Source organism: Pinus tabuliformis, chromosome 1_1, assembly GCF_031772625.1.
Source record: "Pinus tabuliformis cultivar Carrire ecotype Pingquan chromosome 1_1, CPIR1, whole genome shotgun sequence".
NCBI lineage: Eukaryota > Viridiplantae > Streptophyta > Pinopsida > Pinales > Pinaceae > Pinus > Pinus tabuliformis.
This window is the reverse complement of record NC_142297.1, coordinates 202,585,110-202,657,198: the sequence shown is the minus strand read 5'-3', so window position 1 is coordinate 202,657,198 and position 72,089 is coordinate 202,585,110. Positions and strand designations below refer to the sequence as shown.

General features: G+C 37.8%; 2 pseudogenes; both read right to left on the bottom strand.

Annotated features, from left to right (window-relative positions):
* Positions 1–49,711: 49,711 nt before the first annotated feature.
* LOC149212228 (CBL-interacting protein kinase 33 pseudogene) lies at positions 49,712–51,681 on the bottom strand (annotated as a pseudogene).
* Positions 51,682–51,700: 19 nt separating this feature from the next.
* LOC149212227 (CBL-interacting protein kinase 32 pseudogene) lies at positions 51,701–56,773 on the bottom strand (annotated as a pseudogene).
* Positions 56,774–72,089: the final 15,316 nt, after the last annotated feature.

Genomic DNA, 72,089 nt, shown 5'->3' with positions numbered 1-72,089 from the left:
ATATCGTCAAGATTTTTCTGATATCAGCACTTTTTGGTCTGCTGTGGCAGGTGTTGATGGATGATTTGGTCTATTTTGGGTTCGCCGATGGTGCTAGTCGACACACTCGGAATCTCGCTTCCGCAGCTTTGGTACTCTATTATCCAACTGGTTAATTGATGGCATAAAGAGGTGTGTGTATCGGTCCTGCTTCAAACAATATGGCCGAGTATACTGCCGTTATTAATTTATTATCCGAGGCAATCTCTCATGGGATCGACTCGTTGGTAGTGTATCTTGATTCTCAATTGATAGTGTCTCAATTAAATAACATTTATCGGGTACGGGATCCATCTTTATATCGCCAGTATTTAAGGGTGAGGTTGTTGCAAAGATCATTTACTTATATTAATTATTTGCATATTCCAAGATCTCATAATTGGTTAGCTGATTCTATCGCTAATTAGGCATTAGACTGGCACATCAATCATTCATCACAATAAAATCAAGCATCAAAAAGTCAAACTGTATATATATCTATATATCATAAAGCGTCTCGAGTGTACATATGTGTGTCCAAAAATATACAAAATTGGGACTCAAATGCCCATAATCATGTCCGGCATATCTAATGCCCCGACTCAGGATGAGCGGCTAAGTATGTAACTATCGCATTGGCCACACGCCGAAAAGTGCGAACCCAGTCATGTGGCATGCCAACCACATGACGCTGCATATCCTTAGGAAGGTCCTCTATGGCGGCCATCGGTACTCAGCAGCTCAGTCTCGCCAAGTGTCGCTGGACGTTGTTTAGAGTCCGTTCTGTATCAGCAGCCGCCTCTTCGGCTCCTCGGCCCCGCCGTCCATGCCGTGGGAACCCATCTGGTCGTACCAACCCAATGTATGGAATATGATCATCATATCAGTCATTTGAATATCATCAAAAATATTTTTCAAAATGCATCATTATATTTGAAAAATCCAAAAAAATCATAAAATCAAAAAATTCTTACAAATTTCGCCCCATGTTGCGTTCGATGGTAACACTAGATCAGGATCTCCTCGGAAATCCAGCCCAACATAGGGGTATTCATCCACGACGATGATCTGCTGATCCCACCAGGTGAAGAAATCATCGTCGAAGGCAGTCCTTGGGACCTCCCCACCCCCCAGACGTTTCATCAGATCAACCCACTGGCCCATGCGTGGATCGCGTGGGGTGCTGATGGAAACTGATACCCTGGGGTGGAGTGTGGGAACCTTCTCGAAAAAGAAAGTACATAGGATAGTCCCATATCCAAAGTTCTTGGTCTGTCGCCTCCTGATAGAAGTGAGCTGGCTCTTCATGTTGGCCAGGAGAGGAGTACACCAGTCGAACATAGTAGTGAGACAGTCAACTGCCACGCTCATGGTGACCCTTGACGCCTGATGCAGAGAGGATGATCCGTTCACTCGAGCTATGGTGAACAGGATTATCTTAAGTGACAAACTTGCCACATGTGTGATGGAAATCTGGCTCCCAACCTTCTTGGGATGTCTCGGGTAGTATATCTGTACATAGTCCTCTATCGTGAGGCTACTCCGTGTCCTACCCCGGGAATGTACTACCTCTCCCCTTCAGGAAAGGCCCGTGATAAAATAGATATCCTCCACTTCTACCCTGAGCGGCATCTGATTGATCATAAATGCTTCCTCCTCGACGTCCCAATAATCAATGAGCATCTCAAGCAGACGCGTGTTCGCTTTCATATTTGGCAGCTTGAAAAATTTAAGCAAACCGCATCCTCGTAGGGCATCTAATGCTTCTGGACTGTTCATAACTTCATTATCTACCACTGCGTGCTCTCTTTCACGCTACGTGACAGGCATCCTGAGAAAAAATTGATTTATAACCGTTAGTTTTTGTGTAAAAATGGTTCGCGGCGTATACGCGGGACCCTATGCACACAGTAGCGTATAGGGCCCGCGTGTACGAGGGTTCGATATTACCAACCCGCGTATACACCGCAGGGAAATTTTTGACAAAAGTTCAACGGTGAAACATCAATCAAAAATCTTAAAACCTGTCACAATCAATTGCAAGCTAAGTATAAGAGTTACCTGGAGGTCTTTGACGAATTTGAATGGTTGAATCTGGCTGTGGGAAGTTTGCTCCTTTTGCTCCAAATCCTTTGCTCTCAAACTCAAATGGTAAAAATGGTGAGTCCAAAATGCTTTTTATAAGTTTTGAAAATGAAATTTTTTTTCAAAATTTTATTTTGTTTGGCCTCATGTGACTTTTAACTTGGGAGCTTGGAATGTCGAGAATGGTTTGTTTTTCAGGACATTTTGGACGTTTTTCAGTTTCGAGATGGTTCCATGACTGCTGACCCATCATGGCAGGTATCGTTTTCTCACTGGCATATAGGTTAGGGACACCATTTTTCTGTTGCATTATGCATACTAGCCTCCATTTGCCGATACATCTGCCATAGGGTTGATCCCATCGTGTTATGGTTCGTAAGCCATCTTCACTCGCCGATTCTTTAAATCATGACATGATGGTAGAGCCATCCTTTACATGGGCATCGTAGTTAGCACCTCACTGACATTTTTTGCCCATGCTGCTCCATTGAGTAGGCTCGGGAGTCCTCTGTAGTCCCGCCATGGCTTATGCATTGAAGACTCATTCCTCTTAGCTTCTCCGCTTTGTTCTGGCCTTATACCCTAGAGGCTCCTTTGTGTTGAGTTGTACTACTGCATTGCATGTTGACCACTTGCACCTTTTGACCTAGAGCCGGCTTCACTTGGACTCGTGTTTAAGCCAACTTTTGACCATGACGACTGCAAAATCAACCTTGCATACCTTTGACTTCTGCAACTTGACACACCTTGACCCGTGGAAGGAACACACCTTTGAGTGTCACTGACCAGTTTTCACCTGCCTGCATTGAGCATAGGAACGTTCCATTCCCAGGAACTAGATCATCTGTTTCACCGACACTCGTTATTTCCACTGTACCATAGCATTCTTTTATTCTTTTTCTAGCTTAACAGAAAAAGACAAAAAAATTAAATATTCCAAAAAAGAGCGGGAACGGGACAGTATTTCCGTTTATTGTTGGCAGCTAGAGTCAGTCGTGTTGCCCTTGAACAAAGCACTCGAAACAAAGTCTCCTCCGCATGGGTGGGATTTAGTTTAACTTAGGTACCCCATAACCTTGTTAATGAGTCAGTTCTTCCCCGATTGGTTATCTCTTCCAATCATATGGAGGGTTCGTTCGTGCCTTCTTGAGATATAGTTGTAGGTTTGATATGAAAACAGTGTGGTCGTATTTCTTCCCATGTGTGAGGGGATTCCTTCGAGAACCTTATGTGAAAGTCCTCTTTCCTTCTTCACTTGAGTGAACTTGTTTTTCGCTTGAGAGAGAGGCATTATAGGCCTACTTTTATAGCCCAAACAATGAGATATGTATGGCTGTGGTAGAGGGATTCTATGACAATAGAGAGACCATATTTTCTTCACATGTGTGACCGCAATTGACCTTAGAACAGTCCTCTAAGGCTCAATATTCTTTCTTCCTCCTTTGCTGCCCTAGAGGCTCCTTTCTTCGTCCTTTTCTCACCCTTAACTTGTCCCTTCTTATTGTTGATTTCAAAGGTGATCTTCGTTTTCACTAGAGGAGTGGAAAACCTATTATATATAGAGGTTTGTCCCTTCTTTAGGCCGACTTGTGATTTATACTTCAGATGGCTTCTTTTAGTGATGTTGTTGCATGGAGGAGACTTGTGACTTTTCTTGGAGGTATTTCTTGGACTCTAATGCATATATATACATGGTGTAACATGCTCTTAAGGGTATTCAACATTTCTTTTGACTCTTTGACTTCCCTATAACACTTTGACATGTGCTAGATCTATACAATGAGAAAGAAACTCATTGATATAAATAGCCAAAATAATATATATTTTCTTTTATAATACAAAGATCAAAATTACATTTATGAATACTGAACCCAGTTACAATTTCTTCAACATTCCCTCTTAACTAGGGCAGTATTCATAAATAATTAATTACAAGGTGTTTGGCCATTTTCAATTATGAAGAATTCACATAAGAGAAACTGGATTGGCAATCCATATGTTATAGCATCATAGTAACCAACATTGTTTCCATAGAAAGGCCTTTACTCACAACTCTATCTCTCATTAGATCAGAGAACAATGTTGGCGAGACCATTTACTATAGATACCTTCATCATTGTCTCTCAAGGTACATACCCACCTGGTTGTTCACTGAGTATGACCTTCTAGGACTATTCTCATCTTGGGTTCCCAGCCCTCAAATAATATTGGTTCGCTTGCCTACTGTTATCTTGGATGCCCTACACATCCTCAAAGAGAATTAGATGCCAGATGATTACCCAACCCTCCATTCTTTCTTCCAAAGAGAAGACAAGCATTATGGGAGTTTTGAGTCTAAAATGGGCCTCCTAATGAAATTATAAAATAATAGTGGAAATAATAAAATAAGATTAGATTACATCATCAAATTTTAGAGGGAAAAAGGAAAAAACTATTTTTTCAACTTATCTCCCTATGGGTTTGCTCAAATTTTTTCAAGTGGGAACACTCGTTAGATGCAGAATTTGATTCCTCATCCAAGGATTACCCATGTTGCATACTTTCAATGGACCTTTCTACACGAAAAATGAGAAATATATGAAAAACGTGATTGCAATCACGTTTTTCATGTATTTCTCATTTTTCGTGTAGCAGGGTCCATCGAAAGTATGCAACATGGGTACTCCTTGGATGAAAAAATAAATTTTGCATCCAACGAGTAATCCCACTTAAAATTTGAGTAAAACCTTAGTGAGATAAGTTGAAAATAAGAGTTGAAAAAGTAGTTTTATTATTTTTTATTATTTTTATTTTTTTACTCAAAAAATAATGAATCATCCCCCATGGTTGATATCATCATCTTGAATCCTATTGGTTCTTATAAAGTTTATTTTGGTATTACATTTTTCTTAGGAGGCCCATTTTAGACCTCAAAATTCCCCTAATGAATGTTGTGTCTATCTCTCCCTCTTAACTGGGGAAGATATGCCCAAGCTCCCTTTGACCAGGAACTTGCCCAAGCTCCTTTGTAATCAAGAACTTGTTAGAACTCCCTCTTAGCTAGGGACTCTTCCATACATCAAAAAGTTCTTCCTCGTAAGTCCTTCAGCTGTTGGATCTCCTTCTTTCTTTGATGTCTTGAAGTTCTGTTGTGCTGCTTCTTTGTAGGGCATCAACACTCGATCACTTTCCTTCTTAGTTTGTCATGTCATTCCTTCCTTCGTGGAAAGTGGCCTTCTTGATACATGTATGGATCTTTCATCATATAGCTACTCCTTTGTCATCATGCTTCATTTCCAGAATATTCATCATGTGAATGCTTAGTTGTGCTTTCTCTTTCAATACTTCATTCTAGTAGCCCTTCATGACTTCATCCCTATATTACTTCAAAATTTAAATAGTACTTTGCTAGATGGATTTCCATCATGACATCTTGTTGACTTGAATCAGTAACCTGTATCTTCATATCTCCAAGGCCTTTCTAAGTGTCAAGGGTCCTTTTGATCTTTTTCTTCCTTTGTCAGAGTTCTCGTGCCTTCTTTCGGGAGATATCTTCAATGAATCTGTCAGATAATGATTCCTAGTGACCATGGTGTCTTTTCATCTTTGATCTCTTTCTTCATCTGCTTCTTCATAGATTGTTTAGTCAACCACCTCATACTCCTTATGAGGAAATTTCTTCATGTTGACCTTCATTGGTATGTAAATCATGCCTTCGAGCATGTTATTAGTGAAAGAGATCTTTCTATTCTTGATCATGTTTTAGAACCATTCCTCATGATCCAATAATACATATGATGACATGACTTAACATAGATGCATACATACCTCATCTTAGTTTTTCTTTTGATCATCTTAGCTTCCTTTGTTGGTCCTTCTAGATTGAGATTGCCTCAATTTATTTTGCTTCATCTTTTCTTGCCTGCATATCATCCTTTCTTGAATCCCATGAATGGAACTCCTATTGAGACATTTTCTATTTTTATGAATCTTCTATTGAAGATTCTATTAGAGGATCTTGATGACCCTTATCCTGCAAATGCTTCTTCTTTGTTGATGATGGAGGCTTTCTAAGATTTTATCATGATCATTTCCTTTCATCATGGATGAGGTTATTCACTAGCTACATCCTTCCTACATGAATATCTTGAGCTATTTCTACATCATGCTCCTATATTCTAGAAGATGCCACTAAACCATGCATTCTATCCTATTTCTATATGCTCCTATGATACTCAAAACTTTGAAAGAAGACTTATGTAAAGAAGTTGACTTAGTCATAGTAGAGATATGGATGGTCCTCCTTTTTTTGCTTCTTATCTTCTTCTTTCACTTCTTGAATAATGTGAGATTCTTCTCTTTTTCTCTTGTTGTTGTCCTTCTTAAACTTGGGACAATCCCTTTTGTAGTGTATATATTCTTGACAACCAAAGCATTGGAATTTGGACATATCTTTGTTGCTTGTCCTTCGTGGACCAAAATTGCCAAATTTCCCCTTTCTCTTGGCCATAACAACGAATGATTTCTCTTTTGATCCCATGTCATCTTTGGCTTTGAGTATAGTCTCCTCAATTTTGCATAGAGACCAAAGTTCACTTAGTGGGGTAGCTTCCTTCTTGGCATATATACTTGATGTGAAGTTGCTCCAATCCTTAGGTAAAGCATTGAGTATTACAATTGTCATTTCTATGTCAGACATGACTTCTCCTAGCTCTTGAAGTTGATCTCTCATCTCAGAGATTCTCATGAAGTAGGGAGATATTCCTTCCTTCGATATCTTCATCTTGTATAATTCATTGCATAGTGATATCACTTCTTAGTTGTGCTAACCGAGAATAGCTCTATCAATTTATTATAGATTTCTTTTGGTGTTTCAATTTTGGAAACATAAGGAATGCAAGAGTCCTTGATGGATTCTATTAGAATCCTTTGAGCTCTTGTTTCATCCTTATTGTACTTTTCTAAGGCTTGAGTTTTTTCCTTAGCAGGGATAATGATATCCCCTTTGATGTGGTATAAAAGGTCATTCTCCTTGATAAATGAATCATTCCTCTTTTTCCATGTAAGGAAATTAGCAGTCCCAACCAATTTGTTGCTTTCCTTGGAAAAAGACATTGAGATATGTTCAAAAGGGGACATACAAATAATTACTTGATAGTGTTGGTGATGTAGAAGTCTTGCTTCCTTCTTGAATATTTGATGATTTTCCTTCTTGGATCTTGATGTTATTCAAATTGCCTTCTTCAAAGAGATTGCTTGATGATTAAGACTTCTTGGAGTGTGAGGCTTTGACTTGGAGTGCTTTTCTTTTGAAGATGATGTAACTTGATGTAGGTCCTCCTTTGAATGGATCTTCTTGTAGGTTCATTTATATGAAAGGCTTATCTTCTTGCTTTGTAGTATTCCTTGATGGATAGTAGATGGTAGAACTCCTTGTCCTTGATGTATTTAAAACTCTTAGCTTGATGCTGTTAGGGCGTAATTCTACCTTAGGCTGAGAAAGGCAAGATCTAGGGTAACATCAAACCACGCTTAACCTGGTAGCTAGCCCTACCAGGTCGGGAGAGGGCTCTCTCCTTGTCAATCTCAGGAAAATATGATAAATAAGGTTTGAGATGACTAATGTAAAGACTGATTTTAGGTTAGGTATATGCTCAGAGGAGTTTGATTGAATTTAATTTTGGTTTGCTGGATCAAATGCGAAGCAGATTTGGGTATGGGGAATGGACACAATCTTGTAGAGGTTTCTATGGGGCGAGGTAGGCAAACGGTTTAGTACTTCAAATTGAGTGATATGGAGAGCTTTAAGACTGGCGAGGAGTTGGAGAGGACATGAAAGTCTCAGGGATCCTCTTCAAACAGTTGAAAACATCAATAACTAAACAAACCCTAGATAAAGCACTGCAACATCAATGAATTCTACTTTTATCCTTGTTTCATTTAGTTAAGATGAACAGAGAGAGATGATGGCATACATAAACACATATAAACCTGCATTACAGAAGGAAAAAAAAATATCAAATCAAGTTTCCACAAGAATCCCACAAAGTGCTGCAAACCCTAGTCTATTCCTTTGCCAAACTGTAGAGATGAATGTACAAAAATTCTCAAAGCATTCACAAGAGTCCAACCTTTACCAATGACTGAAAAAATACTAGATATAGGAAACAAACAACTCATGCTAGGCTTTAGGGGTCGAATTCATGAGTTTAGGAGCTGTTTCAATAAGATCTAAACTAAGAACTGAAAAGTAGGCAGTGGAACAACTTGCCTCTAAAACCTAGGAAACTGATTCATTCAGTTGCAAACTACCTTTTCATGATGAATCTACCTCCATGAGTAAAAATTTAGCGTATTTACATCAAAATCCATCAACTTACATCAAATACATCATGCGTTTGACTATTAGAAAGAGAAAAGTCAAACTGAGAAGAAACTAGGCAAAAAACAGAGTTTTTTGGCCAAAATGAGAAAATTTCATCCTGTGCGCCGCACTCCTATCCCTGTGCGCCACGCTACTTTGGAGCTGATTTTGGAGGCCTTCCCGTGCACAAAATTTTCTCCAAGTGGGCTTTTTGGAAAGGTCTACCTGTCTACTTTCCAGAACAAGTGGAATTTCTGAATTTGGTCTCCATTTTCCCCTCCAAAAATGAGTTCTCCCAACACTACTTCCTGTGTGGCCAAAAAGGGGTAGAAAGGTCATTTTTGAGGTGTTTTTGACCCTTTTGGATGCTAAAAAATTGTCAAAATTTCTTGGCCATGGGAGGGAATTCATATTTTTCCACGAGGAATCCAAAAATTCTAAGTTCTCCTCAAAAGGAGGTCTCTAGCAAAAGCGCGCGCCAAGTGGCGCGGCGCACCAGGTAGAAAAACCTGTTTTTTAGGCCAAAAATTCAAAATTTGCAAAAAGTTTCCCAAATTTCTTGAAATTTGGGCTGAGTGTCCTTCATTAAGTGCTGTGTTGGGCTAAGGAAGCCTCAGCCAAGATCTAGAGTCTATCTTGCTCTTTTCTCTCCCTCAATGCTTTCTTCAACTTGGCCTTCAAAATCTTGATTCTTGCTTTGCACACCTTGTTTCTTGCCAAGTAGTGGTAGGCCATGTGCCTCAAAAGCTTTTTCTCTCTGTTGGCCTTCTCCAACATCCTTTCCAAGTGTAATTTTGTCCTCTCAAGCTAAGATTCACGATCCGCTTGAATTTCTTGTTCAAGTGGTGTCAACTTGACTTTCCTCCTCTTGGTAGCTTGGCGGTTTTCTCTTATGTTTTGGAGCTCCATGATGGTTTGCTGATTCTCTAACTGTTTGTTCCTTTGCTCGAGATAGTTGATTATCCACTTGGCTCTTTCCAGGTTGAGAGACAAATGATGAATGTCATCTTGCTGCTCCCGAATGATCTCTTTGAGCTTTGAGCTCAAATCAATGTCATCATCCTGAATGAGAATGAAATCTGCCTCTTGAACTTCTGAAGGCACCTCATCGTGCAATGGTTGCTTACCCTTGTACTGTACCTGCTCTGCTGATGGAGGAAACGAGATCCCTTCCACCTCGGGTGGAGATAGTACTCGTTTTGCTGCTGAAAAAAATCTCCTAGTGCCCTTTTGGTATGTGGCAAACACTGGCACACTGGTGGTTTGTGTCTCATGCACCTCCTACTGATGTGAAGGCTCTCCTGCCTCATGAAAAATTGATGGGGGCACTTGAGGACCTATGAAGACCTCATGTGAGATGAAATCCTCCCATGAAACATTCAGTAGACTAAGCTGATGCAAAACCACAATTTTGATTAGTGCAAAGTGATAGATGCTGTTATACTGCTGATGAGGAGGCTTCCTTTGCACTAATGTGGTCATCTTCTCAATATTCTGGCAAATGAAATAGGGGAGGTTCATCATCCTCACCCTAGTAAAGTGCATCAACAATCTGATATGATAGGTGTACAGATGAGAAAATCTGCCCTCACAGCTGAAGTATTTGATTATGAGTTTCATCAAGGGAGCATATGTGTCCTGTAGGTACCTGAATGGGAAGACCCTACTGACATGTCTCTGAAAACCAGCCTTGATATAAGGCTCATAATGATCTCTGTCTACCAGCTACCCCTTATTCCACTGCTCACCTACATTTGGAATACCGGTTGCTTGAGCTATAGTCTTAGGTGTCAAGGTGAATGTCACACCTGCCAAATTGACTTGGCCATTATGAAGATGGAGCACAAACAATCTGGCCAGCTCATGGTGGTATTTGACTCTTTCCACCATCTCAAAAAACTGATAACAAGATTGGTGTTGGAAGCATGTGACAGCAAGAGGACAAGCCAACAACTCAGCAAGTGAAGTAGGCTCCTCTCGGTTATGTTTTCCACTCTTATAAGGTCTCTTTGGTGCATGAATCTCTCTAGAAGAGTCACTGGCTGTTTCCTCATTTGTCATCGGAAGAATCTGACTCCATGTTTGCCAATGCTTGAGTTTTCTTAGATGATTATGAAGAGATTTTATGGTGTCAATGGGTATTTTCTGCTAAAATATAAGGTATGATGATGGACTGTGAAGGGACTATGTATGAGGGGTTGGGGATGCTGTTGGTAGGTTTTTTGAGGAATGAAAGGGTTTAGGATTGTTGATTAGGGTTTAGGATAAGTGAAAGTAGGGATTAGGTTAGTAGTTTTAGGGATATGGGGAATAGGGAATGGATAAATATGAATGAAAAGGGAGGAAGAAAATGAAGTGAGGGAGTGAGGAAGTGAAAATGATAGGGGTAGGATTTAGACAGCGAAAACAGAGATTGTAAACCCTAGGCAGTTTTTTTTCAACAAATAGTGCAAGGAGCTAGGGTTTCAAAATTTCCCTATTAAATCGCCATGAACACTAAGAAAACTCATGCATTGAGCATATGGGAGTGTTGACTTACTTGGGAAATGAGGAATTTATGTTTTGAGAGCTTTAGAAGAAGATTTGAATGCAATTCGGGCATTGTAGACCTGTGCGCCATGCCACCTCACAGGTGCACCGCGCTGGCTCAGTGCGTCGCGCCAATACAAAATTTAAATGGGGAGTGGGCTCTGTGTGTGCCGCGTTGGCTTGGTGCGTCATGCCTTAACCCAGGTGCGCCGCGCCTGCAATTTTCCCTTGTTTTGAATGGAAAATCTCTCTCTCAGCTTTGAAAATGAAAATGCACTTGCTCTCCTTCACTTTGGACACAAATGAGCCTCCTTTGATATGAAAAAACTTTATATACCCATGGTTTTAATTTTTCACTCAAGAAAACCCACTTTGCTAATGTTTGATTTTCACTTGCCTTTTAAAACTCTATTTTGGGCAGTTTGCTTTACTGTTTGCCTTTGATGGACTAAATGCTTTGACATTTTGTTTCTTTTGCAGGAAATGGAGTGGCAGAGGCTTGGCAAGGTGACCAGGGCTGCCTTTAGAAATTATTACATATAGAAAAATGAAATTACATGAGATTTTGTACATGAAGCATATAAAACTCTGGTTTTGAGGAAAAATCAATCACTGGGCATGTGATTATTGAAATTATTGTTGCTGAGACTTTATTTGACCTCCTCATGCGCCTGTTGATCATTATTGAGCGTTGAAAAGACCTTATTGATGAAACCATAGACCTAATGAGACCTAAAACCCTAAAAATGACTTTTGCAGATTTAAAGAAAAGAACTGACTGCAGATGATCTGGATGTATGAAAATGGGCCAGCAGGTAAGGAACATAAGGGAAAATGTATAATATGCCACTACCATCAGATGATCCATGACCCTAATGGAATGCAGCTGATTAGATGAGACACCTAACATGCTATGCAACAAGAGAATTTGATCACTGATGGAGGGATGAAGATACCGACACTAACAGATGCTTCAACCTTTTATGTGTTCTTGAGACGCCCTTCCTTGATGTGTCACCTTACCTCTGATACCATGTTGAATAATCTAGGGAAATTGGTTATGATAGGAATATTCTAACAATGATAACAATTTGTGAAGCACTTTTACTTTTCTTGTTAGCTTGATATTATTATTATTATTAGTGTATGTTATTTTACTTCATCAAATTGCTACCAAAATACAAGAGATAGGAACACAAGATGTTGGATCTCTACTAGGATGAAACCTCTCTCTCTTAGAGAGGAAAACGCTTTCTCAAATTTCTCTTATTGAAGCTTATATTTATAAATTCCAAACCCTATACCCTTGACAAGAATATCCTCCAAGCACAAGTCAAGCCTTAGTCCTTCTTTCTGAAACTTCATCCTCCTTCCAACACTTCGTTCTTCTTCCATCAACTGGTAGTAGTCCTATTTAAGCTTGTTCTAGAAGGGATATTCATTGTTAATCCTTAGTAGAATCCTTCACATATGAAGAGTACCTTATCCCTTTACCCAACCAAGCTCTTTCTTGAGATATAGTTGTAGGTCTAATATGACATCAGTGTGCCCCTATTTCTTGCCACGTGTGAGGGGATTCATTTTAGAACCTTATGTGAAAGTGATATTTCCTTCTTCACTTGAGAGAGAGGCCTTATAGGCCTACTTTTCTAGCCCAAACAATGAGATATGTATGAATGTGGTAGAGGGATTCTATGCCAACAGAGAGACCCTCTTTTCTTTGCATGTACGACTACACTTTACCTTAGAACAATCCTCTAAGGCTCGGTATTCTTTCTTCCTCCTTCGCTGCACTAGAGGCTCCTTTCTTCATCCCTTTCTCACCCTTAACTTGTCCCTTCTTCTCGCTGATTTCAGAGGTGATCTTCATTGTCATTGGAGGAGTGGACAACCTCTTATATATAGAGGTTTGTCCCTTCTTTAGGCCGACTTGTCATTTATACTTCAGATTGCTTCTTTTAGTGATGTCGTTGCATGGAGGAGACTTGTGACTTTGCTTGGAGGTATTTCTTGGACTCTAATACATATATATACATGGTGTAACATGCCCTTAAGGGTCTTCAACATTTATTTCATTTCTTTGACTTCCCTATAACACTTTGACATGTGCTAGACCTATACAATGAGCAAGAAACTCATTGATATAAATAACCAAAATAATATCTATTTTCTTTTACAAATACAAAGATCAAAATTACATTTATGAAGACCGAACCTAGTTACACTTTATTCAACACCACCTACCATAATCGATTTTTTATATTCGGGTAACCCTTGTCAACTTAGTCAAGTAGAGTAAGGTGAGGGGGAAAACCTTAACAAATATGTCAGATGTATATATAAACATCCTTCTCTAAAGGGACAACCTCTTCTATTCTCAATAAATTGGGATCCCTCTTCCACCTCATGAAATAAATAAGTGCATATGCATTGTTCCTTAAAAAATGAAAAATGAAATGAAAAAAAAAAATAAAGGCAAAAGAAGAGAAAGGATTCCTGCGTAGAGAGGTGAAGCAAGTAACTCTACCAAGGTACTTTCCAGGCTCGCTAGCAGTGGAGCAATGCTTTTATTCTTGAATTGACTCCGTCGGGGTACTTTCCAGGCCTGCTAGTAGCGGAGCAACACGATAGATGAAACTAAAACTCCCACAATCTATATTACTTGTGCATTTATACACCCCTCATCCCCAATCGAAACAACTCAGTTGACTTGGCTTGGTATGTGTGTTTTCGATAAAGAGAGTGGTAGGGATTACATATTTAACTCAAGCTAGTGAAGAAGCTATGACAATCGAAGAATCAAACAATATTTTTGAAAGAGTTATACTCGATTTACAATGAGACAAGGTCCATACAAAAAGCTAGAGTTCTAACAGTGTGCTGCCAATGTTGTAGCGGTACAACCACCCTCCAAAATTTTACCTATGCTTAATTTTGGAGCCCCCCTCCTAAAATCACAACAACTCATCTCGTACTAACCCAAGTACTTGTGCTTTGATTTAGATTTATCTTTTGCATTTTGGATTGTGTTTCCTCACTTGGTTTACTGACTAACCCACAAGTCGATCTCTTGACTTGGTTTCAACTCCTTTCCAGGCTTGCCTTAGTGAGCTGCATAATCCTCGAGGGAAACAAACCTTGCTCCCAAGAATTGCACAGTCGAATTTGACAGTGAGACTTCAGCTCCAGAATTGTGCAAAGCTAGCTAACAAATTGTCTTCAACTGGGAAACTGCACAAAGCATGAGAGGCAGCCCAGAGCCACTCAGCCCAAAAATTCTGCAGAAGCTTCTTGCTCAAAATATGTCTAGTGCATGAGCCAGTGAGTTGCCCAGTCCTTCCCGGAACAACAGAATCTCTCCGGGCAATGCATGGAATATTTTCCTGAAAAAAGAAAAAGAAAAAAGCGAAAAAGCATCCCTAAACAATAGGGATCTATTTTTAGCAGCTCAAAGGAGATACTTGAGTTATTTTGGAAATTTTCGTCAAGTGTCACTTTTTCCTTATTTTTGGCCTTCACGTCATAAACCCTAAATCGACAAAATCTATTTAATTGGCGCAACCAGAGCTGATTTTCACATTTGAGCTTGGAGCTTTGGAATTCCCAAGGAAATCAAGGAATCTTCGATGCAATCATCATTGCTTTTCCGGGTAAGTCTTGCTTTTCTAGTCTTTTGCTGCTTTTTTTGTCGCTTTTGTTTGTTTAGCTTGTGAGTGCATTGTTTCACTCGTTTTGTTGAATGACCATTGGATTTTCAAATTTTTTTAGCCTGTAGAAGTGTTGTTTTAAGTTTTTCAATGCCTGTCCCAAGTGTTGCATGCATTACCCATTTTTTGCACTATTGGTTGCCATTGCAGCGACTCTCTCTACATTCTTCATTCTCATTCATTTTGATTGAATCCTGCACTTGTTTCACTTGCATGCATTATCATTCACATAGATCTGCACCCAACATTATTCAATCCTTCATATACGTTCGATTTTTCACTTCCCTTAGGAAGATATGGGCTTCCTTGGTCCAGATATCGTCTTCCCGAGAATGCATTGCACATTTCTTGAACTTGAGGCCTCAACCTTGGCTTCTAGAATTGCGTAGAGGTTTCACAGGCCTAGGTCCAAATGCACACTGCGTAGTTCCAGGAGCCAACACTAAACCTTGGCCATTGAGACTACGAAATGTGCAGTCTCTCCTGGCCTATGCCCAGATTGGGCTGCGTATTGCGCAGTTCCAGTCAACAAGACCTCCCAACTGACTGCTGGGACTGTGCAATGCACAGTTCCAACTAGTAGTCAGTCACCATCAAAAGCCAAGATTGCACAATCCTTCCCAACAGTCTCCTAGTTTGTTGTTTGGTATTTTCTTGAAGTGATTTTGGTTTCAAGCTAACATTTACATGCCATGAGTGTCCTCTTTGTCTCCAGGTACATTAGTTATTGAGAAACTCTCCAACAGTTACAGGTAACATGGCTTCCAAGAGAGCTACATCAAAGGATACTATCAAGAGTAGCACTGGGGAAGCAGTTGAGCAGGTGTCAGTGAATTTTCTAGTTTATGTAGATACTCAGCTATTCATTGAGAAGGGCATGAAGTTAACATGGCAGGAAATCAAGGATATCTTTGCAGGGGACTTCAAGGAAGATCTAGAGGATCAAAAGGTTTATATCAGTGTCCACTGGTCAGGATTACATAAGGTTGCATGCATGTACCCCGCCTTCCCATGTGCAGACATCATCCACTAGATTGTTTCACACACAGACCTAGAGACTATGATATTGAGCAATGCAAGTAGGATAAAATTTCCAACTTTAGGGTGGAGAACTATTAGCAGATGTATCATTTACCTCAGCCAATGAACTACATGGATTCACTTTTCTATGCCACCCACAACTTTGTGAACACTAGAGATATTGTAAAGCGTTGGGTGAAAGGGAAGTCAAAGTTTAGAATGACATCCAATCATGTTTACAAGACAAATTCTCTTAGGAAGGCTTATCAGTTCTTGATCATATTTGCATGCCAATTATATGGTCAAGAGAGCACAAAGACCTTTCCTGAAAATTCGGTGGTTATGTTGGACCAACTGGTGAGTGATGGAAATCCATTCAACTAGTCGGATCTACTAGCTCTTTAGTTGAAAATCCATGTGACTAATGCCCGAAATACGCCTAAGGATGAGTAGGCAAGATTCTACATGTACGCGTATTTAGTTGATGCAATTTGTGCCCAACTTCGGTTTCTTGGCATGGGTTGGACATGGACACCAAAATACATTGTCGTCAATATTTATTGCAAGTTGCTTTATGAATGCAGCTAATGAGGAGTTATGTCAAGGCTAGCTAACCATTTCATCATCCTGGTGTACAAGTTGGTCTTTGAGTAGGATCCACCTTGTATGTCCCAAGAAATGATGGAGGCGATACTTAAAATTTCAGATTGGTATGCCTCACCCAGTGGCACCTTCATCAGGATATTCGGAGGGGAGAAGCATCCACATGTTCTACCAAAGTATGCCACAGACAAGCTGGTCATGCAAGAGGTTGCATATCACCTCTCCACAAGGTGATCATTAAGAATGCACAGGAAGAAGAAGGCACCATGGCTCGCCTTTCCTTTGCGGATCGGATTGTAGTTGAAGAAGAGGGTGAGAAGATGTAGGATAAAGAGCTTGCTCATGATACTGAGCAATTTATTGAAATGACAGACATGGAGTTGGGGTAGGATCCACATGATCAAGACACTAACCTTATGCCAAGGGTACCCAAGGTCACCTCTCATTTTCCACCACCTCCAGTGTTAGAACCTGTCCCAAGCGAGCTAGGAGAGGTTGTTCTCCTTGGTGATGATTTGATGATGTATCATTCAATGAGTTGCAGAAGAAGATTGTACTAACGTGAATAAATCATTTCCTGGATGATCATGCTCACTTGAATTCATGAAGGAAAGGGTGATAGTGTCATATGTGAGAAAGCATCCAGTTGCCATGGATGATGCCACTTTGGCTTATACAGGAGCCATGAGCTCAAATGTTAAGTTCATGTTAGTAGAGAATGAACAGATGTCAAAGAACTTGCAGGCGGCCAAGCAAGTGGCAGAAAAATCCACAGAGCAGAGTGCAGGTTTCAATGGCAGAGATGAGGAAAGCGATACTTGCTGAAGTATCAACACTTGAGGCCACCATGTGGAAGCTCTATGATGGATTCATCACCATGCATAAGGCAATGCTCCATTTGCATGGATTTCAGCAGTGGAGTAAAAGGTTTATCTAAACTCTCACGTACATACATGCTGTTATTGCCCATGTGAAAGAATAGACAATGCAGTACAAGGGATCCCCGCTTCACTTGCCAAGGATGATGAAGCCACATGCAGAGCTAGATAAAGCAAAGGTCAAGATGTTGATCTAGAACTATGAGCATCTCACCTTTTTAGTCAGCAACATACATGCTTCATATGTACGGTTGCACAAGAGTTTGGATGTCATGGTAAGAACACACATGATCTCGTCAATCAGTTCCCCCACCGAAGCTAAGTATAAGAACCAAGTCTAGCTATAGGTTGATAGGTATATGTAGCAGCTAAGGTGAGAGGCCACCAACGATGACTTGGAATTGAGCACACAAACATGTAGAAGTACATTGGTGGTCCTGTCATGGTCAACACCATGTTGCACATGCTTCTGGATGAGTTGGAAAAAGATTCAAAGACCATACACCCAGAAGATATGGAAGCAAGAGTTTTCTATTAGAAAGACACCATCAAGGAGTTTGGGGACACCATCTCACAGTACCAAGATTGGTACCAGTACTTCGCCGAGAAGCATCAATTGAAGGTTGCCAAGTTGGTCTTTCCCCAAAATTATTAGTCATGATAATGTTTTGTCTTGTTAGGTTATCCCTAGCCTATTTTGTCTCACATGCATACATGTGGAAAATGTATATTATTTTTAAATATGTTGTATGTGAAATTCCAAGTGTCATTAGTGGAATGTGAACATTCAATATGTAATGTCATGAGTTATTTGTAGAGGAAGTTGAAGAGTCATGAGGGTAGTCAAAGAGTCACAAAGGGGAATGTCAAGGGTCATCCCACCCTTGGTTATAAATAGAACTTGATAACTCATAGAACATGCTTTTGGGAGTCAAGCTTTGGCTAGGCTTAGGCTTAGAGAAGGCTTGGGAGTATTGTGACGAGCCTTGGCTTCTCCACAACATAGAGCGAGTATAATTCATTGGAGGAGCATGTGTTCTTAATTATAATGTTCCACTATTGGGGCTAGTGGATGTCAATGGTGTATGTACATATGGAACTTTCACTTTCATGCATAAGTAGTTTTTGTAGTTGGACTATTCTGGTTGCTTTAGCAATGTATGTTGTTTAAATTACGCATTTGCTTATGAACTAATTTGTATGCAATTGTATGAATCTTGTTGAATGCGTATTTTTGGATTAACCCATCACTTTGTTTTGTGGACTATTCTGCATTTCAGCTTGTGATGTCATTCTGATCGTGTGTTCCTTTTAGGCTGCGTACTATTTTAGGCTTCTAAGGGGAAAAATTCCTTTTACCCTCCTTGTGTTAGAATCCCCGTGCATATCACTTGACTCACTGCAAGGTCACACACTTGCTTCCAACCAAAGTCATCATACGTATCTATGTGTGCTACAACGGTCAAGGCACTACATTACCACCCACTACTGGGACTCCCACTCTAAACGGTCTGAGGTCTAGAGGGACTTATTACTGGGGAGATCCCCTGAATGTTGGCGGGTCCAACATCGTCAACATGTTGCTAGCTATATGTGATGGTTCTATGATAGTTTTAGAATGATTTAGTGTTTCAGGGTTTAACTCATTGTCAGTTTCAGAATAATATTGGTTCAATTTCAGGGTTCATTGTTTTGAGATCTGTACGTTGGTATGCCTCATGGAAAGCGCGTATATACGTGGATATGCTAAAACAAAGTAGTGTATATATTCAGATATTTTATTGATCAAGGTTTGCAGTGACAGAATCTGGTTTCTATGATGAACAATATGGATTGGTATTCTGGTGAATGGGTTTACACCGATCTAACTGCTTTGGTTGTTTGAGATTGATTTGGGTCTTAGTTGGTAGAATGATTATGTGATTTGATATGATTATTGGTTTCATTTTTATTATTTGATGGTAGTGGGTCCAGTCTAAAACTTTAGTGAAATGTGGACTACACATTTGATGTTTTGTATCAGGTGGATCCAGTGTGAAAAATTATGAAATGCAGTCCACAGTAGTGCAGGGGGTTGGAGCTCCCTTTTAGTGGGTGCAAGAAAACAAGAGAAGGTTGTATCCTTCTACAGGTGGGTGCATGCGTGCTGGTATAAGATTGCGCTAGTACAAGACTGTAAAAATTACTTCATCATAATAAAAGGAAGACAGAGACGACAACATTGATGGTTTTTTCCCACATTAGGTTTACACCTAAAAATCATGGTGGTCATATTTGTTTTTTACGTGTGATGCTTTATTTTGTTCTTACTGCATATTTTTATTGTATATCTAATGTTGATGAAGCACTAACATACTGGTTCAAGACAAAATTGACTGAAAAACTAAGTTAACTGGATATATGCTAGTTGTGTGCATTAAAGTCGCAAACATACACAGGTTTACTTCCAAATAGTCACGTACAGAAATCAGAATAAGAAAACTAAATCAAGTTTTGTTTAAATACTAATTCATCCCCTCTCTCAGTATTTTTCCTAACATACATAAGATTATATTTCTGATTTGCATATCATTTTAGGTGCATTTAACTTTTCAGATGCATAATTAAAGCATGGTAAAAATTATTTATGCATAGGCAAAGGGATTCTAGGGGTATATTTGTAATTAGAGGTAGAAGTTAAATTCCAACATCACCACTCACCCTCACTAGACCTCATAGTGCCACACCATCCTCTCATACTCGCATTCCATCATTGGTAGGTAGACATAGACTTCCTGCGGTGCATAGATTTGAACCAAAAGATTCACCAACGTCCTCTACCAAATTTGTAGTTGAAGAGAGAAGGAGAAGTGCACAATGTAAATGGTGAACTTAGGATTGGAGGTAGAAGAGGCATAGGAGGAGGTCGAGGTCGAGGTGGTAGAGGTATAATGGGAGAACTAGATCCTTATGGATTTTCCATCTTTGATGAAGATACCATAGCCACAATGAAGAACATCTCACACTCCATTATTCCTATTTCCATGGTTTGGACCCTGAAACATTTCTTTTTGAGTTTGAGGTTTTATGTAGAACTTATGACTACTTACTTGATCCTCAAAAATTGAAATTATCCTTAGAAACTATTAAATATGGAACATTTAAATGGCTCATGGTATTAAGAACACATACAACCAATACATGGGAAGAAATGAAAAATGTGTTATTAGAAAAATATAAAGATTATTGCATACCACATAACCTTAAAGATGAAGTCTTTAAGATGATGAAAAAAGAGGATGAAAGCCTTGAAGATCTAGTTGAAATATTTGCTTACAACATCAAAAGGGCTAAGATATATAATTTGGATGATGAAACACTAAAAGCTCTTTTGTTAAAATCCACCAGAGATGAATGGATTGATTTTCTTAATTTAATGGGCAAGGGGGGTGTTTCACAACTTTCATTTGGAGAAATATGTGATTTGTGTAAACATGTTTCAAGGGGAAAGGCTAGAACTAGCAAAAATCCGAGAGAGCTTGTGATATCCAGATTTAATAAATATGAAACTGGAACAAGTAGAGATAAAATAGGAAATGTGCTTGATAATTTCAAAATAGATATCCTAGAGAGTCTTAGTGAACAAATAGATACCCTTAAGATACAAAACAAGCAAAAATTCGAGAGTGTTGCATTATCTATTTTCTATCCCAAGTGTAGTAAGAAACATGACTTAAGAGAATTTCCCCTTGATAGTATAGGAATATATGTCATATGTGCTGAAAATCATAACATGAAGGAATGCCCTTCAATACCTAGTCTTAATGTTGCTTTTCAATATGAAGTTGGAACAAGCCAAGATGAATCTCTTTGTTTTATTGCTAAAAGAATGTGGAAAAATCAACAATCAAATTTGACTCAAGGTTTCAATACTCACTCATATGCACAACCATAGAACAATTGGATTTCACCCATGCCATGGAAACCTTGGTCCCCACAATCTCAAAATACATCTTGGGCATAAGGTTGGAAAATCCTTATGGAAAATATCCTCAATATCCTCAATTCCAACAATTATATCCTTATTTTCCACCACAATATTATCCTCCTCAACCCACTCAATCTCCTCAATTCCAAAATCCAAATCAACAACTTTCATTACCATTTCCTCAAAAAGTCCAATCAACTACCTGCTCAAACACTTCCAAATCCAAACAATAAAAATCAACAAGCTATTTATAATGTCGAAGGGAAAAATTTTCAATCTTGTATGATTACCCCATTAGGTCTAAATGATGTTTAACTTAGATCTGGTAGGGTTTTTCAAAATAATTCACCAACGAACCCCATCCAAAAATCTAAAGAGGATGAAGTTCATGAGAAAAGATGCAAATATTGATCAAGAAAATATTCCTCTAATGGAATATGTTCCTATACCATCAAAGGATGAGCGAATAAAGCAAGCTCTAACAGTTCCTATAGTAGAACAACCTTGTGTTTATTTGCAAGATCCACCTTTTCCTGAAAGGCTCAAAATCGATAAAGGAATAGAAAGGAAAATTGTTTTGCCAGATTATGATATGTTAGATGAAATTAAGAATATTTGCATTAAAATTCCTTTATTACAAGCTATAAAGGAAATACCAATATTTGCAAAAACTATTAAGGAGCCATGCATTAGAAAACTAGGAAGAAAGAGAAAATGTGTTAAAAAAACCATTTGGTAGGAAAATTGTCGATATCGTTATGGGAAAAACTGTTGTTCAAAAATATCTAGATCTTGGTAGTTCCATTGTGAAAATTCATATCAATGGTATTTAAATTTCAAACACTTTAATTGATATAGGAGCAACCATTAATATCATGAGTAAACAAACAATGGAGCAACTTAAGCTTCCTAATCTTCAATATACCCCTACATTATTACAATTAGTGTAGGAGTTTACAGGGTAAGTTCCTCAGATAGAACACCAAAGGACACCGCTCACAAATAGATCACAGATCAATACACCAGTATTCTTAACGTGGTTAAAACCCTCAAAGAGGGAAATAGTCCACGACCTGAGCCAATGTTGCCACTTCAGGAAATTTATTACTAAACGAAAGAAAATTTACATAAGCTTCTCTCATGAATGGTCACCTTACAAATGACCCTCCATGCTATTTAAATAGAGATCATGGACCAATTGGGTGTTAAGCCACAGATCAAGTGTTGGTAATACCGAGGAGAGAATGAACCGTTGGGTCACTTCATGTCTAGAACATATCATGATCGTCGAATTGTAAGTTACAAAAGTACATAGCAAAGAAACACACTTTACCTAACTCTACATTGGACCAAGTTATACTTAACTATTTCCTATGTGTCGGAATATCCTACCATCCCCCCTTAAGAACAACTTGGGATAGCATTGAAGGATGTACAAATATGACACAATAGGAGAAGGATGGTCATGAATGAGATTTCTGATGAAGTGCATGTGTAGTTCAATGTGTTTTTAGCGCTGATGCTGGACTGGATCTTTGCATAGTTGAATTGCACTTTTATTATCACACCAAAGTGTAGTCAGATGTTGCTGCTGAAAGCCAAACTCTGATAGGATATGATGAAGCCACAGGGCTTCCTTACTAGCTTCTATGGTGCCACGATACTCTGATTCTACTGAAGAAAGAGAAATGGAACTTTGTTTCTTACAAGCCCATGTAATAGGTCTAGAACCAAGAGTGAACACATAACCTGCAGTAGACTTTCGATCATCAGGGTCACTAGCCCAATTGGAATCAGTGAAACCAACCAATAGGGGAGATTCTTCTGCATTGTAATGAATCCCAAACTGAATGTTCCTCTAACATAACAAAGTATTCTTTTAGCTACTTTCCAATGAATTTCATGTGGGTTTTGCATAAACCGAGCAATAAGGAAAACAAAAAAGGAAAGTGTAGGACGGGTATGGGTCAGATACAAAAGTTTTCCTACAAGTTGACGGTATAAGGTAGCATCAGCTTTAGGGGAAGTACAAGTGACTGAAAGTTTGACTCCAAATTTAAAGGGAGAAGGGGTTGGCTTACAGTCTTCCATGTGAAAGTGACATAGAAGATCACAAGCATACTTGGACTGGGAAAGGGAAATACCTTCCTTGGATTGCAAGACTTGAAGACCAAGAAAATAATGCAATTGTCCTAAGTCTGTCATTTCAAACTGCTTTTTAAGGTTGTACTTCACATGTTTTATAAGTTTGGGATCACTACCAGTAAGGATAATATCATCAACATAAAGAACAAGAATGATAAAAGACTTACCCACTTTCTTGGTGTAGACAGTATTGTTAGAATGACACCTAGAAAAGCTAATATCTAAAAGAAAGTTATCCATTTTGGCATACCAAGCCCAAGGGGCTTGCTTGAGACCATAAATGGATTTCTTAAGCCGACATACAAGGCTGGAGTTTGTTTGTATAAAGCCAAGAGGTTGGTCCATATAGATTTCTTCATGTAATTCGCCATGCAAAAAGGCAAATTTAATATCCATCTGATGGACTTCCCATTTGAAAGAGGCAACAAGGGAAAGAACAAGGTGGATGGAGTTCATTTTGGAATTAGGGGAGAAGGTTTCATTATAGTCAATGCCTTCAACTTGTGAAAAACCCTTAGCAACAAGACGAGATTTATGTTTATCAACTTTTCCATTTGGTCCAAACTTGGTTTTGTAAACCCATTTACATCTAACAAGTTTTTGTCCCTTTCGAAGAGGAACGAGATCCCATGTATCATTTGCCAATGATGAACGATATTCTTCATTCATAGTTGCGTCCCAATATGGATGGCTTGAAGCTTATGCAAAGCTGTTAAGATCATAATTCATTGAAGCTTGAGCCAGTAAAGAAGAGGCTCTATCGAATTGAGAACATGTACGTCATTGATCTGTAGGATAATTTGCAAGAGCACCTGCTATATCCTGAGTAGCATAGACCCATTTTGGAAGTTGAGGTGCTGAAGGAGGATCTAGAGAAGGTGGGGGAGGATTTTCATCCTCGCTGTCATCATCTTAATAAAAAATGTTTTCAGGAGTAGAAGGGATAGAGAGAGGTGGCACATCTGCCGAACTAGGCTCGTAGGCCGATATATTTTCAACAAACTTTACATCTCTTCTAATTATAACATTTTTGGACTTAAATGGAATAAGTCTATATCCTTTGACATCTTCAGAATATCCAACAAAAATACATTTTTCACTCTTAGGTTCTAAAGCTTTATATTTCTCATCTGGAATATGGGCCCATGCTTCACTTCCAAAAACGCAAAAGTGACTTACTTTTGGTTTAATTGAGCTCCATGCTTCTTCTGGAGTGATATTCTTTAAAACCTTAGTAGGAGCGCGATTTACTATGTAATTTGCATAGTTAATTTCTTCTGCCCAAAAATTAAGAATAAGTCCTTTAGATTGAAGCATACAACTAGCCATTTCCTTTAAGGTGTGATTCTTCCTTTCAGCTACACCATTTTGTTGTGGAGTATATGGAACAATATGTTGCATTTGAATTCCATGCTCAGTGTAAAAGTTGATGAATTTGTTGTTAACATATTCTCCACCATTATCAGATCTTAGCTTAAGAATTCGATATCCAAATTGTTTCTCAGCAAAGGCCTTAAAGGCCAAGGACATGTTAAATACTTCACTCTTGAGTTTTAAGAAGTATACCCAAGTGTGTCTGGAGAAATCATCAATGAAAGTTAAGGAGTACTTGTAGCAAGAGAATGAAACAAACTGAAGTGGACCACATAAATCACTATGCACAAGATGTGAAGGGGTTGAGGCATGCCAAAAGGCACATTTTTCAAAACTATCCTGATGATGTTTTCGGAGTACACATCTGGAACAAACACCATCTCTCCAAGATACCATAGGAATACCTATCACCATATTTTCTTTACATATATTTTGAAGGGAACAATAGTTTAAGTGACCAAATCACTCATGCCAAAGTTTGCTCACTTCATCATTATCAAATATCGAGGGAAGAGTCGATGACCTAAAGTTGTTAAACTTATACAACCTTGTAGAATCATCAACAATGCTAGTAGCTAAAATCTGTCTAGGATCTCTTAGGTCCTTAATTACAACATCATGAGTTGAAAATTCAACAGTTTTACCTTCACCTGACTGAGTTATCTGATATACAGATAAAAGGTTGCAGGATAAGGTTGGAACACATAATACATCATTAAATTGACCATCGTCTAGATGAATAGTTCCAGTCCCTAAAACACTAAGAGACCTATCATCACCAACATATATATTTTTGGAGTTACAATCATTTAAAGAAGAAAACATGGCTTTGTTTTCGGCCATGTGATAAGAAGCTCCACAATTAGTGAGCCACTCATGAGAATGAGAAGAAGAATATACATTTAGTGCATAACCAGACCGAGATGCTTGACAACCACATGAAAAAAGTGTTATTCCTGAAGATTAAGTTGAAGTTGAAGAGTGCTCCAAATGGATGTTATGCTTCTTAATTGTTGCTTCCAAGGCTTCCATCTTCTTAAAGCATTTGGATTCTAAGTGGCCATCTTGATTACAAAAGTTGCAATGTCTATCAGTCTTCTTTCCTTTGTTTTTATTTGCCTTATCATTTTGTTGAATTGATTTTTCATTTTGAGACTGAAATTGCTTAGGACCCTTATTTGGTTTAGGACCATTCTTTTTAGGATACAGCTTCTTAGGATTCTTTGAATTTGGTTGTTGATGGGCGGCTAAGGCTTTCTTAAAAAGAGTTTCCAAGATTAAGAAGGCCAAGATGTAAGAGTTTTTCTTGTTCTCTTAAGAATCACAAAAATCATCAAAAGAGGGGGACTTGTAGTCTTGTCCTTGAGAAATAAAGGCTTCTCTAGTAGAATGGAAGGTGGAAACAAACACAGAGTAGGTTGGTCCCAACTTAGCAGGAATGGAATAGATAAGGCTACCATCTTCTTTCTTAACCTTAACACCTTCCAAGAGAAGTCTAAGGGTCTTGAATTTGGACAAAAAATCTTCAATGGAAGAAAAATTATTCAGGTCCAACGTAAGCAACTCATTTTCGAGTTGATGGGCTCTAATTTCATTTTTGATTCCAAAAACTTTATTGAGCTGTTTCATTGCTTCATTAGCGGTATCAAGTTCTGCGATATGGAATCTAAGGTATGGAGAAATAGACATCCCTATCAACCCACGTGCTTGATCTTGCTTATTTTCCCATTTGGTTGCCTTATCTTCATCTTTAGGTTTAATTTCTTGGCATGAGGCTATTCTGTAAAGACCTTTACTTCTAAGTAAATCCACAATATAGGATCACCATTGGAAGTAGTTGGTGTTGTCAAGAATAACTTGGAATGGAATTTCCATTTTAACAAAAATTGAAGTTGGAGATGATGAAACTAAGTGTTCCAATGGAAATATCTCGAAAAATTAGGCCGATTAAAAAAAAACGGCTCTGAAAACGACTTTCGGATGAAGAAGTTATGGCTTTTTGAAGAAAAGTTGTTGAAGATGCCGACGAAGTGCGTGAATGTGCGGAAGTGAATGATAATGTTATATTCTTAAACCCCCCATTTCCAAACTTAATCTAATTAGATCACTTAATTTTTTTTTATGTGACCCACTTTTATAAATAAGTGAAAGTCATTTTTACAATGGTACTTTATGAGCTACCCACTAAATTGTAACTTAAATAAAAGATAAAGAGACTTTAGAATTATAAGTGACTCACTTTTTATAATGGGTGAGAACACTTTTATATAAAGTAACTTTAAAACATAAGCTACACGTGCTTTTTGAAAAAGTAACTCAACAAAAAGAAAGACTTGAACTCAAGACCTCTATTCTCATAAAGTAACTTTGGACCAAGTGAGCTAGTTTAAAAGGTTAGTAATTTTTGGAAAAGAGGAAGGGGGACTTTTTTTTTAGTCATTAAAGCTTTGCGGTGCGTGCTTACTTGAAAAATCTCTTTTAGCCTACAAAACAAAAAACCACACAACCCAACACGGGCATACAAAAAAAAACCAAACCTTATGGCTTGAAGTTAGCTTTTGTTGGAAGCTGAATATTTTCCTCTATGTTTCTGATTTTCCGAGATCACACTAAGATGCGACGGAAAAGAGCATACGCACGAGAAAAATTATTCCTTTATGTTCCTAATTTTCCCAGATCGCACATAGTCACAAGGCAAAGAGCATACACAAAAATGAAAGGTATAGATCCGAAAATTAAAAAACAAACAGATAAATAAACTGAAATAAAGAGAGAGATAAATAACTAAAACTACAAATAAAGATTGTATACCTCAAGATCTTAAAAATGATGTAGCTAAGGCTACCGGAAAAATTTTCGTGTGGAACGAAAAAGGTTCCTCATTGGAACAAATGCTCCTAACACAATAGAGTGGTCCTCTCGGCTTGAAAGCGGTTAGAAACAGTAGATCTAGGAAACGATAGTCGGCTGTAGTTGTACCGGCTTCTGATTTGGATCACCAATGGATGAGGCCTTCAAATAGCTCTGATACCATGTAGGAATTTATAGGGTAATTTCCTCATATAGAACACCAAAGGACACCGATCAAAAACAGATCACAAATCAATACACCAGTATTATTGACGTGGTTAAAACATTCAAGGAGGGAAACAATCCATGACTTGAGCCAACACGGCCATTTCAGGATATTTATTAATAAAAGAAAGAAAATTTACATAAGCTTCTTTCATGAATGGTCACTTTACAAATGACCCTCCATGCTATTTAAATAAAGATCATGGACCAAACTGGTGTTAAGCCACAGATCAAGTGTCAGTAATACCGAGGAGAGAATGAACTTTCGGATCACTTCATGTCTAGAACATATCGTGACTGTCGAATTGTAAGTTACAAAAGTACATAGTAAAGAAGCACACTTTACCTAACTCTACAGTCCAAGTTATACTTAACTATTTCCTAGGTGTTGGAATATCCTAACAATTAGTAGATATATCTGTTATCAAACCATATGGAGTATTAGAAGACGTGTCTGATTCTTTAGATTCTTGGGAATATCCTATAGATTTCATGATTTTAACTCCCAAGGAAAATTTAGGAGGCCATCCATTAATCCTTGGTAGGCCTTGGCTAGCTACAACTGATGCATTCTTAAAATGTAGATTTTGTGATATGTATATCTCTAACGGAAGTTGCACTAAGAAATTTACATTGTATCCTCCTGCAAAAACAATAACTGAAGTAGAAAGAGATATTTGGATAGATGATGATAATGAGGAATTCAATGATTTGCAACCAGTTTATACTCTTTAACAATTAGAAGAAGAAGATCAATTAATAAATTTAATGAATAATAATGATTCTTCTTCATACTGAGAGAAAGATCAAAGTTTTCAAGAACAATGCAATATTGAATATCTATCATCTCACCAAATGGATTTACGTTATATGGAAGAGTTTTCTAGTTCTCAAGTAGAATTTTTTTCAAATAAAACATTAAATATTAACAATAATTTTGAAGAATTTCAAAAGAGAAAATTGATATAGATGCTACAAAAACACTCTTTTTCTTATGGATAGGAGTACATTGACATGAAAGGGGTTGATCCTAAAACTTGCATGCATCATATTTATATTCAAGAAAATGCCAAACCAGTTAGACAAACTCAGAAAAGGATGAATCATAATATGAGATAAATTGTTAAGGAGGAATTACAAGAGTTACTTAATGTGAACTTCATATATCCAATATCAGATAGTCAATGGGTGTCACCTTTAGTGATTGTTCCTAAGAAAAATGGAAAATGGAGTGTGTGTACTCACTATAGGGAAATAAACAAAGCTAATTTGAAAGATCATTTTCCACTACCTTTTATAGATCAAGTATTAGATACCTTGGAAGGAAAGAAGTATTTTTCATTTTTAGATGGTTTTAGTGCATATAACCAAATCCAACTAGCACCTGAAGATTATGATAAACTACTTTTACATGTCTATGGGTAACATATGCCTATAGGGTTCTTCCTTTTGGATTATGTAATGCACCTGCCACATTTCAGAGAGCAGTATTAGGTATATTTGTTGATCTAATTCATGATTTTGTGGAAGTATACATGGATGACTTTACTGTGTATGGTGATACTTTTGAAGAAGCTATTGAAATTTTGGAAAAAGATCTTATTAGATGTAAATAGGTAAACCTTTCATTAAGCCATAAGAAATGTTTTATGATGTTCAATGAAGGGATGATCCATTCAGTCTCTAATTCTGTTAAACATAATAACAAGATATTGAGTGGGTCTTTCCAGTACAAATTTTCATTTTAGATGCAATATTTGATTGCTTTCAATTTGAGAGTTTTACTTTGACTTTTGGAGAATGATGCAGGACATTCAAAATGAATCAAGAAATTCACAATATCTTGATACCATTTCGATAAAATATATTTCTCATAAATATGTACATAAATGGTCTGATTGAAGGTAAAGGTTCTTGTGGATTCTTCTCATTTGATTTTTGGGAAGGTTCTTATGGATTCTCCCCAGGTATTTCCTAAACAGAGTTGATGCCTAGCATTTTACAGTTGGATTCAGCTAGAAGCTTAGCTAATCCTTGACCCTTTACTAGCTTTGTGGTTTTGATAGTTAGATCATACTCCAAAATTTGGGTGATCCATCTACCTCTCCTCCCATCAGTATCTGGTTGAGTGAGAACAGTTTTAACAACACTGTTGGGGACATAGACTATAATGGTTGAATGTAAAACATACATCCTAAAATATTTCAAAGACTGGACTAGGGCATACGCCTGCTTCTCAATTATATCATATTTGAGCTCGACATCTCTCATGACTTTGCTAAAAAAGGTTATAGGTTGGTCATGGGAATATTCATTCTTTTGTAGTAAAACAACAACAAGGGTTGTTTTAGAGGCAAAGGAAAAGATACTGAATGGTTTGGTATAATCAGGACTGGCCAAGGTTGGAGCTTCATAGATAGATTTCTTGATTTGATCAAATGCATGTCTGGAAGAGACAATCCATTTAACTTCATGACCCTTCTTAAGCATATCAGTTATATCTTTGACAATTTCAGCATAATTGGGTATGAATCTTCTTAAAAAGTTGATTTTACCAAGAAAATCCTGAACTTCCTTTTTATTTCTTGGTAGTGATAATGTCTGAATGGCTGACACTTTGTTTGGATCAATAGCTACTCCATATTTAGAAATTATATGACCAAGTAATTTCCCTTCTGGGATAGAAAATAGAGACTTATTTGGATTCAATGATATTCCGAATTTCCTGCATCTTTCAAAATCCTTCATCAAGTTCTTTAAATGTTTTTGATCAGAATTAGAAAAGACAGTAAGGTCATTGAGATAAATAACAAGAAATTTATTTACCTAGCCTACAAAAGTTATATCCATAGCTCTCTGGAATGTAGCTCCTGCATTTTTCAAACCAAAAGGCATCCTTGCATACATGAAAGTACCCCAGAGTGTTGTGAAGGCAGTCTTTTCCCTATCTTGTTTGTCAACCATAATCTGATTATAACCAGAAAAACCATCTAACATAGAAAGTCTGTTAGCTCCATAAACTTGTTGAAGTAATTGATCCATCTTAGGTAATGGATAGTTATCCTTTAGTGATGCTTTATTTAAGTTCCTAAAATCAACACAAAGTCTAAACTCAACATTCTTTTTCTTGACAAGTACTAGGTTGGAAATCCAATTAGAATACCTTAGTGGAAGAATAATTTGTGCATCTAACATTTTCTTAAGCTCTTTCTCAATAGTTGGTAGAAGAACTCGATTAATTCTTCTGAGTTTTTGCTGGTAAGGTTTAGCTTCAGTTTTTAGTGGGATCTTATGTTCAATGAGGGATGTGTCATAAGTTTTAAGATCACCATAAGACCAAGAAAAAACATCTTTGTATTTTTTTAAGTAACTTAAGATATTCATCTTTAACTTCTGGGGCTAAAGATGTAGAGATTTTTATATTTTTCACTTGTTCTTGGGTTCCAATATTGAGTTCTTCAATGTCATCTTCAGGATAAATGGATGGAGGGTTTCGAGGGGCATGCTTATAATCGAATAATTTTTCTAAAGGAATTAACCCTTTAGGGATGAAGTTGTTTGATAATTGTATGATGTCATGATTTGCGATCTTGGAGTTTAATTCCAGATTATCAACAACTTGAGGATTGACAATATCAATATTGTCTTCATCAATTTGCAGAAGAGAAAATTCACCTACAAGTTGAAGGAAAGATTTTAGTTGTTCATCATCCTCAAACACCTGCCAATGCTTTTGGTTATCAGGTATAGATGGCCTGTATTTGACCTGGATTTGGTATAACACTTGTGTTTGATCAGGAATATTAAATGAACTTGCAGAGATAGCCAAAGAATCTGCATGTATGTTTTCATTTCTAGGGACATAAGTTATGTTGAAGGCATCAAAGAAATTTTCAATGGAATCCCAAACCTCATTTCGATAAGACCTAAGCGTAGGATGCTTTGTTTGGCAAAGATTTCTAACTTGTCTTACAATGAGTTCAGAGTCAGTGAAAACACTCAGGTTGTGTACCTTTAAACTCTTGGCTAACTGTAGTCCTAGAAGGAAAGCCTCATATTCTGCTACATTGTTTGTAACTTCAAAATCAAGTTTACATGATTGTGTAATGTTTTCTTTTTTCTAGTGAGATTAGTACTACCCCAACGCCTGCTCTATCCTTTGTACAAGATCCATCAAAGAACAACTTCCATACATTAGTTTGATTTTATATAGGGTTTTCAATTACATATTCAATTTTTAGTTGGGATTCATGTATTTGATATGAAGAGAGTTGAAAGCAGCCAAAATCTTGATCAATTGCATAGATGGGATGGTTCCTTGGTTGATCTATTTTGCATACACTGTGCACAAATCTAACCTCTCTATATAACCTAAGTTTTTTTCCCCCATCAATTGGAATAGTGGCATAAGACATGTCCATCCGAAGAGTTCCCCATAATTTGGCACAACAAGACCTTGAAAGGAGCATTCTAAATTTGGGAGGGATATCAATGACAACAATATCTAATACTATGCTTTTTACTAGTATTTGGGCAAGAGTGACTACTAAATCCTTATTCAATCTTAGACAAGGTACCCTCTTAGAATCAAAGGTGTACAAATCATGATAGGATCTAGTTATGTCAAGATTTAAATGATCCATGATGGTTTTTGGCATGAGATTATGTGATGCTCCAGAATCAAGCATACAGTTGTATAACATGGAGTCATTTGTCTTTAATGTCACATAAAAAGGGGGTATTATTTGATGCAAGCCTAGAGCTTGCAATACCCAGGAACTTTTATCTCTGCTATATACAAATGCATCATCATCATATGCCCAAATCAATTTCAATAATTGGCAAATTCACACCATCTCATTTCAACATGTGGAAGCTTTCCAATATATGGCTCAATATCATTTCATATATTATCAATCTCACATCCACCCACTTTTAAGCAATTTCATAACTTTTGAACCTTCAAACAATGTTCAAATGCCTCCTTAAATCATATCAATGCCATCATTCACGTGGGCTTACATACATCATCCCAAACTTCAATCTGCATTTCCAATTCAAAATTTACACACTTTCATACCACATAAACATTATTCAAACCAATCTTGTATATGCGCTTTCAAGATCAGATTTAAAGATCAATCAAACAAATGCGCCCATATTTTAATTCAAACTTGACAGTTTGACACACAAACATCACCATTTTAATCATTAATTATTCGGAAGCAAACAATCCAATAACTCTCATTATAGATTGCGCCCTTATTCAATCTGGCAACTTGTTTAATTATAACCCCAGTGCTTAATTCTCATTTGTTTGTCCACTAACTCCATTTGGATTAAATCTCAAACAACAACTGCTCGCAGTTCTCATTTCATCCCACCTGCATTTATGGTTTTTCAATACGGATTTTCCATTATTACGGATCGATTTCCATGGTTCATACATCTTTACAATGGCATCACCCATTTAACGCCTCCATACGATTACCATTTAAATGCTGTATCAACTCTGCGTTGATTTTACAATGGAATTCGCTTATTAACACAAGAACTGGTTTGAAAAAAAACACAATCAAACAACTTACTGCTCACCGAAGCTTCCACGTTTCTGAAGGGGCTGCGCCCATCTCTCTCTGCTTGCCTAACTTTTAACGCTGTCAACACACCGATTTCCAAACCTGGTTAACACTTCTCAGTCCACCGTTCCAGTTTTGTAAAGTACTCCTCGGCCGAACTGCTCCAGTTGAGTCGACTGTGCATTTATAAGATCTGCATCTATTTAAATTGCAATGTTATTTCTTCACATCGCCATTTCAATCTTTATTACTGTTTCATTTGTCCATCGACAAGAAAATAGATTTGATTCAATTACAAATCCAGAAGATGCAAAATGCCAGTTACTACATAAGAAAGACCAATTTCATTACTGCTTTCTGTCCTACAGCATCGATTCACTGAATTTGAATCGATTTTTCAACGTTTTCACCGATCTCTGTTCAATAGCTAAACCTGAACGCTTCTTGGTTCTTCCGGAACTCACGAATTCATACTAGCGCTCTCCTTTGTACTTTTATTGCTGTCCATCAAACTACAGATCGACAACCAAATTACTGGACAGACTTAGATTTAACAATACTTTTTATCAATTGCCATATTGTTAGTAATAACTTATGTGCAGAGCTACCAAACATATTCACATAAATCGAATTCAGTTCTGCCCAAGACTTATGTTTTGTGGCTTCAGGCGCTCAGTAAATAGCATTTGCTGCAATTGATTATATTTAAGAGGACTGGCTCAATCTTAAAATTACAATCACCATTCTTGCAGAGATTATATTCAATTCCATCCATAAACACTCAGCTAAGGCGCATGATCCAACTCTCAATTACAAATTGAACAAGAATTTCCCAATTAACCAAAACATATATAATCTGAAACAAAACAATAACTTACAAACTTTTACTGGGCAGATATTTCAATTCTGTGGCCCCTTTACAATTGCTGAAGGCTTACACCCTTGCAGTTCAAGCCTACTCTCAATCTCAATGTGTTTTTCTCTCAAAACCCCCTCCTATTTATACAATTTTTAAAAATAATCGAATTTAATGCTCAATCCCCTTAATATGTCAATATCACTAAAATATCTCAACAAATCGTATTATCTAGAATCTTATCCCTTTATATCCTTAACTACTCAAATTCTCTCATATCCTTTTATTAATAAAAGGATATTTACAAAAATCCTCAGTTTCTCCTATTTTATTTAAAATAACAAATTAATTAAATAAAATATTAAAAATTGTCACACGCCCTTTTCTAACATATTTACAAATAAAAAATGCCCTTGATGCTCCTGCATCATTATTTCATCTATCATATCTGAGCTAAGACCAAAGACAACTGCTATTTTTTCATCTTGAAGGCTGATAACATCACTTTCAGCATCATTATAGGTGTTTTGTATCCATTTAGAAACTTGATTTTTATACCCAGGGTTTTTTGAAAGTTCCGAAAGTGGTATAGGGATCTTAACTCTTTCTAATTCCTTTTCAACATTAAATGAAATTAAGACAATTTTATTGATTTTATCTGCATCAGTTTGCTAATTTAATGTTCGAATAGTAGTTGTTTGAGTTTCAACAGTTCTGGTATGAGGTTCAATTGTTGGAGGTTCCTTAGGAGGTCTTCCAGGGCCAGGTCTAGGTATAAGATCATTTCTTTTGTTTAGATCTGCAATTAGAAATTCAGAGAAGGAATGGTATTTGGAAACCTGTGAGGATTCATGATATTCTTGAACTTGTTTATTTTGTGAAAGAGGAACAATAGTGGTCTGACCATAAGAGGTATCCATATTGTTAATGTCTGCAGTGATAGTCATAGTATTGTCATCAGGCTGTTGATCATATATCAATAAAGGAGTTGGAACATGCTGATCATTACTAGGTCTTTGAATAATTTGTAATTGTGGAGTTATTTTGTTTGACCTTGATTATGATTTTGAGGTCGAGTGACCATCTGTTGAACTATTCTGGGTTGAATTTCAATCTTGGAAATTTTATTGGGTAGTTTTCTAAGAAGTGAAGTGATCTCATCTATTTTAGAATCTTCAGTTTTATTCTTTGAAGAAGTAGAGGCCTCTTGACTAGATTTAAGCTTTCTTTGGGCCTTTTCCTCTTTAGCTTTTAAAGTGGCTGAGGCAACCCTATTTGTTTCCACCTCTATAGCATTAGTTTGCATGTCTTCAAGAGTCCTAGAAGTTCTTTCTCTTAACATTACAACAAAATCATCTTCAAAGGATTTTGAAAACCTAGATTTGGCTGCTGCTACAGGGGGTTTGCAATCAGGGGGCATCTTATGATAAAGTTTGTTGAACCTTTTAATAAAAGCAAATACAGGTTCACCAAAGTTTCTTTTAAGTTCTTCATACTCGGTCAAAAAGTAAAGAGGATATTTCTTCACACCCCATCGGTTTTTCAATATATTTGTTAACTCCTCCCAAGATCTAATGGAATTTGCAAGTAATTGCCTAAACCAGGTTCTAACATTTCCCTCAAGAGATTGCACAAACAACCTCATACAAACATTTTCTTGTTCTATGATCATGTTATCTGCAAAGTCAAGAAATGCTTGAAGATGGTCCTCAGATGAGGAACTAGTTTCTCCATTATACCTAGGAAGGTGTTTTAAACATCCAGGAGGGAAAGCATCGAGGATTGGAGGCAAAACTAAAGTTTCATATCTTTCCTGTACAATGGGTTGGAATGCCATAGTAGAAGGTGGTGTATGAGGTGTTTGTGTAGATGAAGAAGAAGAAGAGGAAGATGGTGATAGAGAGGGTGTATGACTATGTGGAGGTGAAGAAGGAGGGGATAAAGAAGGAGGAGACGTCCTGAATGACTTTAAGGGAGTCTTAATAACTAACTTCTGGACCTGAGAATGAATATCCTCTTTTGTTTCAAAGAGTGGATTTGAGTATATAGAAAAGGTCCCTTCAGGTTGTTCAGAAGTAGAAGGGAATGAATAAGTGGTAGGGGATATGAAGTCTGTAGGTTTGTATTCAGGTAAATGAACACCCAAGTCAGACTCAGATTTAGGTGATCCTATTGGTAGTGGGGGCTATTGACATGTTTCAAGTTAGTGAATGAGGAAAGTTGATTTAAAATTAACTCCCTATCTAAAAGTTCAGAAACCCTAGGTGATAATTGTGTCAAATCTGGATTAAATGGAATGTTACTATAGGGATCAAATGATAATATATCTTCAAACTATAAGGCTAAAGAGGAAGAATATGGTTGAAGTCTTCTTTTGGAATTGGCCCTTCTCACAAATTTTTCTGGATCTGACAGAGGACTAATTGTGTCAGATTCAGAATGGGATCTAGTGTGTTAAAAGGTGCCCGTTTGGCACAATGGAGTCGCAAGGTGAAGAATTTTGACCTATCTAGACCTTTAGTCACCTTTAAAGGAACAAGATTTATATCGTTGTGCTAGGAAAACTAATCAAATTCGAATCCCCGACAACGACACCAGATTGATGTTGTTCCTTTGAGATGATAATGGTCAATTGATCATGCCAGATCATCTAAGATATTTGTTTTGGGGGTTTTGGTTTTGGTTTTTATAGAGGACCAATACATAGATCAAGCTGTAAAAATGATGTATTTAACTCTTTTAGACAGTACTAATAAATAACCAAAGGGCTGCTATTTACTTCACACATTGATTTGATTTTATGTTATAGATCTGATATAAAAATATAAGACAATGCAAATAAAGCCAAGAAAAACAAGATTTGAATATAGATAAATGCTTCTTTATTAATATCTAACCCTTAAGGCAGGGCAACACCATACATTCACTCCTTAAGGAAGGAGAACACTCCACAAGCCATATGCCTGTTCATACAATAATCCTTGACATCTCTGAATGTGGAGTCTCTCGCCTCTATATAGGCCTCATACATACAATACCATGGGTCATTACCATGGTTCCCTCAATACCATCTATCTAATACCATGAGCCCCTTACATTATTACTAACTACTTGTGGTACCTTACATGATACGGGTTAACCACCTTCTTTATTACTATGGCCCATCCCATTATTACATTATTCCCTTGGGTACCTCCCTTTGTACCCCATATTATCCCCCCTAGGTATATAACATTCCACCCCACTTAGCATGTTTCGTCCCCAAAACATGGGAAGAACACAAATAATAAGATCTACTCAAAAAAGTAGTCCACTGGTACCATGCATGTGCATCTAGCCATCCAAGAGAAAGGTGAACCCTCGATCTCGCTGGTGCCTCGCTCGCTTGAGATGGAAGTTGACTGTAGCAGCTCTTCTGTGTTGATGTGTAGTAGGTGGATCTTCGATCCTCTCTATTTTTCATGCGGGGGTTGTTGTCCTTGTGGCTTGTTGGTTGTTGTCTTGTGGGGTGATGTGGGTGATGATATGTTGAAGTTTTAACCCACGGTGTATTTTTCTTTAATTCACCCCTTACTAGAGCCTGACTATTATCTGGTGCATGTTGTGGTTCCTGCTGTGGTCTTCCAATATTACTTCAACCACTGAGCCCTCATTTGATGTATTAGCACTTGTAACCTTTTCTGCTTCAGCCTCTATTTGTGTTTGATTGTCGATCATCAAAGGCTCATCATCTGATATGTCAGTCCCTGGAACATCTTCTGTTTCAGCCTCCTTGGACTCTACCTGTTTATTAATGGAAATATCCTGTAATGTAATTTTCTTCTTTTTATACCAGAGCTTCAGGAATTTCTTCTGCACATTAATATTGATAGTACCCACTGATTCCATCCAAGGGTATCCCAAAACAACATCCATGTTATCCATATCTGAAGTATAAAAATCACCATGCAACACATACTTATCCATAGAAAGCTTCAAATCCTTATAAACTTGAACATCCTCATCATCAACCTGTGTGTTTTCAATGTGTTTGGCTGGAACTTGCAATTTTTTTGCCAAATTAACATTGATAAAATTATGCTTGCAACTAGGATTTATAGACACAACGATCTTCTCCTTCTGAATCAATCCATGAACCTGAAATAAGGAGACACCCGTAGAAAATAACCCCTTACGTGTCTCATTCTCCTTTTTTCTAGCCCGAGACCATTTGTCTAAAAGGACTCTTTCAAATTTTGCATCTGAAAGTTTGGTCAACTGCTTGTTGTCAATTGAGAACCACCATTTGGTAGCCTCATCTTTGAAACCAAACCACACTAAATCCTTCCAATCTTTCCCATATGTGATCTTTCTTTGTTTTATGACTTCTTCAATAGTAGGACCATTATCTTTCCCTGTAAAATATAGCATCTCCATGAAGAGGGTTTGAGAAAAATTCACTTACTTGGTGAAAATTTGAAATGGCCACAATTCCATCAATATTGCTCAGAATCTCTATTATGACCTATTTTCGGAAATGGAACAACCATTCTGCATCTTCCCATGTGGTAGAAATCCCGATCTAGGCACTGAAATTTCAGATCCGTGTTGCAACTCTCTTGCCGTCACCAAAAATTCTGAAAAAAGAGCTGATTTTAAATCAATGATATCTCCCTCATCCGGACTCCGATTCGAATGACTTGTTTTTTGAAATCGGGTATTTTTTCACAAAGAATTCAGATCTGCAATTAGATTTTGCAGATTTTCCCCCAAAACTTATAGATTTGTGCTGCAAACTCGCTGCCCCGAAAAAATATCTGCAACACCACTGATTTTTAGAGCAACGATATCTCCTTCATCCGGACTCCGATTCGGCCGATTTTTCTTTTGAACTTGGGTATTTTCTCACAAAGGATCCAGATATGCAATTATATTCTACATATTTTGCATAGGAATGTAAAAATCTGTGCCGCAAACTTGCTGCCCAAAAAAATGTCTGCAACAACATTGATTTTTAAATCAACGATATTTCCTTCATCCGGACTCCGATTTGGCCAATTGTTTTTTGAACTTGGGTATTTTTTCACAAAGAATCCAGATCTGCAATTAGATTTGTATATTTTCCCCCAAAACATACAGATATGATATGCAAACTCGTCGCCCTAGAAAGTTCCTGCAAAAAATTAAAAAAAAATTCTCCACTTTTGCCCAAGAAAGTGCTATGATACCACTTGTTATAGATCTGATCTAAAAGTATAAGACAATGCAAATAAACCCAAGAAAAACAATATTTCAATATAGATAAATGCTTCTTTATTAATATCTAACCCTTAAGGTAGGGCAACACCATACATTCACTTCTTAAGGAACGAGAACACTCCACAAGCCATATGCATGTTCATACAACAATCCTTGACATCTTTCAATGTGGAGTCTCTAGCCTATATATAGGCCTCATACATTCAATACCATGGGTCATTACCATGGTTACCTCAAGGCCATCTATCTAATACCATGGGCCCCTTATATTATTACTAACTACTTGTGGTCCCTTACACGATACGGGTTAACCACCTTCTTTATTACTATGGCCCATCCCATTATTACATTATTTTCTTAGGTGCCTCCCTTTGTACCCCATATTATCCCCCTAGGTATATAACATTTTATAAGTTGTGCAGAAAGAATAGTAAGGAGATATGATTACTTTAAATTTCAGATGGAAAGATAAATCATCATAAGTGAGAAAACCTCTAACCAATGTTCAAAAGTTAAGTGAAATATGCTTAAAATTACATAATATACTGACAATTTTATGATTTAGAGGGAGCCTTTCAGACAGACAGTCCAATATCTCAATCTCTTTATGATAATAACTTCAGAAGGAATTTTAAGAATAACTGTAACACATTTAATCTCACCTGATATCTCTATAATATTTAAACATATGCAGAATTAACAAAATGGACGAAACACATGAAAACATTATAGAAGAAAATGAGATTGTATGATATCAAATTCGGAATCCTCAGTTTTATTATCAGTGATTTAGAAATAACTTGTACATCAATGCTTTACATAGGGAAAATTTTAAGAACCCCGCCTAAATTTATAAATATAATAAATGGGCGAATCTCCATGGTATATGGGAAAAAAGGAAGGCGATTTTATCAATAATATAATATGTATATATAATTTTTTGGCGAATCTCTCACCAGGCATGGCGAATATTTTACTCAATTATAAAATCTTGTAAGATCTTGGGAGTCTTTCACAAAATAATAAAACTTTGTAAAGTCCTAGTGAATCTTAGCATAGGCTACATGCTAGTTTAATTCCCCCATTTAAATAGGCTACATTCCAGGTGAATGCCATGGGTCAATACCATGTGCCATTTTCGTGAATACCATGGGTCAATACCATGTGCCATTTTCGTGAATACCATGGGTCAATACCATGTGCCATTTTTATTTTATTAGAATATTTTACTCAATTATAAAATCTTGTAAGATCTTGGCGAGTCTTTCACTAAATAATAAAACTTTGTAAAGTCCTAGTGAATCTTAGCATAGGCTACATGCTGGTTTAATTCCCCCATTTAAATAGGCTACATTCCAGGTGAATACCATGGGTCAATACCATGTGCCATTTTTATTTTTATTAATTCTAATATTAGGGTTAATAATCGTTTTTTGTATGGTATTAATAACAATCTAGTCCATGGTATTTGTCCCATAGTATTTTGGCCATAGGTTTCACCTAAATATAACCCATTTTTTGAGTGTTCGTAAATATAAGGTGACTTATGGAGTAAATATAAAAAAATGTTTTAATTGTTTACCATACCTCTCGTTTATTTATATTTTTATTAATTTACCCTACCTCTTTTACAAATATGGTATTTGGCCCATAGGATTCACTTAAATAAAACCTCTTTCTTGAGCCTTCATAAATAGAACGAGGGTTATGGACTAAATATAAAAAAAGGTTTTATTTATTTACGATACGTCTAGTTTATTTATATTTTTATTTATTTACCATACCTTTTGAGTAAGTATAAAAAGACGTTTTATTTATTTACCATACCTCCACTTTACTTATATTTTTATTTGTTTACACCCTTACATGTATATAAGGTGACTTATGGAGTAAATATAAAAAATGTTTTATTTATTTACCATACCTCTCATTTATTTATATTTTTATTAATTTACCATACCTCTTTTATAAATATGGTATTTGGCCCATAGGATTCACTTAAATAAAACCTATTCTTGAAAATGGGCGAATGGAAGGTTGTAAGTCCTAATTTCAAGGGCTAAATTTACCTTTTTTACCCTCTCCCTTAAAATAAGGTGGGCTATTTGAGGTGATTTGTAAAAATGTACTATGATACAAAATATTCGCCCACTAAAAATTTAAAACCCCTTAATTTCGCCGAAGGGCGAACATTCGCCCCTAAAATTATCCTTGGATTTACAAAATTGCTTATGGAAAGGTACCACCTTTAATAACTCATAGAAGAGAGTTATTTATACAAGTTTAGATAGTAAATAAAATATTACAAACTGTTTACAAAATAGATTGAAAGAAGATAGGAAAAGTAAAACTGTTGCATGATGTGTCCCTATTAGATAGGAAGTTGATGATGACTATTCCTTCAAAATTTGTTGTTGATGTCTTCTTGTTGGAATGGAAAGTTAATCAATCATTTCACACAACTGATCCCACCTCTTCTCACTTGGTATCTCCATATTTACCATTCTTCTAAATATCTCATCTACTTTGGTATATCTCTCAAAATTGGGTTTAGTGAGAAAGAGGTGTCCGACTTCATACTTGATTGTGAGGTCAGAGCTCAGGGCTTCCAAAAACTCTTTGCTAGTAATTTTTATTTTTATCCCTGCAAATTAACTGTTGTTCGCTGCGATAGTATATAATTTTCACAGTAATCCTCCAATTTTACTAGCTGATCATTCGATGACACTATCTCTGGTAACCCTTTCTTATGCAACACACTGAATTTACAATGAAACCTTCTGACTGTAGTGTTCAAAGCTTCACATTTTGTTTTCAGCTGAGTTAATAGATTCTTCTTCATTAGGACTTTCTTAATTTCCAAAATAGTAGCTGTCCTATCTAGAATGTTCATCTCTTGTAACTGCTGCCTAGTTTTAGAGTTTAGTACTCTGATCATCCCTGATAAAGTGTTATCACAAAATCACAACTGAGGGCTGCAATCAAGCATGATTTCATGTAACTATTTCAACCAATCTTTAGACCAAAGATTAGCCTCTTTGATCAGAGAGGGCTCTCTCACAATTCTTGATAAAATACTTCAAACACTAGATGGCTAACTCTTTATTCACTTATGAAAGCATAACTGGTTGGAAACACATCAAACTGGCTCTCATTGGGCTATGGAGTCTATATATCAAGTAAACAAGGAAAACACAGTGACCTCATGGAAATCAAGGCTCTTAGCATTACATGTCAAACATATTCCACCAACACATAGCTTGCTGTATACACAGGAAGTCAGAGCATATAATTATGAATTCTGAGTGATTGCATACAACAAAACCATAAAATAACATAAAGTATAACACATCATCACTACATTTGACCATGACAATCCTTCGAGAATCTTGAGAAGAGAATAACTCTGTTTTACTATTACTGTCAAAAAGGTCTTACAATGGCCCAAAACAACACTGTTTTTCTATAAAATATCCAACCCTTTTTACATCTAACCTTGGCCCATATATAGGCAAGCAAACTAAAACACCTCGAGCTTCCTCCTCCAGCATGAGGGGAGCCTCGAAGGTGGCTATTAACTATTCCTACATGCTACTAACTAATGCATTAATTACAAACATGCTGAACTATAATTACACACAATCCTAATCAAACTAAAATACTAATTTCATTCTCCTCGTATACTTGATACTTTCTTGAATGCTTTGGCAGCTGTCCTCCTTCAATTAATCTGATATGGCTGAGTTACGGATGCAATGAATGCTGACTTGGGATGCTTGAAAGCGCTGATGGCTCATTTAATGACCAGAAAGTGTGCTCCTATTATAATGGTCTATGTCTCCCAACCTTCTCCGAAAGTGTAGCAACATGTTCCCAAATCATTTAACAACCCCAGGCATGAAGTACTACCATGTTTTTGAATGTACTGTAGGTGGCATAGACATATGTCTCTCTTTCACAACTCCTGCTCACAGTATTACACTAGCTGCTCTGTGCTTTTTAAAATCATCACCTACAGCAGTTTCGTAGCGCGCTACGAAACTGCTGTGTGATTTAAAAACACAGTCCCCCTCACTGGTTTTCTGCTAACACTGTGCTACATTTATTAATGATCTTCCTCATTCCAACAAATGAACAACAATTTGCAAATAATCCTGTTTAGCTGCCAGGCTTCAATGTCAATAGCTTTTCCTAAAAACAAACTCAAACAGCATGCCCGGATTCCTCTGCTTTCTGGAGATACTTTTAGGCCTGCCGAAAGGTTCTTGTAAAACTTGTGAAATTCCAAGGTATCACCTCCAGCCTTGCGGACTTCAACCATAAAAAGAGAAGGAGCTACTTCAAATACCTCTGTAGCTACATTCAAATGACCCTTTCTTCCAGTCTTTGAACCTTGCATCTTCATCTTGTAATTTCTCTTTTACACATTGAATCCAAGAGGCTTTGCAGCTTCCTCAATTTTTGATACTATCTCGTTTGCAGGGCGTTTAGATGCAAACCTCGTTTCTCACTTAACCATACCCATGTCCATTTCAAAGAGATTGCCAAGATTGAGACCCTGGAACATGGAGATAAGTTCAAATGCATTCATCACCTCTGGTTTTGTTTCCCTTTTTTTTTTTTTGTAACAAGATGTTCTTCTGAACCATTGAAAACAGCATCAACATCATCCAGATTTACATCTTCTTCTTCATTAAACTTGGGTGGCTTATAACCTTTCTTGAACCATTCATTGTCTAAAATCTCAGGTACTGTAATTCGTGTCTTAGGGTTTGGGTCCAAAATCCTTGTAATTAATTTCTTTGCACCAGAAGAAAACCATGAAGGGCACGTAAAATCTGCTTTATATATCTTTTTATACAATGTCATAAGGTTTGGATCATCAAAAGGCAAGTAACCTGCTATTAAAACAAATAGGATGACACCACATGACCACAAGTCTGCAGTTGCCCCATCGTAACCTTTATCATTGATGACCTCAGGAGCAACATAATTGGGTGTTCCACAAGTAGTGTGAAGCAAACCGTCATCCCTGACTTGTTGAGACAGTGCACTTAGGCCAAAATCTGATACTTTAAGATTTCCATATGTATCCAGAAGCAAATTTTCTGGCTTCAAGTCCCTATAGTAGACACCCCTACTATGGCAGTAATCAACAGCATTAATAAGCTGCTGGAAGTATCTCCTTGCTTCATCTTCCTTCAACCTTACATGGTTAACTATTTTGTCAAAGAGCTCGCCTCCAGATATAAACTCAAGTATAATGTAAATTCTTGTCTTACTGGCCATAACCTCATACAGCTGGACAACATTTGGATGCTTAATCAACTTCATGGTTGATATTTCCCGTTTTATCTGATAGTTAACCCGTTGAATAGTATTGTCTTCATCCCAATAATAAGAATTAGATTCCTGTATTCCCCATCTTTATATTGTGAGTCATCATCTGCTTGCCCATCCATCATCCTTCAGGTATAAGAAATCCAGCTTGCAGACACTCTGTTCAAACAACCACATGACAATCAACTTTCATACACAACAACACATTAATTCATCAGGCGCTCTCGACCTCCCTCATTCACCGGTACCATGATATGCTCCATTCAATGCATATAACAACCACAGGTCCACAACGATTATACCAACAACCGACAGTAAACACAAAGTAATCAAATCGACCTCAATCCGTCAACAACTCTCTGGTATTCAACTGACATTTAGGGAATCGACCACCTATTATGTAGAGCGGTTTACATTACAGGCTACCCAAATTGCTATGCTTCTGACTTTTGTATTACATATTTAGCATATTGATTTAACCTTTTTGCTACAGGTGCACAAAGAAATCAATAGTCCAATCTGTAAATCCTCCATGCTATTATGTCCTCGAGCGCGGGTTCCAGCAACTGCTTCACTTGAAACAAGGTTGTCATTCCTATAAAATAGTTTCTCTGGCGTGCTTCCAATAAAAGCCGATAATTTGGGAAGCTGAAAACAGAATTGATACGCATTTTGATCATTTTCCTGGAAACATAATTGCCAGATGTCTCATTATAACAACAGTGACTATTGATCACCCCTGCCACCTGTTTGCGTAGAAAAAGAGGTCTTATGAAGCTAGGCCACGATGATAATGAGCTACGTCTGTTTCATCAAACACTTGCGCCCATACATTAAGCTATTCCATGAATTTGCCACGGGACCAAAAGACGTGTCTCTTCATAGACTCTAATAATCCCGAAGACAAATCTTCCAAAATTGATTCAACCTTCATATTGATAAGGTTCTGGCTTTTAGCTTCCTCGACCTTCGACATGAACACTTTCAGAACTGCATTCTTCATATCTGCCTTCGCCTCCTCCATATGGATATTGTCGGACAAAATGATACAAGTAATGCAGCGGCCTTAGCTCTTGGAAATCCCATTGTCCTTCTACAACTTTTCGCTCTGTTTGCCTTTGATAACGCGGGTTCAATCCTCCATAATAGTGTAAGAGGCTCGAAAACATATGACGAAGGTCCAAAGCTATCAGACATAACTCAAATATTTTTGCATGATAAGTTACAACAGATGGTCTGTCCATTTTAGAAGCGACAACTGCTAGCATTTCAAAAATGGCTGAAACAGAAGCTTCTCCATTCTCTACAGCCTTTCCATAAATTCTAACAATCGGATCAAGCAAAAGCCGCACTGAGATCTTTTCAGACATGAGAATGCAGATTGAAGCAGCCTTTGTGCATACTGTTGAACCTGAGTCAGTAGTAAATTGTGAATGCAACACTAAAAGACCAACAATTTCTTCCAAGTATGGATTCAAGAACCCGCCCAGCTTCTGCACAATTACTTCTAAAACACTAAGAACAGAGATCAAAAAGGCTCCCCCAGAAGCTGTGTTCCCTTCAAAGTCTGCCATCTTAGACACTGTTGCCTCTTTATATGAAGACAAGCAAACCTGCCATGTCTTCTTAAGGATATATTTAATAATGTGAGGAAGATGAGCCAATACTTGTGGCCCAAGTTCAGTAACAAAAGAAGCTATGCAATGCAAGCAACCTGAGGAAAGGGCTACATCATTTGCTGTGAGATTTGCAACAACAGGACTAAGACAGTCACTAAAGGTACTGGGAAAGTTCCCTACAAATTTCTTTGCCAGGACATCTAATGTGGCAACTGCTGCAATTTTTGCTCTCACAGAGGAATCTTCTGGGGATCTCACAAATAACAGTATTTAAGGTGACAAATCATTCTTCAACCATTATGTGAACATTGAAATGATAGACTAAGAAGAAACAGAATAAGCAACCGGTGTATTAGAAAAGGCAGCAAAGCCTTGAGCCACTTCTCCATTACCACCTTGATTTATATTGCTGATGTAGTTTCGGTTAATAATTCACTTTAATCATTTGCTTCCATCCTTCTCATGCATTTGAATACAAGGTTTAACCCCTGAAGTCTGGGCCTTCAATGAAAACTCGAACAAATCCCCAGTTTCGTAGCACGCTACGAAACCACTCAAACAGGTAGCGCTGCGAAACTGCTGAAAAGAATTCAGGCGCTGCGAAAACACCCACTCTTTAAGCCAGGCTAAAAATTTTTAACTACAGCATTTTCAGTGATAACAGTGGCTCCACTTGGGATAGTGTGCCCTTGTGGTGCGCTAAGAACATGCAGCTCCAGTGTCTTATCCATTTGTGACAAACAAAAATTTGCTTGACAAGCATGACTGTAGGAGAAAGAAACTACTGCTACTGAAAAATAAATGCTCAGCCAACTTTGAGCTTATTTGCAATTTACCTACCTACCTACCCTAACCATTTCAACTTCTTTAGCTCAATCAATATGAAACTTCCAATGCAGCCAATCATTAGCCTCATCTGATATTTGATTTCTTTGACTGTCCCGGAGTTCAGGGCCGATGTGATAGTGTGATGACCGCTGCCACTGAAATTGTCTCTGACTGTATCGGATTTCGGATCCAATGTGATAGTGTAAAGACCACTGCCACTGAAATAGTCTCTGGTCTTCATAGGAAAACTGAAACACTGGAGAGTAAAACTCTTCCATGTAATCAGCTATAGGATCCCAAAACACATGATCAGCTTGTCCTTCCTTGAAACTTTCAAGCTGTGCAAACTGATCTTCAATCTCAGTGTTCAGTTCCTCAATCATGAAAGAGAGAGAAAGCAGCTCCTTGCGCTCTGTAACAGGAAACTTTTGAGAATAATAATCATGATCATGAAAATTGTATGCCTGAATTTGTCCTTCTAAACCTTCAATTTCTTTCTCAATGTCTTTGGCAAATTCATCAAAAAATTTCATCTTATCCTCTGACTTGCAGTCAAAGGATTTCAGATATGAGGACAGGGACAAAGAAAAAGATTCATCTGTTTCTTCTTTATTATGATCATCATTCCACTGTTTAAAACCTTCAACTGAAGGAGAGTTTACTTCCACCTCTGACCTATCTATCCATTCCTCCAAGAACATAAGCCAAAAGTCTGGCAATGACTTAATGGACTTGGCAGGCAAGCATTCAACCCACTGTTTGCATTTCCCTTGGAGTGAATCATAAAATAACCTTATGCAAACATCCTCATGTTTAACTCTAAGAAGCTCAGCAAAATGACAGAAATCTGAAATATGATCCAAGGTTAAACTCAAATCTTCACCGTTAAATTTTGGACCATTCCTTAGAAAGTATGCATCCTTGGGAAAATGGTTTGGGAAACCATGAAATCCTGAGAAATCTATGCATGCATACCTTGAACAAAGGAGGGCAGCTTCTGGGTCTTTCATAACTCCAGTGGAATCACCATGAATATATAACTTTGAATTCTTCAACAATGGAGTCGCCAAGGTAGTTTTGCAGCCTTGAAAATCATTTGAACTCCTGCTACCTTCAGAAATTCAATCTTAAGCTCCCGGCAGACGCACCAAAATGTTATCACAAAATCACAACTGAGGGCTGCAATCAAGCATGATTTCATGTAACTATTTCAACCAATCTTTAGACCAAAGATTAGCCTCTTTGATCAGAGAGGGCTCTCTCACAATTCTTGATAAAATACTTCAAACACTAGATGGCTAACTCTTTATTCACTTATGAAAGCATAACTGGTTGGAAACACATCAAACTGGCTCTCATTGGGCTATGGAGTCTATATATCAAGTAAACAAGGAAAACACAGTGACCTCATGGAAATCAAGGCTCTTAGCATTACATGTCAAACATATTCCACCAACACATAGCTTGCTGTATACACAGGAAGTCAGAGCATATAATTATGAATTCTGAGTGATTGCATACAACAAAACCATAAAATAACATAAAGTATAACACATCATCACTACATTTGACCATGACAATCCTTCGAGAATCTTGAGAAGAGAATAACTCTTTTTTACTATTACTGTCAAAAAGGTCTTACAATGGCCCAAAACAACACTGTTTTTCTATAAAATATCCAACCCTTTTACATCTAACCTTGGCCCATATATAGGCAAGCAAACTAAAACACCTCGAGCTTCCTCCTCCAGCATGAGGGGAGCCTCGAAGGTGGCTATTAACTATTCCTACATGCTACTAACTAATGCATTAATTACAAACATGCTGAACTATAATTACACACAATCCTAATCAAACTAAAATACTAATTTCATTCTCCTCGTATACTTGATACTTTCTTGAATGCTTTGGCAGCTGTCCTCCTTCAATTAATCTGATATGGCTGAGTTACGGATGCAATGAATGCTGACTTGGGATGCTTGAAAGCGCTGATGGCTCATTTAATGACCAGAAAGTGTGCTCCTATTATAATGGTCTATGTCTCCCAACCTTCTCCGAAAGTGTAGCAACATGTTCCCAAATCATTTAACAACCCCAGGCATGAAGTACTACCATGTTTTTGAATGTACTGTAGGTGGCATAGACAGATGTCTCTCTTTCACAACTCCTGCTCACAGTATTACACTAGCTGCTCTGTGCTTTTTAAAATCATCACCTACAGCAGTTTCGTAGCGCGCTACGAAACTGCTGTGTGATTTAAAAACACAGTCCCCCTCACTGGTTTTCTGCTAACACTGTGCTACATTTATTAATGATCTTCCTCATTCCAACAAATGAACAACAATTTGCAAATAATCCTGTTTAGCTGCCAGGCTTCAATGTCAATAGCTTTTCCTAAAAACAAACTCAAACAGCATGCCCGGATTCCTCTGCTTTCTGGAGATACTTTTAGGCCTGCCGAAAGGTTCTTGTAAAACTTGTGAAATTCCAAGGTATCACCTCCAGCCTTGCGGACTTCAACCATAAAAAGAGAAGGAGCTACTTCAAATACCTCTGTAGCTACATTCAAATGACCCTTTCTTCCAGTCTTTGAACCTTGCATCTTCATCTTGTAATTTCTCTTTTACACATTGAATCCAAGAGGCTTTGCAGCTTCCTCAATTTTTGATACTATCTCGTTTGCAGGGCGTTTAGATGCAAACCTCGTTTCTCACTTAACCATACCCATGTCCATTTCAAAGAGATTGCCAAGATTGAGACCCTGGAACATGGAGATAAGTTCAAATGCATTCATCACCTCTGGTTTTGTTTCCCTTTTTTTTTTTTTGTAACAAGATGTTCTTCTGAACCATTGAAAACAGCATCAACATCATCCAGATTTACATCTTCTTCTTCATTAAACTTGGGTGGCTTATAACCTTTCTTGAACCATTCATTGTCTAAAATCTCAGGTACTGTAATTCGTGTCTTAGGGTTTGGGTCCAAAATCCTTGTAATTAATTTCTTTGCACCAGAAGAAAACCATGAAGGGCACGTAAAATCTGCTTTATATATCTTTTTATACAATGTCATAAGGTTTGGATCATCAAAAGGCAAGTAACCTGCTATTAAAACAAATAGGATGACACCACATGACCACAAGTCTGCAGTTGCCCCATCGTAACCTTTATCATTGATGACCTCAGGAGCAACATAATTGGGTGTTCCACAAGTAGTGTGAAGCAAACCGTCATCCCTGACTTGTTGAGACAGTGCACTTAGGCCAAAATCTGATACTTTAAGATTTCCATATGTATCCAGAAGCAAATTTTCTGGCTTCAAGTCCCTATAGTAGACACCCCTACTATGGCAGTAATCAACAGCATTAATAAGCTGCTGGAAGTATCTCCTTGCTTCATCTTCCTTCAACCTTACATGGTTAACTATTTTGTCAAAGAGCTCGCCTCCAGATATAAACTCAAGTATAATGTAAATTCTTGTCTTACTGGCCATAACCTCATACAGCTGGACAACATTTGGATGCTTAATCAACTTCATGGTTGATATTTCCCGTTTTATCTGATAGTTAACCCGTTGAATAGTATTGTCTTCATCCCAATAATAAGAATTAGATTCCTGTATTCCCCATCTTTATATTGTGAGTCATCATCTGCTTGCCCATCCATCATCCTTCAGGTATAAGAAATCCAGCTTGCAGACACTCTGTTCAAACAACCACATGACAATCAACTTTCATACACAACAACACATTAATTCATCAGGCGCTCTCGACCTCCCTCATTCACCGGTACCATGATATGCTCCATTCAATGCATATAACAACCACAGGTCCACAACGATTATACCAACAACCGACAGTAAACACAAAGTAATCAAATCGACCTCAATCCGTCAACAACTCTCTGGTATTCAACTGACATTTAGGGAATCGACCACCTATTATGTAGAGCGGTTTACATTACAGGCTACCCAAATTGCTATGCTTCTGACTTTTGTATTACATATTTAGCATATTGATTTAACCTTTTTGCTACAGGTGCACAAAGAAATCAATAGTCCAATCTGTAAATCCTCCATGCTATTATGTCCTCGAGCGCGGGTTCCAGCAACTGCTTCACTTGAAACAAGGTTGTCATTCCTATAAAATAGTTTCTCTGGCGTGCTTCCAATAAAAGCCGATAATTTGGGAAGCTGAAAACAGAATTGATACGCATTTTGATCATTTTCCTGGAAACATAATTGCCAGATGTCTCATTATAACAACAGTGACTATTGATCACCCCTGCCACCTGTTTGCGTAGAAAAAGAGGTCTTATGAAGCTAGGCCACGATGATAATGAGCTACGTCTGTTTCATCAAACACTTGCGCCCATACATTAAGCTATTCCATGAATTTGCCACGGGACCAAAAGACGTGTCTCTTCATAGACTCTAATAATCCCGAAGACAAATCTTCCAAAATTGATTCAACCTTCATATTGATAAGGTTCTGGCTTTTAGCTTCCTCGACCTTCGACATGAACACTTTCAGAACTGCATTCTTCATATCTGCCTTCGCCTCCTCCATATGGATATTGTCGGACAAAATGATACAAGTAATGCAGCGGCCTTAGCTCTTGGAAATCCCATTGTCCTTCTACAACTTTTCGCTCTGTTTGCCTTTGATAACGCGGGTTCAATCCTCCATAATAGTGTAAGAGGCTCGAAAACATATGACGAAGGTCCAAAGCTATCAGACATAACTCAAATATTTTTGCATGATAAGTTACAACAGATGGTCTGTCCATTTTAGAAGCGACAACTGCTAGCATTTCAAAAATGGCTGAAACAGAAGCTTCTCCATTCTCTACAGCCTTTCCATAAATTCTAACAATCGGATCAAGCAAAAGCCGCACTGAGATCTTTTCAGACATGAGAATGCAGATTGAAGCAGCCTTTGTGCATACTGTTGAACCTGAGTCAGTAGTAAATTGTGAATGCAACACTAAAAGACCAACAATTTCTTCCAAGTATGGATTCAAGAACCCGCCCAGCTTCTGCACAATTACTTCTAAAACACTAAGAACAGAGATCAAAAAGGCTCCCCCAGAAGCTGTGTTCCCTTCAAAGTCTGCCATCTTAGACACTGTTGCCTCTTTATATGAAGACAAGCAAACCTGCCATGTCTTCTTAAGGATATATTTAATAATGTGAGGAAGATGAGCCAATACTTGTGGCCCAAGTTCAGTAACAAAAGAAGCTATGCAATGCAAGCAACCTGAGGAAAGGGCTACATCATTTGCTGTGAGATTTGCAACAACAGGACTAAGACAGTCACTAAAGGTACTGGGAAAGTTCCCTACAAATTTCTTTGCCAGGACATCTAATGTGGCAACTGCTGCAATTTTTGCTCTCACAGAGGAATCTTCTGGGGATCTCACAAATAACAGTATTTAAGGTGACAAATCATTCTTCAACCATTATGTGAACATTGAAATGATAGACTAAGAAGAAACAGAATAAGCAACCGGTGTATTAGAAAAGGCAGCAAAGCCTTGAGCCACTTCTCCATTACCACCTTGATTTATATTGCTGATGTAGTTTCGGTTAATAATTCACTTTAATCATTTGCTTCCATCCTTCTCATGCATTTGAATACAAGGTTTAACCCCTGAAGTCTGGGCCTTCAATGAAAACTCGAACAAATCCCCAGTTTCGTAGCACGCTACGAAACCACTCAAACAGGTAGCGCTGCGAAACTGCTGAAAAGAATTCAGGCGCTGCGAAAACACCCACTCTTTAAGCCAGGCTAAAAATTTTTAACTACAGCATTTTCAGTGATAACAGTGGCTCCACTTGGGATAGTGTGCCCTTGTGGTGCGCTAAGAACATGCAGCTCCAGTGTCTTATCCATTTGTGACAAACAAAAATTTGCTTGACAAGCATGACTGTAGGAGAAAGAAACTACTGCTACTGAAAAATAAATGCTCAGCCAACTTTGAGCTTATTTGCAATTTACCTACCTACCTACCCTAACCATTTCAACTTCTTCAGCTCAATCAATATGAAACTTCCAATGCAGCCAATCATTAGCCTCATCTGATATTTGATTTCTTTGACTGTCCCGGAGTTCAGGGCCGATGTGATAGTGTGATGACCGCTGCCACTGAAATTGTCTCTGACTGTATCGGATTTCGGATCCAATGTGATAGTGTAAAGACCACTGCCACTGAAATAGTCTCTGGTCTTCATAGGAAAACTGAAACACTGGAGAGTAAAACTCTTCCATGTAATCAGCTATAGGATCCCAAAACACATGATCAGCTTGTCCTTCCTTGAAACTTTCAAGCTGTGCAAACTGATCTTCAATCTCAGTGTTCAGTTCCTCAATCATGAAAGAGAGAGGAAGCAGCTCCTTGCGCTCTGTAACAGGAAACTTTTGAGAATAATAATCATGATCATGAAAATTGTATGCCTGAATTTGTCCTTCTAAACCTTCAATTTCTTTCTCAATGTCTTTGGCAAATTCATCAAAAAATTTCATCTTATCCTCTGACTTGCAGTCAAAGGATTTCAGATATGAGGACAGGGACAAAGAAAAAGATTCATCTGTTTCTTCTTTATTATGATCATCATTCCACTGTTTAAAACCTTCAACTGAAGGAGAGTTTACTTCCACCTCTGACCTATCTATCCATTCCTCCAAGAACATAAGCCAAAAGTCTGGCAATGACTTAATGGACTTGGCAGGCAAGCATTCAACCCACTGTTTGCATTTCCCTTGGAGTGAATCATAAAATAACCTTATGCAAACATCCTCATGTTTAACTCTAAGAAGCTCAGCAAAATGACAGAAATCTGAAATATGATCCAAGGTTAAACTCAAATCTTCACCGTTAAATTTTGGACCATTCCTTAGAAAGTATGCATCCTTGGGAAAATGGTTTGGGAAACCATGAAATCCTGAGAAATCTATGCATGCATACCTTGAACAAAGGAGGGCAGCTTCTGGGTCTTTCATAACTCCAGTGGAATCACCATGAATATATAACTTTGAATTCTTCAACAATGGAGTCGCCAAGGTAGTTTTGCAGCCTTGAAAATCATTTGAACTCCTGCTACCTTCAGAAATTCAATCTTAAGCTCCCGGCAGACGCACCAAAATGTTATCACAAAATCACAACTGAGGGCTGCAATCAAGCATGATTTCATGTAACTATTTCAACCAATCTTTAGACCAAAGATTAGCCTCTTTGATCAGAGAGGGCTCTCTCACAATTCTTGATAAAATACTTCAAACACTAGATGGCTAACTCTTTATTCACTTATGAAAGCATAACTGGTTGGAAACACATCAAACTGGCTCTCATTGGGCTATGGAGTCTATATATCAAGTAAACAAGGAAAACACAGTGACCTCATGGAAATCAAGGCTCTTAGCATTACATGTCAAACATATTCCACCAACACATAGCTTGCTGTATACACAGGAAGTCAGAGCATATAATTATGAATTCTGAGTGATTGCATACAACAAAACCATAAAATAACATAAAGTATAACACATCATCACTACATTTGACCATGACAATCCTTCGAGAATCTTGAGAAGAGAATAACTCTTTTTTACTATTACTGTCAAAAAGGTCTTACAATGGCCCAAAACAACACTGTTTTTCTATAAAATATCCAACCCTTTTACATCTAACCTTGGCCCATATATAGGCAAGCAAACTAAAACACCTCGAGCTTCCTCCTCCAGCATGAGGGGAGCCTCGAAGGTGGCTATTAACTATTCCTACATGCTACTAACTAATGCATTAATTACAAACATGCTGAACTATAATTACACACAATCCTAATCAAACTAAAATACTAATTTCATTCTCCTCGTATACTTGATACTTTCTTGAATGCTTTGGCAGCTGTCCTCCTTCAATTAATCTGATATGGCTGAGTTACGGATGCAATGAATGCTGACTTGGGATGCTTGAAAGCGCTGATGGCTCATTTAATGACCAGAAAGTGTGCTCCTATTATAATGGTCTATGTCTCCCAACCTTCTCCGAAAGTGTAGCAACATGTTCCCAAATCATTTAACAACCCCAGGCATGAAGTACTACCATGTTTTTGAATGTACTGTAGGTGGCATAGACAGATGTCTCTCTTTCACAACTCCTGCTCACAGTATTACACTAGCTGCTCTGTGCTTTTTAAAATCATCACCTACAGCAGTTTCGTAGCGCGCTACGAAACTGCTGTGTGATTTAAAAACACAGTCCCCCTCACTGGTTTTCTGCTAACACTGTGCTACATTTATTAATGATCTTCCTCATTCCAACAAATGAACAACAATTTGCAAATAATCCTGTTTAGCTGCCAGGCTTCAATGTCAATAGCTTTTCCTAAAAACAAACTCAAACAGCATGCCCGGATTCCTCTGCTTTCTGGAGATACTTTTAGGCCTGCCGAAAGGTTCTTGTAAAACTTGTGAAATTCCAAGGTATCACCTCCAGCCTTGCGGACTTCAACCATAAAAAGAGAAGGAGCTACTTCAAATACCTCTGTAGCTACATTCAAATGACCCTTTCTTCCAGTCTTTGAACCTTGCATCTTCATCTTGTAATTTCTCTTTTACACATTGAATCCAAGAGGCTTTGCAGCTTCCTCAATTTTTGATACTATCTCGTTTGCAGGGCGTTTAGATGCAAACCTCGTTTCTCACTTAACCATACCCATGTCCATTTCAAAGAGATTGCCAAGATTGAGACCCTGGAACATGGAGATAAGTTCAAATGCATTCATCACCTCTGGTTTTGTTTCCCTTTTTTTTTTTTTGTAACAAGATGTTCTTCTGAACCATTGAAAACAGCATCAACATCATCCAGATTTACATCTTCTTCTTCATTAAACTTGGGTGGCTTATAACCTTTCTTGAACCATTCATTGTCTAAAATCTCAGGTACTGTAATTCGTGTCTTAGGGTTTGGGTCCAAAATCCTTGTAATTAATTTCTTTGCACCAGAAGAAAACCATGAAGGGCACGTAAAATCTGCTTTATATATCTTTTTATACAATGTCATAAGGTTTGGATCATCAAAAGGCAAGTAACCTGCTATTAAAACAAATAGGATGACACCACATGACCACAAGTCTGCAGTTGCCCCATCGTAACCTTTATCATTGATGACCTCAGGAGCAACATAATTGGGTGTTCCACAAGTAGTGTGAAGCAAACCGTCATCCCTGACTTGTTGAGACAGTGCACTTAGGCCAAAATCTGATACTTTAAGATTTCCATATGTATCCAGAAGCAAATTTTCTGGCTTCAAGTCCCTATAGTAGACACCCCTACTATGGCAGTAATCAACAGCATTAATAAGCTGCTGGAAGTATCTCCTTGCTTCATCTTCCTTCAACCTTACATGGTTAACTATTTTGTCAAAGAGCTCGCCTCCAGATATAAACTCAAGTATAATGTAAATTCTTGTCTTACTGGCCATAACCTCATACAGCTGGACAACATTTGGATGCTTAATCAACTTCATGGTTGATATTTCCCGTTTTATCTGATAGTTAACCCGTTGAATAGTATTGTCTTCATCCCAATAATAAGAATTAGATTCCTGTATTCCCCATCTTTATATTGTGAGTCATCATCTGCTTGCCCATCCATCATCCTTCAGGTATAAGAAATCCAGCTTGCAGACACTCTGTTCAAACAACCACATGACAATCAACTTTCATACACAACAACACATTAATTCATCAGGCGCTCTCGACCTCCCTCATTCACCGGTACCATGATATGCTCCATTCAATGCATATAACAACCACAGGTCCACAACGATTATACCAACAACCGACAGTAAACACAAAGTAATCAAATCGACCTCAATCCGTCAACAACTCTCTGGTATTCAACTGACATTTAGGGAATCGACCACCTATTATGTAGAGCGGTTTACATTACAGGCTACCCAAATTGCTATGCTTCTGACTTTTGTATTACATATTTAGCATATTGATTTAACCTTTTTGCTACAGGTGCACAAAGAAATCAATAGTCCAATCTGTAAATCCTCCATGCTATTATGTCCTCGAGCGCGGGTTCCAGCAACTGCTTCACTTGAAACAAGGTTGTCATTCCTATAAAATAGTTTCTCTGGCGTGCTTCCAATAAAAGCCGATAATTTGGGAAGCTGAAAACAGAATTGATACGCATTTTGATCATTTTCCTGGAAACATAATTGCCAGATGTCTCATTATAACAACAGTGACTATTGATCACCCCTGCCACCTGTTTGCGTAGAAAAAGAGGTCTTATGAAGCTAGGCCACGATGATAATGAGCTACGTCTGTTTCATCAAACACTTGCGCCCATACATTAAGCTATTCCATGAATTTGCCACGGGACCAAAAGACGTGTCTCTTCATAGACTCTAATAATCCCGAAGACAAATCTTCCAAAATTGATTCAACCTTCATATTGATAAGGTTCTGGCTTTTAGCTTCCTCGACCTTCGACATGAACACTTTCAGAACTGCATTCTTCATATCTGCCTTCGCCTCCTCCATATGGATATTGTCGGACAAAATGATACAAGTAATGCAGCGGCCTTAGCTCTTGGAAATCCCATTGTCCTTCTACAACTTTTCGCTCTGTTTGCCTTTGATAACGCGGGTTCAATCCTCCATAATAGTGTAAGAGGCTCGAAAACATATGACGAAGGTCCAAAGCTATCAGACATAACTCAAATATTTTTGCATGATAAGTTACAACAGATGGTCTGTCCATTTTAGAAGCGACAACTGCTAGCATTTCAAAAATGGCTGAAACAGAAGCTTCTCCATTCTCTACAGCCTTTCCATAAATTCTAACAATCGGATCAAGCAAAAGCCGCACTGAGATCTTTTCAGACATGAGAATGCAGATTGAAGCAGCCTTTGTGCATACTGTTGAACCTGAGTCAGTAGTAAATTGTGAATGCAACACTAAAAGACCAACAATTTCTTCCAAGTATGGATTCAAGAACCCGCCCAGCTTCTGCACAATTACTTCTAAAACACTAAGAACAGAGATCAAAAAGGCTCCCCCAGAAGCTGTGTTCCCTTCAAAGTCTGCCATCTTAGACACTGTTGCCTCTTTATATGAAGACAAGCAAACCTGCCATGTCTTCTTAAGGATATATTTAATAATGTGAGGAAGATGAGCCAATACTTGTGGCCCAAGTTCAGTAACAAAAGAAGCTATGCAATGCAAGCAACCTGAGGAAAGGGCTACATCATTTGCTGTGAGATTTGCAACAACAGGACTAAGACAGTCACTAAAGGTACTGGGAAAGTTCCCTACAAATTTCTTTGCCAGGACATCTAATGTGGCAACTGCTGCAATTTTTGCTCTCACAGAGGAATCTTCTGGGGATCTCACAAATAACAGTATTTAAGGTGACAAATCATTCTTCAACCATTATGTGAACATTGAAATGATAGACTAAGAAGAAACAGAATAAGCAACCGGTGTATTAGAAAAGGCAGCAAAGCCTTGAGCCACTTCTCCATTACCACCTTGATTTATATTGCTGATGTAGTTTCGGTTAATAATTCACTTTAATCATTTGCTTCCATCCTTCTCATGCATTTGAATACAAGGTTTAACCCCTGAAGTCTGGGCCTTCAATGAAAACTCGAACAAATCCCCAGTTTCGTAGCACGCTACGAAACCACTCAAACAGGTAGCGCTGCGAAACTGCTGAAAAGAATTCAGGCGCTGCGAAAACACCCACTCTTTAAGCCAGGCTAAAAATTTTTAACTACAGCATTTTCAGTGATAACAGTGGCTCCACTTGGGATAGTGTGCCCTTGTGGTGCGCTAAGAACATGCAGCTCCAGTGTCTTATCCATTTGTGACAAACAAAAATTTGCTTGACAAGCATGACTGTAGGAGAAAGAAACTACTGCTACTGAAAAATAAATGCTCAGCCAACTTTGAGCTTATTTGCAATTTACCTACCTACCTACCCTAACCATTTCAACTTCTTCAGCTCAATCAATATGAAACTTCCAATGCAGCCAATCATTAGCCTCATCTGATATTTGATTTCTTTGACTGTCCCGGAGTTCAGGGCCGATGTGATAGTGTGATGACCGCTGCCACTGAAATTGTCTCTGACTGTATCGGATTTCGGATCCAATGTGATAGTGTAAAGACCACTGCCACTGAAATAGTCTCTGGTCTTCATAGGAAAACTGAAACACTGGAGAGTAAAACTCTTCCATGTAATCAGCTATAGGATCCCAAAACACATGATCAGCTTGTCCTTCCTTGAAACTTTCAAGCTGTGCAAACTGATCTTCAATCTCAGTGTTCAGTTCCTCAATCATGAAAGAGAGAGGAAGCAGCTCCTTGCGCTCTGTAACAGGAAACTTTTGAGAATAATAATCATGATCATGAAAATTGTATGCCTGAATTTGTCCTTCTAAACCTTCAATTTCTTTCTCAATGTCTTTGGCAAATTCATCAAAAAATTTCATCTTATCCTCTGACTTGCAGTCAAAGGATTTCAGATATGAGGACAGGGACAAAGAAAAAGATTCATCTGTTTCTTCTTTATTATGATCATCATTCCACTGTTTAAAACCTTCAACTGAAGGAGAGTTTACTTCCACCTCTGACCTATCTATCCATTCCTCCAAGAACATAAGCCAAAAGTCTGGCAATGACTTAATGGACTTGGCAGGCAAGCATTCAACCCACTGTTTGCATTTCCCTTGGAGTGAATCATAAAATAACCTTATGCAAACATCCTCATGTTTAACTCTAAGAAGCTCAGCAAAATGACAGAAATCTGAAATATGATCCAAGGTTAAACTCAAATCTTCACCGTTAAATTTTGGACCATTCCTTAGAAAGTATGCATCCTTGGGAAAATGGTTTGGGAAACCATGAAATCCTGAGAAATCTATGCATGCATACCTTGAACAAAGGAGGGCAGCTTCTGGGTCTTTCATAACTCCAGTGGAATCACCATGAATATATAACTTTGAATTCTTCAACAATGGAGTCGCCAAGGTAGTTTTGCAGCCTTGAAAATCATTTGAACTCCTGCTACCTTCAGAAATTCAATCTTAAGCTCCCGGCAGACGCACCAAAATGTTATCACAAAATCACAACTGAGGGCTGCAATCAAGCATGATTTCATGTAACTATTTCAACCAATCTTTAGACCAAAGATTAGCCTCTTTGATCAGAGAGGGCTCTCTCACAATTCTTGATAAAATACTTCAAACACTAGATGGCTAACTCTTTATTCACTTATGAAAGCATAACTGGTTGGAAACACATCAAACTGGCTCTCATTGGGCTATGGAGTCTATATATCAAGTAAACAAGGAAAACACAGTGACCTCATGGAAATCAAGGCTCTTAGCATTACATGTCAAACATATTCCACCAACACATAGCTTGCTGTATACACAGGAAGTCAGAGCATATAATTATGAATTCTGAGTGATTGCATACAACAAAACCATAAAATAACATAAAGTATAACACATCATCACTACATTTGACCATGACAATCCTTCGAGAATCTTGAGAAGAGAATAACTCTTTTTTACTATTACTGTCAAAAAGGTCTTACAATGGCCCAAAACAACACTGTTTTTCTATAAAATATCCAACCCTTTTACATCTAACCTTGGCCCATATATAGGCAAGCAAACTAAAACACCTCGAGCTTCCTCCTCCAGCATGAGGGGAGCCTTGAAGGTGGCTATTAACTATTCCTACATGCTACTAACTAATGCATTAATTACAAACATGCTGAACTATAATTACACACAATCCTAATCAAACTAAAATACTAATTTCATTCTCCTCGTATACTTGATACTTTCTTGAATGCTTTGGCAGCTGTCCTCCTTCAATTAATCTGATATGGCTGAGTTACGGATGCAATGAATGCTGACTTGGGATGCTTGAAAGCGCTGATGGCTCATTTAATGACCAGAAAGTGTGCTCCTATTATAATGGTCTATGTCTCCCAACCTTCTCCGAAAGTGTAGCAACATGTTCCCAAATCATTTAACAACCCCAGGCATGAAGTACTACCATGTTTTTGAATGTACTGTAGGTGGCATAGACAGATGTCTCTCTTTCACAACTCCTGCTCACAGTATTACACTAGCTGCTCTGTGCTTTTTAAAATCATCACCTACAGCAGTTTCGTAGCGCGCTACGAAACTGCTGTGTGATTTAAAAACACAGTCCCCCTCACTGGTTTTCTGCTAACACTGTGCTACATTTATTAATGATCTTCCTCATTCCAACAAATGAACAACAATTTGCAAATAATCCTGTTTAGCTGCCAGGCTTCAATGTCAATAGCTTTTCCTAAAAACAAACTCAAACAGCATGCCCGGATTCCTCTGCTTTCTGGAGATACTTTTAGGCCTGCCGAAAGGTTCTTGTAAAACTTGTGAAATTCCAAGGTATCACCTCCAGCCTTGCGGACTTCAACCATAAAAAGAGAAGGAGCTACTTCAAATACCTCTGTAGCTACATTCAAATGACCCTTTCTTCCAGTCTTTGAACCTTGCATCTTCATCTTGTAATTTCTCTTTTACACATTGAATCCAAGAGGCTTTGCAGCTTCCTCAATTTTTGATACTATCTCGTTTGCAGGGCGTTTAGATGCAAACCTCGTTTCTCACTTAACCATACCCATGTCCATTTCAAAGAGATTGCCAAGATTGAGACCCTGGAACATGGAGATAAGTTCAAATGCATTCATCACCTCTGGTTTTGTTTCCCTTTTTTTTTTTTTGTAACAAGATGTTCTTCTGAACCATTGAAAACAGCATCAACATCATCCAGATTTACATCTTCTTCTTCATTAAACTTGGGTGGCTTATAACCTTTCTTGAACCATTCATTGTCTAAAATCTCAGGTACTGTAATTCGTGTCTTAGGGTTTGGGTCCAAAATCCTTGTAATTAATTTCTTTGCACCAGAAGAAAACCATGAAGGGCACGTAAAATCTGCTTTATATATCTTTTTATACAATGTCATAAGGTTTGGATCATCAAAAGGCAAGTAACCTGCTATTAAAACAAATAGGATGACACCACATGACCACAAGTCTGCAGTTGCCCCATCGTAACCTTTATCATTGATGACCTCAGGAGCAACATAATTGGGTGTTCCACAAGTAGTGTGAAGCAAACCGTCATCCCTGACTTGTTGAGACAGTGCACTTAGGCCAAAATCTGATACTTTAAGATTTCCATATGTATCCAGAAGCAAATTTTCTGGCTTCAAGTCCCTATAGTAGACACCCCTACTATGGCAGTAATCAACAGCATTAATAAGCTGCTGGAAGTATCTCCTTGCTTCATCTTCCTTCAACCTTACATGGTTAACTATTTTGTCAAAGAGCTCGCCTCCAGATATAAACTCAAGTATAATGTAAATTCTTGTCTTACTGGCCATAACCTCATACAGCTGGACAACATTTGGATGCTTAATCAACTTCATGGTTGATATTTCCCGTTTTATCTGATAGTTAACCCGTTGAATAGTATTGTCTTCATCCCAATAATAAGAATTAGATTCCTGTATTCCCCATCTTTATATTGTGAGTCATCATCTGCTTGCCCATCCATCATCCTTCAGGTATAAGAAATCCAGCTTGCAGACACTCTGTTCAAACAACCACATGACAATCAACTTTCATACACAACAACACATTAATTCATCAGGCGCTCTCGACCTCCCTCATTCACCGGTACCATGATATGCTCCATTCAATGCATATAACAACCACAGGTCCACAACGATTATACCAACAACCGACAGTAAACACAAAGTAATCAAATCGACCTCAATCCGTCAACAACTCTCTGGTATTCAACTGACATTTAGGGAATCGACCACCTATTATGTAGAGCGGTTTACATTACAGGCTACCCAAATTGCTATGCTTCTGACTTTTGTATTACATATTTAGCATATTGATTTAACCTTTTTGCTACAGGTGCACAAAGAAATCAATAGTCCAATCTGTAAATCCTCCATGCTATTATGTCCTCGAGCGCGGGTTCCAGCAACTGCTTCACTTGAAACAAGGTTGTCATTCCTATAAAATAGTTTCTCTGGCGTGCTTCCAATAAAAGCCGATAATTTGGGAAGCTGAAAACAGAATTGATACGCATTTTGATCATTTTCCTGGAAACATAATTGCCAGATGTCTCATTATAACAACAGTGACTATTGATCACCCCTGCCACCTGTTTGCGTAGAAAAAGAGGTCTTATGAAGCTAGGCCACGATGATAATGAGCTACGTCTGTTTCATCAAACACTTGCGCCCATACATTAAGCTATTCCATGAATTTGCCACGGGACCAAAAGACGTGTCTCTTCATAGACTCTAATAATCCCGAAGACAAATCTTCCAAAATTGATTCAACCTTCATATTGATAAGGTTCTGGCTTTTAGCTTCCTCGACCTTCGACATGAACACTTTCAGAACTGCATTCTTCATATCTGCCTTCGCCTCCTCCATATGGATATTGTCGGACAAAATGATACAAGTAATGCAGCGGCCTTAGCTCTTGGAAATCCCATTGTCCTTCTACAACTTTTCGCTCTGTTTGCCTTTGATAACGCGGGTTCAATCCTCCATAATAGTGTAAGAGGCTCGAAAACATATGACGAAGGTCCAAAGCTATCAGACATAACTCAAATATTTTTGCATGATAAGTTACAACAGATGGTCTGTCCATTTTAGAAGCGACAACTGCTAGCATTTCAAAAATGGCTGAAACAGAAGCTTCTCCATTCTCTACAGCCTTTCCATAAATTCTAACAATCGGATCAAGCAAAAGCCGCACTGAGATCTTTTCAGACATGAGAATGCAGATTGAAGCAGCCTTTGTGCATACTGTTGAACCTGAGTCAGTAGTAAATTGTGAATGCAACACTAAAAGACCAACAATTTCTTCCAAGTATGGATTCAAGAACCCGCCCAGCTTCTGCACAATTACTTCTAAAACACTAAGAACAGAGATCAAAAAGGCTCCCCCAGAAGCTGTGTTCCCTTCAAAGTCTGCCATCTTAGACACTGTTGCCTCTTTATATGAAGACAAGCAAACCCGCCATGTCTTCTTAAGGATATATTTAATAATGTGAGGAAGATGAGCCAATACTTGTGGCCCAAGTTCAGTAACAAAAGAAGCTATGCAATGCAAGCAACCTGAGGAAAGGGCTACATCATTTGCTGTGAGATTTGCAACAACAGGACTAAGACAGTCACTAAAGGTACTGGGAAAGTTCCCTACAAATTTCTTTGCCAGGACATCTAATGTGGCAACTGCTGCAATTTTTGCTCTCACAGAGGAATCTTCTGGGGATCTCACAAATAACAGTATTTAAGGTGACAAATCATTCTTCAACCATTATGTGAACATTGAAATGATAGACTAAGAAGAAACAGAATAAGCAACCGGTGTATTAGAAAAGGCAGCAAAGCCTTGAGCCACTTCTCCATTACCACCTTGATTTATATTGCTGATGTAGTTTCGGTTAATAATTCACTTTAATCATTTGCTTCCATCCTTCTCATGCATTTGAATACAAGGTTTAACCCCTGAAGTCTGGGCCTTCAATGAAAACTCGAACAAATCCCCAGTTTCGTAGCACGCTACGAAACCACTCAAACAGGTAGCGCTGCGAAACTGCTGAAAAGAATTCAGGCGCTGCGAAAACACCCACTCTTTAAGCCAGGCTAAAAATTTTTAACTACAGCATTTTCAGTGATAACAGCTTCTTTGGGTTTTGTGCCCAATGCTGCTTTTTGGGTCTCTATCTTTGTCCTGCACTTAGCAATCAATTCTTGCTGCTAAAAAATGATTTGTATGGACGGCCATACTTCTGTTATGGAGTGGCTAATATCTAACCAGATGTCTTCTTTGGCTTGGGCCAATGTGTCTGCCATTAGAGTCTTTCTCTCTAACTATTTAACCTTGAGCTCTAACCTGTGTGACTTTTGCATTTCCTCTACATACAAGGTATCATTCTTTACCTTCTATGACTCCATGATTTGGAAATTTTGGAGTAAATTCTCATTTTGTTGTTTCTATGCTTGCAGCTCCTATCATAACCTTGTTGTTTCAACTGTTGCTGAAGATGAAGCAATGTCATTTGGGATTGAGATTAGATCTACACCTACTATGGGAATTGTTGTCACTGAGGCCATAGAAAGTTGTGCTGTCTCTTTTTCTTTGAGCAGTTGTTCTATCTTCTCCTCCATTTTCTTGATCTGTATGTTTTTCTCGATGATGAGCTTCAACATTTCCTCCCTGTGTTGCTCATTCTCTACCATTTCTTTTGTTTGTGGATCCTCAGTTGAAGGTAGTTTCAACCGTTTCTTCAAAGTTGTTATCTCTACATTATTCTTTTGAAGTATTTCTTCAATTTCTTTACAGTTTCGGGGATCATATCCAATTTTAACAATAATATCTTCTAAATATTTTAACTTGGTATATTTATATAAAAATGATAGTTTTTCAATCTTGAGCTATGACTGCAAATTTGACAGGGAAATTCTGAGCTTAGAAAGAGACATAGCATTTGTAGTCATTGTTGAAAATAACATTTCCCCTGATTGCCTATGCAAATCCATATGATCAATAGGATGTATTTGGTTTACATCAAATGAAAAGATGGTCTTCTTGTAATCTGTTGTGGATTTGGGAAATGGAATTTGAGCCTGCAAAAATGCCATTTGCATCCTTCCTTTTTCACTGTCAAAGTCAGAGAGAAGTCTGTGCTGAGAAGTGGACGTCTGTTTCCAAAACTGAATGTATACTTATGATTTAATTCTTTCATTCTTTTTCTTGATTTCCAAAATTGTTGAGAAGATATTAGTATCTCCTACTGAGTTAGTCTCAGTTGACTGAATAATATCCATAGGTTCAGTTGAAGAAGGAGTTGAAGAAGTAGAAGGAGGCTTGGGATTAGTGGTCCCTCCTGATGAAATTTCTTCTAAATATCCAAGATCAATTATTTCTGGTGGCTTCCTCACTGATGACAGTAACAATCCAGTGTTTAATTTATTTTGTAAGATATAGTACTCTTTACTTGATTCTGTAGTTGACTGAGTTTCCTCTTTGGCTCTTTTGTGTTGAGTACTTTGAGTAGCTGGAGTCTTTTGTCAGGCAAAGAGGTAACTCCTCAAAAATGATATTGTCTTATTCATTTAGGTTGTTCATTATTATATACAAGAGGGAGTGACTGTTCAGTTTCATCTCCCGATGACTCTCCATTTCCTTTATTATTTATTTACACTAATTATAGTTGTTCACCCAATCCCTACGATTAGGTGTCAACATTCCCCCCCTTAATCTGAAGGGATGTTGGTGAGTCCAAGCATTGTTCTGAATCTTTCAAGCTTTTCTCTTCCAAGCGCTTTGGTGAATATGTCTGCAATCTTCTCATTAGTGGAACAATTGCGAAGATGGTTTGTTTTGGCCTCAACATGATGTCGAATTAGATGATATTTTGTATTGATGTGCTTCATTCGATCATGGAACTTTTGGTTCCTGGCCAACTTTATTGCTGAGGTATTGTCAATCATGAGTGGAGTCAATTGTACTTGTTTTACCTACAAATCTTCCAGAATTTTCCCGAGCCACACAATTTCTTTTGTTTCCTTAGCTGCTACCACATATTCTGCCTCTGTTGTGGAATCTGCTGGAACTGATTGTTTGCGTTATCTCAAGGAGACAACTCCTGATCCAAGACTCATAGCATAACCTGAAGTAGATACCCCAGTTTCTTTGTCTCCATCGAAGTCAGAATCAGAGTATCCAATCATGCTGAAGTCGCCCACCTGTGTATACTTGAGTCCAAATTATTGAGTTCCCTTCAAGTACTTTAGAACTCTTTTTGCAGCAGACCAATGTCCCTCACAATGCTTTTGCATAAACCTGGAGAGGATTCCAACAATAAACGAAATGTCTAGTCTGGTAGTAGTCAGGTAGTTGAGACTTCCTACAAGATGTCTATACTTTGTTGCATCCTCAAATTCCTTTCCTTCAATGGATATGAGATTTAAGTTTTGTTCCATTGGAGTAGTCAGAGGATTGCATTCAGTCATGCCAAACCTGTTCAACAGATCTCCAATGTACTTCTTTTGAGAAAGGAATATTGACTTCAGATGTTGATTTACTTCAATACCAAGATAGTAATGAACATAGCCCAAATCAGTCATATCATAACCTTTCCTCAATTCCTTCTTTATGGATGCAATGTAGATCTCATTTTTCCCTGTCATCTAAAGATCATCTACATATACCACAAGATATACAATTGTTTTTCCAACCTTCTTGACACACAAATTTGCATCATCAAGATCATAATGTTTGAAATTGAGTTTCAGAAGATGCTTAGTTAGTTTTTCATACCAAGCTCGCAGTGCTTCTTTGAGGCCATACAAGGATTTCACAAGTTTGCATACTTTATGTTCATGTCCTTTCATAGCAAATCCTTTAGGCTGGGACATAAAAACATTCTCTTTTAGATATCCATTCAAGAAAGTAGTTTTTACATCCATTCGATGGACTTTCCAACCGTTCTGAGCTGCTAGGGAAAAGAGTGTCTGGATGGTAGCCCATTTTTCTATGGGGACAAAAGTATCCTCATAATCGACCCCTTCCTTCTATGCAAAACATTTTGCCACAAGCCTGGATTTGTGCTTGTCAAGTGAGCCATCAACTTTATACTTGTTTTTGTAGACCCACTTGCAGCCAATTGGTTTGGTTCCTAATGGATGATCAACCAGCTTCCAAGTGCCATTCTTTATCAAGGAATCATACTCCTTTTGCATTGCTTCTTTCCATTCATCATGAGAAGTAGCTTCTTTGAAGGAATTTGGTTCAAAATTTGTAGACAAATTCAATTCACAATCATAAGAAACATCCATATCAACAGGTGAACCAAAGTCATCTACATCACCTCGATTTTGTTGGGTTGAATTTCTAGTTCCTGTCTTTCCAACCTCATCAGGATGAACACTTTCAAGTGTCTTCGTCAGCCACTTTGGGGGACTTTTCTGAGATGGTCCAGGTTGATCCGTTGATTGAGTTGGAACTGAATCAAGATTGAGTCTCCCAATTCTATCAATCACATCACTCAAGGTATCATCCATTGTTGGAGTTTCATGTGGGGGAGAGAGTGCTTCAGAAGAAGATTCCACAGGTTGATCTAGTACAGGAATCCCCCCTTCAGGATGTGGAATCTGATTATCAAATTCTTGAAATGTTTTTTCATTTGTGAATCTATCCAAGCAATCAAGTTGCCGCTCAACAACATTTTCAGTTTTTGATGATTCAAGAAAGATTACATCTCTAGATACACCAAAATTTTTATTGACTTTATCATAAAGACGGTATGCTTTGGAGGTGTTTGAATACCCTAGGAAGATACACTTACGACTCCTTGCACCAGGTTTGTTTATATGTACCTTTGGTATCAAGGCATAAAAGGTGGAACAAAAGACCCTGAGATGCTTTACCGAAGGAATGTGTTCATACCACATTTCATAAAGAGTCTTGTTTCTAATAACATTAGATGGACATCTATTCTTTACATATACAACACATAGAACTGCATTAGCCCAAAACATCAATTTTACATTTTTGAAAAACATCATGGAGCGCACCATATTTAAGATTGTCCTATTCATTCTTTCAGCTACTTCGTTCTGTTGGGGATTATAAGGCATAGTTGTTTGATGTTTGCTCCCATGTTGGAAAAGATAGTTTTCAAATTCATTTGAAGTGTATTCTTTTCCATTATCAGTGCGAATAGATCCAATATGAGATTGTGCATCATTTTCAATCCATGTATGAAAGTTCTTGAATGTTTGAAAAGCATCAGATTTGTTCTTCAATAAGTAAATCCAACACATTCTGGTGTAGTCATCAATAAATGTCATCATATATATATTTCCATTTGCAGAAGGAACAGGCATTGGACCACATAAATTTGAATGAATGAGTTCAAGTTTTCTATGTGCTCTGAAATGTGAATCATGACAAGACTGTTTGCTATGCTTTCCTAGAATGCAAGCATCACATTGCTTAAGTTTCCTAGGAATTGTAGGCAAACCAGTAACACCATTTTTCTTCAAAAAGTGAAGGATGTCATAGTTTAAGTGTCCAAATCTAGAATTCCATAATAAACTTGATGGAAATGTAACTTCTTCATAATGATAATTGTATGAGAAATTTTGTGCACGAGCAGAGGTACCCTGCAACTTGAGAAGCCTTTCTTCTTCTATCCCCGTCATGACAAGTGAGTGGTTTGATGCTTTTCTCGCCTCAAGCTTTCCATCAAACGTATGAATGGAGTGTCCTCACTGGTGGATGTGGACTAAGGATAACAAGTTTATCCTCAGCTGTGGGAGATATAAAACATGATACAAGAAAGTCTGGAAGACCAGGAAATTTAAGCCTGATTGTGCCAAGCCCTGATGACTTGAGTTTTGATTTGTTTGCAAAGTATGCTGCTCCATCAACATTGTCAGTAAATTCTTCAAAAACATAACTTCTAAAAGTCATGTGGCAAGTTGCTCCTGAATCAAGCAACCAATCAATTTTCCAAGAAGTAAGTGAAGCATTAAATAAGTCTTCATTTACTCCAATATTATAGTGTGCCACAACATAGTGAGCAGATTCAGGTGTTTTACTGTTAGGAAACCAACTCACAAAAAGATAGAAAATATAGATCAACGCCTTAGAATTCAGCCTCTTCGAGGGGGAAACCTCCTTTACATTACACAAATGAATAATTCTTGGATGATACAAATGACTAAACCTCCCTTCCATATATAGCAGTCTAAGGGGTCACAACGTAATCAAGTCGACATAAAAGTAATAACATAAGGGCACAAAAATTAACAATAGTGGGTTCCTATGGGGCATACTAATAACAATATGGGGGCAATAGGGGCACAATAATAACAATAAGGGATACAATGAAATAGTAATCAGGGAATCACTAGTATTATAGGGGCCTAACATGCCCCTCTCCTTCCGAAAAGCATTGTCCTCAACGCTTGAGTAGTTCTGGATGCTTCTGTATAAAATTCTCATCCTCCCATGTGGAATATTCAGCGGATAAGTTCTTCCACTTGATGAGATACTCCGAAATTGATCGATTTAGTAGCTGTCGAGTTCTTGTTTCTATGACTGCTGCCGACTCCAATATGATTTTTCCTTCCTCGTCAAGTTCTGGAAATATTGTTTGAATTGGGAGCTTGTCACCTATAACCTTCTTTAAACATGAAACATGGAAAACTGGGTGCACTCAGGAAGCTGCAGGAAGCTCCAATTTGTATGCCATAGTACCAATCTTTTGCAACACCTTGTACGGACCATAATACTTTGGTGATAATTTATTATCCTTCTTAGCTTGCTTGAGGGACATTTGTTTATATGGTTGTAGTCGTAGGAATACCCAGTCACCTACATCAAAACTTCTTTTGCTGCAATGTTGATCTGCCTGTTGTTTCATTCTAGTCTGCGCCAACGTGAGGTTATCCTGTAAGAGTTGCAGAACTTGTTGTTGATGCTCGATGTGATGTTCCACTGCTTGAACCTTAGAATTTTCTCTTAAATATGATGTGATGGATGGTGGATGATATCCATAGAGTGCCATAAATGGGGTAATTTTTGTTGCAGTATGGAAGGAAGTGTTATAACACCATTCTGCCAGAGGAAACCGTTTGACCCATTGTGTCTATTTATTAGATACAAATCAATGAAGATATCCTTCCAAACATTTGTTTACTATCTCAGTTTTCCCATCAGATTGAGGATGATAAGATGAGCTACAAGCTAACTGAGTACCGAGACAAGAAAATAATTATGTGCAAAAATTTCCAGTGAAAATGGGATCTCTGTCGCTTACAATAATCTTTGGGTTTCCATGTAGCTTTTGAATTGTTTCCATAAATGTAGTAGAAACTGTACTGGCTTTAAATGGATGTGATAATGAAAAAAAGTGTGCATACTTGGTAAGTCCGTCAACTACCACCATGATGACACTCTTTCCTTTGAACTTGGGTAAACCTGTGATAAAATCCATTGGAACCTCCTCCCATCGTTGGCTTGGAATGGATAAAGGTTGTAATAGACCTGTGGTCTTAATTGTTTCAACTTTATTTTGTTGGCAAACCAAACATTTTGCCACAAACTTTTGAATATCCAATTTAAGGCCATCCCAAAAAAATTCCTTCTTAACCTTGTGGTAAGTTTTTAAAAATCCAGAGTGCCCTCCTAAGAGAGAAGTGTGCAATTCCATAAGAATCTTTTGTTTGAGCTGGGAATTCTTACATAGGTATAAGCGATATTTGTACCATAACAAGTCATGTTTCCAACTAAATGTATCAGATGTACTGGGATCTTGTTGTAACTTTCGAATGAGTGCCCACACTTCTTCGTCATTCTTCCATTCCTCCCTTGCTTCATTTATCCAATTTGGTTGGATAATAGAAATGGCGCACAACAATGCTTCCACATCCTCATCCTTTCTTGAGAGTGCATCTGCCACAACATTTTTCTTCCTTTTTTTGTAGATGATTTCAAAGTCATAACCCAACATCTTTGTGACCCATTTTTGTTGCTCTTCAGAGGATAATATTTGTTCTAAAAAGTATTTAAGACTATCATGATCCATTTTTACCTTGAAGTGTCTTCCCATTAGGTAGGGTCGCCATTTCTTAAGTGCATGTAGTATTTCCAACATTTCCTTCTCATAAATAGCTTTGTGTAAATACTTTCCCTTGATTGGACGACTTTCAAAAGCAATGGGGCTTTCATCTTGCATTGAAACAACAC